Source organism: Manduca sexta, chromosome 14 (genome assembly GCF_014839805.1).
Source record: "Manduca sexta isolate Smith_Timp_Sample1 chromosome 14, JHU_Msex_v1.0, whole genome shotgun sequence".
NCBI lineage: Eukaryota > Metazoa > Arthropoda > Insecta > Lepidoptera > Sphingidae > Manduca > Manduca sexta.
The window spans coordinates 9,173,993-9,246,081 of NC_051128.1; the positions used below are offsets into that span (position 1 = coordinate 9,173,993).

The 72,089-nt window shown below is 32.6% G+C and overlaps 4 protein-coding genes and 2 non-coding genes across 6 annotated transcripts in view; 4 read left to right on the plus strand and 2 right to left on the minus strand.

Annotated features, from left to right (window-relative positions):
- Positions 1 to 4,420: 4,420 nt before the first annotated feature.
- Positions 4,421 to 4,493, plus strand: Trnak-cuu. The gene has a single exon. It is a non-coding gene; the product is annotated as a tRNA-Lys (tRNA).
- A 4,301-nt stretch (positions 4,494 to 8,794) lies between these two features.
- On the minus strand, positions 8,795 to 8,865 carry Trnag-gcc. The gene has a single exon. It is a non-coding gene; the product is annotated as a tRNA-Gly (tRNA).
- A 6,476-nt stretch (positions 8,866 to 15,341) lies between these two features.
- LOC115445203 (beta-glucuronidase) lies at positions 15,342 to 59,171 on the plus strand. Its single transcript, XM_030171398.2, has 13 exons — positions 15,342 to 15,645; positions 37,562 to 37,831; positions 40,080 to 40,262; positions 49,009 to 49,178; positions 50,128 to 50,270; positions 51,619 to 51,806; positions 52,117 to 52,263; positions 53,015 to 53,187; positions 53,528 to 53,671; positions 53,951 to 54,035; positions 55,205 to 55,381; positions 55,768 to 55,906; positions 56,327 to 59,171. Exons 2-13 carry the CDS (start codon positions 37,562 to 37,564, stop codon positions 56,506 to 56,508), a joined length of 2,001 nt encoding a protein of 666 aa, XP_030027258.1. The 5' UTR covers positions 15,342 to 15,645; the 3' UTR covers positions 56,509 to 59,171.
- A 1,457-nt stretch (positions 59,172 to 60,628) lies between these two features.
- Positions 60,629 to 69,683, plus strand: LOC115445182 (beta-glucuronidase). The gene is made up of 15 exons (XM_037438391.1): positions 60,629 to 60,889; positions 61,844 to 62,143; positions 62,335 to 62,517; positions 63,016 to 63,185; positions 63,334 to 63,476; positions 64,420 to 64,610; positions 64,721 to 64,867; positions 65,349 to 65,521; positions 66,159 to 66,266; positions 66,834 to 66,977; positions 67,141 to 67,225; positions 67,845 to 68,021; positions 68,352 to 68,490; positions 68,980 to 69,167; positions 69,274 to 69,683. Exons 2-14 carry the CDS (start codon positions 61,910 to 61,912, stop codon positions 69,162 to 69,164), a joined length of 2,079 nt encoding a protein of 692 aa, XP_037294288.1. The 5' UTR covers positions 60,629 to 60,889; positions 61,844 to 61,909; the 3' UTR covers positions 69,165 to 69,167; positions 69,274 to 69,683.
- Positions 69,595 to 71,587, plus strand: LOC119189252 (zinc finger HIT domain-containing protein 3). The gene is made up of 3 exons (XM_037438392.1): positions 69,595 to 69,878; positions 70,162 to 70,310; positions 71,384 to 71,587. The coding sequence occupies exons 1-3, from the start codon at positions 69,817 to 69,819 to the stop codon at positions 71,563 to 71,565; spliced, it is 393 nt and encodes a 130-aa protein (XP_037294289.1). The 5' UTR covers positions 69,595 to 69,816; the 3' UTR covers positions 71,566 to 71,587.
- Positions 71,588 to 71,817: 230 nt separating this feature from the next.
- The window catches only part of LOC115445181 (protein xmas-2), an 8,505-nt gene continuing 8,233 nt past the window's right edge, over positions 71,818 to 72,089 (minus strand). The window contains exon 10 of the mRNA XM_030171360.2: positions 71,818 to 72,089. This exon is cut by the window's right edge and continues 3,655 nt beyond it. Within this exon, the coding sequence (XP_030027220.1) occupies positions 71,866 to 72,089 (224 nt within the window). The 3' untranslated portion in view covers positions 71,818 to 71,865.

A 72,089-nucleotide genomic window follows, 5' to 3' on the forward strand; every position in this document is an offset into this window, starting at 1 on the left:
ATCAAGATTATACTTGCTATTAAGTATCATCATATTACATGAGACACGCTATGTTTTATTTTAAATTAAATTATTTTATTTTAAGACCGTATATATACGAGTAGAACTGCAAAAAATGTTAGTTAATAATAAATTCATATTATGAACACAAATTATATAGGTCGAACAGTTTTAGAAAATAACAAAATAATATAACCTACGAAAGAAGCTGAAATTGTACATAATATATTCTGACATGTGAAGTCAACTGCTGAACATAGGATCCCTTAAAGATCCTAAAGTGGGTAATAGACGAATTTTTAAACTCGCGGATTTAAAGATATTGTACTTTCTCTTTGCGATGTCGGCGACACACGACTTGTTCGAACTGTTGATCATATTATATTATGAAAAATAAGAATGAAGATATAATTGCAGTCTAGGTAAAGGAATTAGTAACCAAATAGAGCGTTAATCACTTATTTAATATCTAAATCAGTTGGATTGTCGGCGAACTTGCTCGGTTGTAAAGGTGAAACAAAGGCGAAAACGGTCCTAAGTCATAAGTACGCGTACTTACTTGAATGTTTATCACAGGAAATCTATTATTCACACATCAGAATTCAAACACAATTGAACCTTATGTCGTAGTATTACTGAATGAGTCCTCTACCGGATCTAACTCGTTGTCAGTATTTAAAATCAATAACTTAACTGTTACTGCGTTACGGAGAAAGTTATGACTCCTTTTCCTTTCATATCATTTTTATAGGTATCGAATAATACCCGGATGTGGATGTGTATGATGTAAGGTCTTCTAGCCTTTATTTCTATGTATTATTTTTTATAAAATGCGAAGCTTTTAATTTTATACACATCATATTTTTTATGAAGTTAGGACAATTATTTCCTATTTCGTTGGTTTTGTAAACCTTCTGCAACACCTAGTTTTTCTTTATATTGACAAGGCAAAATGAGCCCACTGTACCTGATAGTAAATAGAGTGAGGTCTGGAACCTGCGAACTCTTTGAAATAGTGTTGATTGACGAGAAATGATTATCCATCGCCGATTATGATGGCCTGTTTGGTATGTACCACATATACATGTTGTATAATATATAATACATATTCAATGTACCTTTTACTTATACATTATGAAAAAATAGGAAACTAAGTATACAACATACAGGGAAACTGTTTAAGATACCAATTATTTCCATTTAAATACCCTATGTATACGAAATTACTAAATACACCAAGTAATTAAAAGTATATCAACTAAATCTTATAAGGTAGTTTTTACAACAAACTTGTAATATCAGTCGTTAGTTCGCAATCAGGTATATAAGCTATCTTGCTAAATGCAAGTGCCTTATTGGTACAATATTACAAGAATAAACCATAATCTTGACACACACAATTTCCCAGCCTTACCATTTAGTGCTCGTTCCTTTTTGGCAGTTTACACAAACCTAATAGCGTTAAAATTTCTAATTTTTGACGTCCATTGCATACTGAGTCATCGGGAATACCGCCCAGAAGGTAACCTACATGGCGATTAACCACAATATTAATTGGTAACACCTTCCAACTACTAGCAGTAGGTCAAATGAAGTGATGTGACTCAATGCGGAAATCCGTGAAAACAAATAGGCAAAGATTTACGTCAAATGATTTACACTAACTTATTTACTTTTGAATAACCGTGAATAATGTCACAAATTGATTGGTAGGAAAAGTGTAAAAAATATTGTCTACTGGAATTAAATGAGTGTTGCGTTTACTTTCGTGTATTAGAAAAAATGAGTTTTAAAACAACAACAAAAAATTATCTTGGTTACGTGATAGTAAAATTTTATTTTATTCCAAATTAAGTATATCATTTGTTTGAGTCGAAATCTCTCCGTTTATAATAAAGAATATATCAAATTTAAAAATAAGTCTTCATGTTCTTCTACCTTCATGTTATAGCCTATTCAAATATAAAGTTGGGGAAAAATAGGTTCTATTTCAAGTATGTTTCACATATGAATTGGTTTATGTTTTGTAATCAGCCACTTGCTTGACTTCACCTTCCTCTGCGAAAAATATGTTAAGGTACAACAAAAAATCGATGACGATTCCCACGTCTACAGTCATAAAGTCTAGACGCACTAATACGACAAATTGTTAAAGAAAACAAATGTCTTATCAGAATAGAATAGAATAGAATATCAGAAACAGAAAAAATTAACAAGAATTTTAGTGATGTAAATTCTCTTATCATTCAATTTATATGACTACAAAACATAAACCAATACCTACAATCCAATACTAAATTCATAATTCAGAATATTCAGACTGATAGAAATACCACGCTGATATATATATTTCTAATAATTGATATTTTCTGCTCACCCATATTATCGATACATAACTGTCATAATCTATTACGAAAAAAAAATAAAGAACTCATTTTATTGGCTGTCTTATTTCAATTACCAATTAAAACGTCCATCGACAAAGCATAAACAAACATTTCAATACAGATCCCGAGTTGATTTACAACATAAATAAATCAGAAATGTACAATCAGGCATCTCAGTACCAATTAAAACCGGCTTCTTGCAATATCATTGGGAAAAAAACTTGTGCATTGGACCGTGGTTCACAAAAAATTGTTATGTCTGACTCATTGCAACACAGCTAGGACAAGATTAATTAATTACTACTTTAGAAACGCTATTATATACGGAATTGCTATGGGAACGAAATGGGATGGGATAAATATAACTTTTTTTTTTAATAATTTTCTCGTTTCTTTTAATAATTTTGCAGTAGTTTCAAATTATTTGAAGACAAACATATCATTATAAAAAAAAATATGCAATATAACGTCCCTTTCGTCATTACTTAGAAGAGTTAAAAAAATACATTATGAATCATTATTATGACTAGAGTAAAAAGTAAAAATATTAAGTATTCATACAGTTATACCAAAAAATATAAAAAGTAATTTGGTTTTGGCGACGCATATTTAATGTATTACGCAGAAAAATGTATCATAAAATCTATAATGTGTTGATGAGACTCTTATATCAAAGATGTAAGACTCTAAATATAATAGGCAAAAATAATAACGTGAGTAATATGGAAGTAGTAAACAGGACTGAAACAATTGAATATTAATGGTAGCCACTAGCAAATCAAAAAACCAAATACTATTATTTTTTCCGCCATATTCAGGCATGGGAAGTAAGCTTAATCTGCCCTTGCACGGGCGGATGATAAACATGTCACAATAACCTAAATTAATTTGTCGCAGATTACGCGATGTATGTGTGGCCTCAGGCTTAGGTCACCGTCGCTAAGTAAAAGCTAACTGTCATTGCGTGCCACTTCCTCGACAGTGACCAGCTGGAATATTGATGATGGACGTACCGTCGTGTGCGCAAGTTTATTGACTTTGGTGTTAATGCACCTTTAGTTTTTATGCATTTGTAATTTTCATATTATTTTCATCGACGAAATCTGTGTTTTAAATTAAGTATTATCTTAGTAAGAAACTTTTGGTTAACTCGATTATTAGCAATTAAGCAATATATGAGCTAATTACTATTTTTTACTTTCTAAAACATATATTTTTTTGTAAGTTTAAGTTTAAGGAAAAAGTACTTTAGGTTTAATTTATTATTTACCATGGCACGTTGTGTATATCCAGGAAGCTAGGCTAGCATAATATTACTAGCTAACGGATTGCCTTGATTGATTGGTCATTTTCATTCATAATACTTTAATATGGATATTAACTGCATTTTAGTACATTAAATACATACAGTCAAGCGCAGTTCAGTGACCACAGAACAGTTTAATATGGGCAGTGACGTCTTTGTTTATTGATAAAGAAAAAACAAAACCAGGAAAAAACATGCACAATATCTATATTGTGTATTGGTATCTCTACGTATCTATCTATTGGTATCTATACCATTAACGTAATTTTCTTATAGGCAAACAACTTTGTTGTATGCTAAAGTTACTAAAATACCTATTTTTGCGGCAAACCAAGCGCAAAGTTATAGGTGGGTAAGTACTTTTGCGTTCATCTGTACAATCTAATAATACATGGCGCCGACGGCGCCAATGATTCCTCTGCTCCTTAGCTGAAGGAATTTAACGAACATGTTAATATTAATATGTTATATCGCCAGATTAATATTAGTTTCAAAAAAAGCTGTGAAGATTGTTTAATATCCACTGATATGTTATAGGTTGTTTGGGATTATCAAGGAATCGCACGAGTTCAATTATTAGTTAGAACTCATAGAGCGAGATTTTAAATCTTACTAATTATATACATATATTGTTATATATTGTTGTGATAATATTTTTTATAACTTTTAAAATAATTATTTTTATATAATAAACCGTATAACACACAATTTCAACCACTGACATATAGCCCGGCTAGCTCAGTCGGTAGAGCATGAGACTCTTAATCTCAGGGTCGTGGGTTCGAGCCCCACGTTGGGCGTAATGCTTTTTTTATTTTATTTTACTGTATTATATTAAATTATGTCATTAATCATATTATTATTCAATTACTTCAAAAACTTTATAACAATAGGTTTTTCAAACAATCTTTTATTTAAGAATACGCGCGTAGCTATTATACTACTACTATCCACCATAAAGTAAAGAACAAAAATAATTGTGTCTGTTAGATGCATCGTCATCCATTCCTTGAGCGGATGTAGGGCGTCGCCTCTACAGAAAACAATCAACAAATCTAGCTTGTACGTAATATTTTTTTATTATCACAGTAAATATTATAACGTATAAGTAACAATTGTTTCGCGTAATTAGTCACAAATTAGTCTTTTAGCTCTATAACGGAACAGAGACTAAGTAAAAAAAAATCCACCAAATTTTCTAATTAAGGTTGTTTTAAAAACAATCCTTGACGTTTATCATTTATATCCTACTTAAACTTTACCCAACTATTTCAAATTATGTGGGTTATGCGTCTGCGGCCATAAACTAAGTTCCATCTGCGATTGACTCCAAGGGGACTACCATTGTTAAATTTTCAGTTTTTTTTCTGTATGCCATTGCGTCATTGAACATGTCATTATTTCAGTGAAAAAATCTTTTAAAAAGTATCTGCAATAAGTATATTGTTTTTACTAATGCAACAATGTATCTAAACTCTTCGACATTGAATTATATGTAAGTTTTGTGATTCTTTGTCTATTGTTATATTTATGCAAGGTTTTACTAAACTCAGAACATGTGTTTCAGTCATAGTCCAACATCAATTTCTTATACAAACAAAAAATCAGTGACGGAATATTTGTCCGATATATTTTTATATTGGTATAAGACAAAATTGTATAAGAAGTAAACAATACTTAAATGTCGATGGCATATCGTTACGTAAATATAATATTGCGGACCATGCTAAGCACCCAGGTGCCCCACATGGCCCACCAGCATGTTTTCAAAAATTTGTGTAGTTTCGATGTTATCATATAAAACACATGACGATTTTTTTTTCTTTTAATATTGAACATGTTTTGAATCATAAAACTATAAGTTATAACTAAAAATAATATTATTTTTAGTTGAATATTATCCACACAAGTAAAATACACCGTTTTACATGTGTCAAAACTGTCTATTTAATATTTAGCAACCGTCTGTGTTACTTATAGGATACGTGCATTAGAACCTCTTCTGAATAATAGATTGCGACTTCAAACTGGGGCCAAAACCAGCTTGGCTGCAAAATCACGTCCAAGAATCATGCGGTTTGAGATGAAATTCAACCAATAAAAGCTCCCAAATTTTACTTAAATTTTTATTCAAAACTGGAATTTGATTTTGCATTCTTCATCTTCATCTTCTATAAACTTCTGTTTAAAAATGTTATAGATGAAATAGCATAGTCGCTTTGAATTGCTTTTCAAAAGGGGTTTGCCCTTGAATTGTGGGTCGAAATAAAAAAATATGTTTAGGTAAACCTAAGATTTTAAATTGTTCGAAATAAACGTAAAATAAAATTTAAAAAAAATGACATTATTTGTGAGTATATTTTTTTTCTATATGAACCCTAAATTATCTGTTCGTGTTCTATAGATGTTTTTATATTGAAAACAATCAATAACATAACTGCAATATGTGTCACATTCACTGACTCACCACCGACAATATAGTCTGCATTTTTGTACATATCGCATATCAATGATAATTGACATTACTCATTTTATATTACGTGAAATAAACATGTACAACCTATTGAATTACACCTCGTAACATAGTCCTATGATAAACTGAAATCAATTTTCTAGAAAACACAAATGTCCATTGTTGTAATAGATGGATAGTAATTTCCAGCTAATCTTATAGTAAACAAAGCCGGAATTGTTAGTGTAATCGAGAAAGCGGCAAACAGAAGCTTATTCCACGTTTTGCAAGTCATTAAAAAGAGAGAATGTACCGTCCCCGCGTGATTGCTGTTCCCGATTAGCGCTAAGTCCCGAGAGGCAGCATTCCCAAACGAGCACCCTTGTTTAAAATCTTTTTCCTTGCTTTTTATTTAGATGTGAATACCTGAAATCCCCTTCGTTAAGCGTACCTCTGTCCAATTATCCCGTAATCCACACCCACAATAGCTTTGCACTGTAATTTTAAATTTGGGAAATCGGATTTGATAGCTTGGAGCTTACGTGGAGTCGAACAACAGAAACTAACAATGGCGCGCGGATTATTTTTGAAATATTCTCCAATTAATTTTACATAAACGTTTAATTTTTTTCCAGAAAAAATGAGCAAAATATGATAGTTTCCATTTTGCATAACGCAAAATATAAAATTATCAATTAACAATAAAAAACAGAATGTTAAATATCAGAAAACAAAAATATTATTTGAATATAGGCGCTAGTAGCGGGAAATACACATACCTACTTTCGTGCTATTTTCTGCATTATTTACATTCAAAAACATGAAATTAAAAGAATTGATATTATACATATATAAGCAGCGAAAAAATATTGAAATTTTTGTTTAGGTTTATCATTTAGGCATAATCATCGTTTTCGGTCGTCCGTTAGTTTGTTAACCACAAAGAGGAAAACTTCTGTCTGGGGCGCGTGCGGCTCGCTCCCCCCATTGGTTACTGCAATGCATACAAATGAGAAGGAAAATGGGACTTAATAGGTATAGTCAGTACAGAGTTACCGTTATCGCAATATATTGCTTAAATATAAACTTAAAAAAAGATTTACTGGGTTCATAATTGTTTACCTACTCAATACTCGTTGCGAATTTTATTCAAGTCTGGTTCGCACTAAAGTTTTCGAATTTTTCCTGCGTTTCTCGATTGACATATTATCTAAAGGCAATGTCTGCTTTACTCATATTACTACGTAACTACATAATAGCACACTCCTCATGTAGTAGCGCACTAGTCACAGTATATGGTAAATTGCAACAAAACTTGGTTAGATTGTAACAATTTATCTAAAGAAAAAATAATTACTTTTTTACTTATCTAGTCTAAAATCATTAAAAGAAGCAAGCTGTTTATACCACGGAGCCACTGTTTGAACTGTAACATGGACAGAAAATATGATCCGTCTATATTTGTCCACCAAAGGGCAAGCTTACGTCGTCGAATTTCAGCCAAAATATACTTACTTAAATAATAAAAATAGCATGTCCAATAATAATCTGGTTGACAATTTAACCTACATTAATCAGTGAACCATTGATACGATGCCCAATCAGTCGCAGGATTACCTAACTCTTTGCCAACTCTGTTCCTAAAGCTAACACAAATGCTGACTGTGTAGAGTTTCCGTCGGAAACGATCGATTACACGGGTCTTCGGTAGCAAATTTATACCGTGAATTAATTAAATAATATAATTAACATGTCAACTGCATTGACACAATATTTATATTATTGTGATTATATCGTAGAGCAACTTATACTAGACCGGAAAGATAAATCTTTGTATTTCTATAAATACCTACCGACGGGTGTAACTAAGTTTTAGTATTTGGGGGGAATAAAACAATAAAAAAATAACGGGAAGTTAAGTCTTAAAAACGCTAAAACCAATCTATTGCTGGTTACATTATATGTCGAGGGGGGAGCTCGTATTGTAATCAAAATACTTACTTTTTACACATTTGGTAAGTATTATACTTCCGAAATGTGTGAAAAGTAAGTATTTTGATTTACTGCCATCTATCGGTATGTTAGTTAATTAAAAAAATTGTAAAAGGTATATACTTAGTTCACATAGGGTTTTGACACACAATTACAAAATATAATAATTAATATGAAATTAACATAATGATAAATTATAAAAAAAAATATGCTGTACATGTTATCGATGACATTTAAGTATACGATACTACTGCCATCTATCGACAATATGAAAATTTTATTAAAATTCATATACCATATGCGACATCTAGTTTTTTTGTTCAACACCGTATCAAGAACAGTGAAACCATTTAGTGTCATAATTTTTCGCTTTTTTAATAAAGAAAAATAAATACAATTCCTACAGCCCTCATAATTATATTATTAATTATGTACTGATCATACCTTACAGTTTCTTTAACAACCTATCCTGTACCCACGAACTCTATATTATGATTATAATTTACTACCAATGGATTATAGCCATCAACAATCATCGTCATTTCTGAGTCAGTCGCGACAAGCAACAAACGCATACTGCACATAAATTAATAAATAATACCGTCTTTACAAAAATATTGGGTTTTTTAGCATTAAAAAGTAAATAAAAAAGGACCCTGCATCGGCCGGGAATCGAACCCGGGCCGCCCGCGTGGCAGGCGAGCATTCTACCACTGAACCACCGATGCTTATACCTTTTTAAACGAAATATACCATATTAAATTTAATTCTAGTATACATTTAATAAAACAAGAAAATTGCATGCCACCTTTGACCTATTTGGAAATCTTTAGGGGAAGAGTATATTCAACAGTAGACTCCATGTACCTAAAAGTTATACCGCCTTCAAAAACATTAAAAACTTTGTAATAGCCTTTGTACCTACATACTTGTCTAGAACAAAAGTTAGTCTTTTTAATAATCCGGGACATCATTTTGTCAACCTATGTGTCAAATTTCCATCCCAGTCGGCGGTTTCAACATTTATTTCTAACTAGTTGACCCGACAGACGTTGTCCCGTCTTAACTATGAATTTGCAGCGTGCATTTTGTTAATCACGGAAATTAACTTTTTTTAAATTTTGTACACATACAGCGAAAAGTGGTTGCTCCGGTAGCACCTTTGCCTACTCCTTTGGCAATTACGACGGTATGTGTAGGTAGGTATGTTTTTGTTTCAGTTTTCCATTGTCATTGCTATCCCTCTAAATAATTTAGATTTAATGTACACTTGAATGAATTTAACTCGTTTTTAATAAACCATATTGAAAACAATATAGGTAATAATTATTATTTTCGTGTTCCAACATAGTTCCATGATGAATTGTCATGAATTCCACTGTCTATCGACTATCACATAGCACAGGTAGTCAGTTCGTTTGTGATCTATTATAATTATACCGAATATTACCTCCCTAATGTAATGGTTATTGCGGGAATCTTTATTCCACTATTTTGGCCCTAAGTAACGTGACAAACTTGGACTTTCCAAACAAAGCTTTAACATATATATATATATATATATATATATATATATATATATACTACGAACGTTGTTAAAAAAATGTTCTCGATTATTATATTTAATCATCCGTTAAGATATTGAAAGAATCGCTTGTTAGGTTATTTTTTGCCGTGAATATAATTCGACATCTCTATAGGTTATCCGAACGTTGACCTCACCTTGTCTGCACGAAATTCATTAATATAATGTATAGGTTTCTTGTTCTATTTTAGAGTAACATCGCTTTATAGTACACTAGATGTTGCTCGCGACTTCGTTTATGAGAGAAGCCTTAACCTCTACAGAAGTCCCTATAACACTGTAGGGATTTTTTTATCGTAGCGGACCCCGTAGTCAACACCGGGAGAAACCCGCGAATGGGATTCTGGAATCCTGGGAAGTGTGTGTGAAGGAAAAGGAACGCTTTAAGGATGGGCAGTGGGGAAATGTCCACGAGCCCTCATGAGTTCAATGTGTAATTACACTCATGAGGTATATACAGTATACACTGAACTATGTGCCTACGGCCGCGCCAAATGTCCCCCTGTGCATGGGCATGCATTTGGTGTGAAGACCGAGCGCACAAGAACTGCTTTGGGGAAGACTGTAGGGATTTATAGTATCAACTGTACGACGCGACATCAGGGCCATCCGTTTGGTAAATCAGATTTACATATTGAATTATTTTCCACGGAAACATTCACCGGGATAACAAGTAACTTACGTTTTATCCAGGGTATAATCTATCAGGGTGCAAAATTCCATCCAAATGCGTTGAGCTGTTTTTGTGTTCACTTTTAAGAAACATACAAACATCTAATCTTTTGTACTTATATACAATATTAATAAGATAATAAGTAAAAAGTACGGGATTCGGTAGAGATTATCTTCATTATCATTTTAGATTTTATGTTAGGGCTTTAAAACAATAAAAAACAACCTTTGCACTGATTAAACTTTTTTATAATTCCTAACTCCGTAAATAATAAAACACACACACAAAAAATATTGAATTTTATTATTAAGTAGAACAATATAAAATTATACTAACATAGTCTTGTCGAAGCCTGATAAGATCTGCATTTTACGACAATACAGAACGTAATAGCAATGTTGTTGATAACAGCTTTCTGTCAAATATTATATATAAGAAAAAATGCGTATAAAATCTCGTAGACATAAGACAGGTACTTTAAGCATATTTTTCCCTGTTTCGTTTAATGAAACAATGATTTATTAAAAAGTATTAGACTGGAAAATAGGGAATAGGTTAGGTCTTCGTAAACACAGTTGGCAATTAAATGTGTAAGAGCATACAATGTTAATCTCAAACGCATGCTCCGTAGAGCGCGATAAGCGCCGGTCCCGATATACAACAATTGTGTATTTACTCTACAACTCTTATTAAAGTAGGTAACATTTTTGTTTGTCCTGATGTGAAATGACCCCAATGTTCATAAATAAATACAATTCTAGAAATGTGATGTACTAGCAGACTTGAAGGCAAGATATCGGTTGTAGGATTTAAAAATGGAAAGTAGTCGTTTAGATAAGTGGAAAACTCATTCACTATGAAACTTAGAAGATCTGTATGTTTAGATGTCTTTTTGTTAAACTGTGGTGCTTTAGCGGTCGTGTCGACTTATTCATGCTATAGACCAAAAATAGCTCTACACAACGTGGCTATCTTGTATATATTGTATAGGAGTAAAATTAATTATTTCTTAGTATGCAACGGTTTAGCTGTACGCCCAACATTACAAAGTCCTTTTGCTCGTTTTGCTTTTACATTTTTTCACTTTATCATATCCTTGATGTCGCCTTCGGAACTACCAGCATTTGAAATGAAAAAAAAATACATATAATAGCAGAAAATGATTCCTCAATAATCGTCTCAATGACTTTATATGTAATTTCTACAGATGCAATTGGCATCGATTGAGTTCATAAGAGCGTAATGGCAAGTGCGAGCTGTCATGTCGGGCGATGGCAAGGTCAGCGGGCCGAGGCCGACCCAGCCCAATTCCTTATTGTATACACCAAAACTACTACTGGGTTAGGCAGCTGAATAATACTTCTTATATAGTAAATGGATTGAGTATGAACTAAATGAACAAATGTTGTTTTTAATATACGCTTGTTTTTTAGCATTCTTATTGGTTAAGGATTTGAGTTAGAATCACATGGATTTCAAGAGTCTATCACCAATAGTTCTAATGGTATAATACACGTAATATGATCAAACTTTCTTTGAAAAATTTACACGTTTTTAAAAAATTATGGCGCCCAGTCGATTAATTTATACCTATAGCCGAAGCCGTACTGAAGAAAACCTAAGTGAGGACAAATTTATTCTTAAACTTAACACAATAACAACTGAAATAGGTATAACAAATATCTAGGTAGGTACTGTCTCAGGTCAGACCATAGTTTCATTAAAGCGATAAGGCATCTAAAGAACGTTTTTCGAGAAAGATATGCAAATTTTCTAAAGTTGCTAATTCCTAATTGTTAATTCAAAGAAGCTACGCTTAATATTGAGTGCTGAACTGTTTTATCTATAGAGATATCTTATCTTTCACTACTACATACATTTCGGTCCGTTTGAAATATTATATTTTCATTGAAATTCTTTAAATATCGTCGTAATTAAGGCTTTGTATCCTTTATTCTACATGATTCATCAAGATGAACAAAAATATCAAGTATCTCATGTGTGTAAAACCACCATTTAAGAAACGCTCAAGCGATTTGTTTTTTTTTTTGTTGCTTTCGTAATTGCCAACACGAAGTCTCTACGAAAAAAATATTTAGGAAAGTTTACTAGAGAAGTTGGAATTTTGGATATTTTTTTTGTATAATAATTTTTTTTCGTACTAACCTCTGAAACCACTAACCGATTTTATGATTTTTTGTGAGTATATTTGATTGGTTCCAATTTGAAATATAGGATCATTTTGGACCCACTTTTATCAAATATCGAAAAATAAGAAAGGTAGTTTACACATAATGCTGTCTACGTAGAAAGCGGTCTGTGGTTGCACGGCGTCTACCGATCCCACTAGTTAAATATATTTGTTTGTATTGTTTTACTAAGGCTTCGTCCATATCCTCCTGCTTTATGATGTTGCCAAGTATCTTCGCATCGTTGACTTGCCAAAAGAACAGATAATTAGTAAATAAATTCCAACATATCCTATGTCATACAGGCGCGATAAAAGATTTTTCTACTGTTAGGTACTACACAACTTAAAACCGTGAACAATATATTTCTTATCAAAAATAATTAATCCCAAAATAAACTATTTGGCAAGTGTTAATCGATTATTTTATTTGTATAGGGACGCAAATAATTTAAAAAAATAAGCTGTTTATCATAAAAGTACCAATGTACCTAAAACGATTTAATATCATATACATTTAGTTTTCGACGCAGCTAATAGCTTTAGAGTACAAAATTAATTCATTCAAAAATAAAGGCGATTAATTCAAAAATTATATCTAATAAATAATAGCGTCAATAATTAGACATTTTGCATAATTAAATTATAGTGTGTAATTACGAATTTCTAATATGAAATATGATTAGTAAATAATTAGGGTATAATTAACACTATGTCTACTTGTAAGTCGAAAGGTCCTAAATAATAATTTGTGTGGGTGGGGTTTTACCAATACTCTTCGCCCTATACTCAATAAATTCCTCCTAGACGAATTTTTGCCACGGCAGCCAATCTTAACAGAGATCAGGCCAGGTACGTAGGAGATATTATAGTGCATAAGTGAGTGCGCAATACACAGGTGCACTCTGTTCCTTCACTGTCATAGTTCGGCGAAACAGTAATCCGACAGACATCAGACGCACGGACGCACTATGCGGCCTCATAGTATTGTTTATGAATACAGCTGTTACTATTATTCGTTAAAAGTTTCGCATCAAACTTAAGTAAACATTCACATTAATTTTTCTTTATCATATTCAACATCACTGAAGGTCAAGTAGGTCTTGAGACGTCTTGACGGAGTCGAGACGGGCTTTTTCCAAGCCCTCCCATCTTTCCTCAAGGCAGTGGTAATAGGAAGTCCTGACTTTTAATTTTATAAAATTAGTGGGTAGGTGATCGCCCACGTGGTCTATTACCGTCTACTTTCCCTACAACCAGCAGTTTGTCGAAGTTATCTGGCTGTCTTTGGGCGTTGTGACTAAAATAACTTAGGACTCGTTGGTAGAATATTGTGTTCACATTGATATATACACCAAATCATATTTGGCAGACCGTTACAAAAAGTATTAAGTAGTACCTACATAATATTAAATTGCACTGAAGCAACAGACACCTGACAATTTTAAAGTGACTCAATATGAGCAATTTATATTACATTTGTTAGATAAGGTTTGTCTACCAGATTTCAAATTTGATTTTACATAATATTTTTACCTGAAATTCAACTAAAGAACAAGTAGATTGGGATCATCAGAAGAAATACTGTTCCGATAACTTACTACTTACGTAAAATTAACATATGTAGATTAATTTATCATCTTTAGGCTTGCCTTCAAAAGATGTTTTATGCGATACTTATCTGTAATTCTGCAGCAAAGGATGCTAAAGCATATTCGCTCGCTGTACAACACACTACTCGTGATAACTATAAACTAAATATTATTACATATTGAAACATCTGTCCCCACGAGCGAATCAACCTCTTATCAAGCAACTGTGACATTAAAAGTAAAAAATTTGCCTTGATTTCAAAATATTATAACTACTACATTTGTAAGAAAATCCTTACGCTGTGTGAGATTATCCAATAATCTCTATAAAAGATTAAGATAGGGTCAATAACCCATTCACAAAAGCTGCAACGCCTAATATGTCATTCAGATAGAGTTGTTATATCATAATATCATAATAACATACAAATTCTCAACATAAGATATCTATCAACAGAATTAACCTAACAGCTCAAATACTTACGGTGCTGGTTCTGTGCAAAATATAATTCTTGCTTAAAGATTCTGAGACTTTCCTCTCTGAATATGATGATAATGAGTGTAAAGATTGACAATGGCTATCGTTATATTAAGTATCATATAGTTCGAAAATGATATGGTCAGTCGCTTTAAAGAACCCGATACTAATGATAGAAGACCGCAGGTGCTCTTCTCTATACAACAGACAGCTGCCTGGTTTATGTAATATGCAGGTATTTATTTCAAAAGCCTATGATTTATTACAAACAAACATTATACTTGTAAAAATGTTTAAAACACGCAATGTGAAAGCCTTTTTGCGCAATTAACCCGCCTAACGACAAATACGAACAAGCAATTGCTAACTTCATCCCTTATCTATGTAAAAATGTCGCACGTTAACATTTTTCAAATGTTTCTTTATTCGGTAGGTATAATAAAAGCGCAGGGAAATTTATTGCACCAGTCTTCAGCGAACAACATTCAAAACAGCCGCTGACAACACCGAATTTGTAAGTAATCAATTTTTGTAACTATTGTTTCTGACATAATCACCAAGCATTGTTTTTATCGGCCGGCTTGGAGCAATGCAGCTGTTTTGCTAGAAAGTGAAATACTAAATCACAACCGACCAAAATAAAAAGTTCCGTTATATTGACGGGAGTTACAATTAATCATGTTTATTCCGATTGGGTTGGTTTATGCCGGTGCGTTCCGATCTGTGACAACGGATTTTTAACTCAGCCATTCAGCCAGTCCGCCGACACGCGTCGTGCGGAGAACGCGTTCACAATCTTTAAATTTCGAATAACTCAAGCAAACGTCGCGACGCGAAAAACGCGCCAATGTTTTGAATGAGAATAGACATTTTTTTTATTGCATGAGTCTGCATGACTATAAAAAAGCGACATCACATAATTTACACGGGTGATTAAACGCGTACAGCGATTTCTGTTTTTTACGCCCTGAAGAAAGTTTGGTGAACAAATTGTAAGTAAACAATTGTTTTCTTAAGAAGTGATTAAGAAAAAAACCTTTCCGTTTATTTTGAATTGTTTGTTACTAAAACTATATAAACTTAGATAACCCAGACTTGCTCATCATTTCAATGATAGGTAAACATTATACGTGGTAAACATTAATCATCCATACTATCAACAGTTTTGGATTTTTATTAGTTAACGACAAAATTTACGGTTGAAATAAATTACAAAATATTTTTTTACTGATAAGTATTACCTATTAGACTGCACATAATAATACTTTAAAGTTAAAGGCTTAAGTTACGCAAAACTCAATTTTATGCTCACTTTGAACGTCAAGAATAAAATAACTGATGAATTCTTCGGAAATATTTCGCAGGATAAAAGTAGTTTGACCTATGATCTTGCGCACAGTAGCGTCATTTTTGTATTAAACACGCTACCGTGTATAAAATCATAATTCATATTATCCAAAAAAAAATCAAAACCAAGTATTTTATATCGATAACATTACGATCTCTGTGTTATTATTAATGTTGTTTCTGTTTGATTTTACTATACTGTGAGTTAATAAATACTCTATTTTAAATATATTATGTTGGTTCTATTTTATTAATATCGTTATACATAACAAAATATTTAATTATTTCTTAGAACACCTACTCGAACAACGGCTTATCAGGAATATGTTTTCACCTACTGATGTCGACGACATATTATTTAGGATGCTTTTATGTACTATGTAACATGAAATATTCCAAAATATGATGCACATTAATTTATTATAAATTGAAAAAAATATCCGGCACAAATTCGCAACTCCGGGCTGATACTGAACTATTCTTGCCAGCGAGGAAAGTCAGCATCACTTTGCTCGATCACAAATTCGAACTTGAGACCGCAGAGGTTATCACGTACCTACCGCGCCGTACAACAACAGCATTAAACACTCGACTGCCTCAATGGCGTAGTTGTATGGCGTGCTCGGTTTGGTGCTCTATATGGCAATATGTTCGCCCCCTAGCACATCATGGGATGGAACATACAAGCGAAAAGTGGATGCCTTGGTTGTACTTCTGCCTACCCTGTAATAAAGGCGTGATTAGAATATTTTACCTAAACAATATCTTAGACAAATTATTATATTTAATGTAATCTTTGTACTCTGATTATGGTGTGACATGAGTTGAATTCTAAATCCGTAATTTTCATGCATTTAAAAAATTAACACTTTTTTTTTCTTTTATATATGATGTCAATATTATTATCAATTTTAAAGCAATGGAAAAGTTAAACTATTATCATTTTGACCGATATGATAATAGAACAAACATATACATGCAATGACCTCTAAATATATTATGTACACAACTAACAAGATTTATTAACGCCTAAAAGTGAGAATTATGACTATACAACAACCTAGGTTTTTTATTTAATTTAATTGTAATTTCCTTAAATGTTTAAATGCCAAATGTATTTCACAGCTTTTACGAAGTTTATAGCTAAGAAAAGATCTTGATTCCTTAAACAGGAATAACTTAATAATTTTAATTAAAGCAATAATACTATATTAAAGATAAAGCCAGATTAAAATTACTTAACAAAAGTGAACCGACTATTTCCGAAAGCAAATCTGAGCAGTAACAACAAAATATTGAATGAGAAAAGAGATAATGAAATAACGTCATTTTTTGTTTAAATATACCAAGCTTATCCCTACCTATAGATAATATATTTACGACAGTATACATTTCATTTATAAATTATTAATGTGCATTATAATAATTATTACATACACTACCTCAGTATCCTTTGGCATGAGTTGAAAGATGATTGTAAAACAAAAGTATATCAATACATTTTATTCTTTGAGTAACAATTGCCGCTCAAAATGTTGCTCAGCTTTGAGCTCTGAATATGTTTAGCAACAAATTAGTAAGTTAACACAGCAATGACATTGTCACCAATAAATATTGATGTTTCACGTACGATGTCATGTCCAAATCATATCTTTACAAACGTCTTTCGTACTCTCAGAGTGCATGTGACAAATGACAATGCTTGTGTATGACGGAACTAGACAGAGGCGGTTAGTTACTCTTATTTGTTACGAGTGGATAAATTATAATTAGCACTGGCGAAGGGTCCATATAACTAGATTCCCGCCGGCTTTCCTTTATGTAGAATCTAATTATCACTAGAACGATTTATAGACCGCATTTTTTTATTTATTTATTTATACATATATTATAACACCATAACAGTTGATACTAATGCGATGTTATACAGATTTAATCTTAACAATTGATTTCAATACATCTATGAGCCATTTCTGTGAATTCTAACAGGTTACATATAAATATATCCAAGTTCTGGGATATAGTATTAAGCAATCGTATGGCCTGTGACAAGTTATTGTGCATATTAGTATCTGTATGCTGTGTCGGGTTTCCTTTTGGAAAATATAACCCTTTGCCACTGATAATTAAAACATTATTTTTCCAACAAAACATAAATCTCGCAGATGCTATTTTAGCATAAGATACATAATCGAAACAAGCTTAATAGATTAAATGTAGGTACACGGAAAGATTCTGAATATGATAAACATTCAATGTTTATTTAACTATTGAATCCATGAACTCTCGACTAGTATCACGGAACTGATCAATATTGATAATAAAATATACCTACAGCGTACCAGATGAATGGATAGAGCACCTACAAACTTGTATTAGTTGTATACATAATAAATAATTATGAACAATCGATTATGGACAGTTATTCTACACACACACACACACTCACAATATCACGCCTTTATCCCCGAAGGGCTATGCATAGACGCAAGCAGGGTAACCACGTTTCGCCAAATATGTTCTGCTGCATCAGGTAATAAGCGTGAGCCTATCGCCATAACGGGCACAAATTTCTGACTCCGGGCAGATACTGAGCAGGAAAATCCTTTTTTTTGTTCTACAATGATTATAAAAACTTTTTTACTATTGAATGAATGACAAGACGAGCAGTTCAGTGAGCTGATTCTAAGTGTAATAAGTGTACATAGATAGCAACTTTATCCAGAATTACCTCAAAACAGTAACAAAAGTTATTATTGTTCTTAGAGAATTATGAAGTTCTACATGACCTTAAACTGCGCCCTTTAACCTTACTCGTTAGATGTTTGGTCTATGTCCATTTATTATATTTGCTACAATGTCCTTCAAACTGGAACACTACAGGCTTTGCACTCTATTATTTGTTGGCTGCTAAACAATGCAGTTTAGCTTTTATACTTATCATTCGATTTGGTGATATTTAAAATATCAGCTGTCAAAGATAGAGAATTTTCCTGGAAAGTAATTCATTGATTTAGTACCACTCGTATTAGAATATTTTTTTATTATAAATAGCTAATATCCTTTTTATCACATATTTTTTAACAAATTACATGAGCTATAAAGCCGTTCTGACCAGCTGTCTCTATAGAGTCCTACAACATAATTCAACAAGTATTAAAAAAAACCGAACTCCCCCGTAGGTTAAAAAACAATTTAAATGACAAACAAGTTTTTGTTTACTTGAAATGTATTTATGCGATAAAGTTAATATAAATTCGATATAATCGAAATATAATTCAAATTGTAAATGAGAAGAGGAAATATCTGCAAGCCGAATCAATATTATGCATTGGAATCATATTCGAGTGTAGCGTATCCAAGAGCATTGGTAGATGGGAGCCAGGAAGGCGTAACACGTACATACAAAAGCATGTATTTATTGTCTTCCAAGGACCTTATTCTCTATCCCGCACGTTATTTTGACAGTGCGTAACAAACACGTAACACAACGCATCATGTTTAGGACTATAGACATTTGGCTTACAGAATACCATTCCACGCACATTTCTCGAAGATAACATGACACGGCCGCGTTACGCGTTTACTCTATCATACAGAATAAGGGCCCTGTCTTGTCATGTCTCGTAGTATGTGTGTTAAATTATTGAGATTACATGAAATTTTCACTTTGCTCTCCGCCCGTCCCTTGATTGAAAGCTGGGTACGCCCTTGTTCCTAGTCTGTGATTCAAACGGTCTACATAGATCTGTAGAAATCAGTGGCGAAAGGTGAAATTTTCTGAAAGGGAACGCGCCGTAACGTTTGGGTACTAATATGAATAAATGAGGTCTGCAAATCGTTCTAAATTCTAATGATAGTTGATTTAAAATAAAGGCTGAACAAGAAGAAACAAGAAGCCAGCAAGAATCGGCATATATGGATCCTTCGCCACTGTTAGAAATAACCATCAACTGCCGATGAGACTAAACTATTTCAGTCCCTAACTTACTACTTACTAACTACTTCAAACTATCTTCTGATTGATACATTTCCGCTATCGATTACAATCGTAGCGATTGAGATCTTTTATTGAAATCAGCCATAAAAAATGTTTTCTAAATTGAATACTTTCCAAATATAAGTATAAAATATGTATAAGCATCGGGGTAACGATAATAGTATTTGATAATTTAAGTATACATTAAATTAATGTTCGTAAGTAACATTAAAGAACATTAGACTTTTGGGAGAATACATCTAAATCAGTATTACGCATCGATACATTTGCGAATATCAAATCGCGTATGGACACTTACACATTCCTGATAGGTACTGCTCTAATAAAACCCTTGAATACAACAATAAATCACGATTCAACGCGGATTGTGTCGTAACAGTTGATAAATTAGATGTATCTGCAACAAGTACTGAACGGACCATATAATTTTATAACCACGCAGACGGTACACTCACGAAATACCTTCGAGAAACCAATTGTTAGATAAATTGCTTGTAGGTACGTTTTACGTGTTATACATGCCTTTGTTGACCATGGTTATATAATATTTAGCACCTCATCTATACACAAAAAGAATACGTAAAAATTCACGTAGCAATGAAATCCGGGTCAGTTAGGTGGAATAAATCACATTAGGGATGGTGGTTTCGCTTACAGCTAATGTTCTATGGAATTTTATAAGTACGAAGTAATCAATGTGTTTCAAGGAGTGTACTACATGAAACCCAAACTAGGTCAGTAGGTGCAATAGTGGACATTTGATAAAATATTTAAAGCTATCAGGCAGTTAACCCCACGCACGTTTCCTGTCGGCAGGTACTGTTTTACGTCTGTTGATTTAGGCAACAAACTGACCCAATTTCCATGCAGAGTAATTGAATGCACGGACTGAAATTAGTTCCCCATATCGACCAGTTTACGACTTTATTAACTGATTGTTTATTGCAATTGAAAATAGCACAGTATTGTAGTTCTATTTGGTTTTTAAACAAAACTTGCTAAGGTCCATGGATAATGATTGTCGAATTATTATAAGTAGTGAAGCGTAAAAAAATGTTAAATATTATACGATCATTAAACTTAATTTTACTTTTTCAAAGGGCTTTCAAAGATCAATGCTATCAAAACCTTTAAAATGCATTACTATCAATAATACTATAGTTTTAAAAACCATCGCAACAGCAAATGCGAATCAAAACACATTGCTTACAAATAGAACAGCGAAATGCGTTATTATGTTTCATAACAAAACTTAGTATTCGCGGGCGAGTGTGGTTGTTATCACATAAAGTACAGTGTCATTCATGCTTGTTTCCAAAGGGTTGGCGTCGGGCATACTGATGCACAGTTACGTCTGCATCAAACTATATTCTATTCAGCTAGTTGGTAACAATATAAACATCTTGGCTGGCTTCGACTACAAATTCAGTACGAAATGTGTGTGAAGTGCCGCCGCTTAGTTTCTCGCCAGAATATGGAAATTTATCGGTTTTCTATCAAATGTTTATTGAATAGCGTGAGATTTGTTGAATTATACTCTATAGTTTCACCACAGCACAGAGGATGTTACCTAAAGGTGATTATAAAAGGAAATCTAATTGTCCAGCTAAATTTACATTATCTATAAGACACAGAATCAACACCAACAACAAAGCTCGAAAATGAATGTGGAAATTAGTTTTTCCCTACGTCGTTTGTGTCCCTAATTGCATTTATGAATACGGTGACAAAACAGCCAGTAACCAAATAATATAATGGTAAAAAATCTCCATTGTGAGTCGTGTATTGCAAAATGTTATGATCGCAAGAGATGTGATTACGAGAAAATTGCAAGTGGAGCGTGGGTAAACCGATGTGACACGTTGTGCATGGATCTTTAAGATTCATTAATTTGTTTTAAATTTTTTGAATTCCAGTATGTCTACCGTTTTATGAAACTCAACAAGTATGCCCTCAAACATTAATTTTGATCACAGTATTCAACAAAATTACTGGAAACATTGCATCTCATACTTATACCAGAGACGATGTATCGGTAGACGATATTATGATCATACCACATTTTCGCGGTAAGAGGTAGATTTCAGGAACTAGTCTTCTCAGGTTTGAGGAACATTGAAGTTAGTTCAATTTCAGGGCATTTTGGTACTAAATCTCTAACGCCTTAATTTGAAATGTGCAGCATAAATGCTAAATTACTAAAGTAACTCAAAGTTATAGATGGTCCTTCTACTGCTTTTAGGCAAGTATTTAAAAAACGTATTTTTTGATTGACCGAGATTTATTTAAGGTTATAAGTAACTAAATTCAAAGATTTTTCAACATATATTACATTACTATATTGAGATAGTAATGCACTAAATAATTTCGATTACGTGATAATCTCCTTTTGTGGAAAAACTGCCCATCTATGATTCTTTTGAACGGAATAATTTTAACCATACTTTGAATAAAACAGTATAAACCATATATCTATAATATATATTTATAAAACTCTAATAATATATAAAATATGGAAACCATTGCGTACAGCACAAAAAAAAAATCTAATAATTTATCCGTGAAAACATAATATATATCCGTATTTCACTATTTTAATCAGAGACTATGAGATTTGCTAGAGACACCCCAACAGACGAGGACGTAATTCAAAAGAAAATTAAAAATAATATAAGATTTTTAAAAGCTTTTGTAAAATTACCAGTCCTTAAAAAAAAAATAAATATAGTTTTCGTATTCTAATATTTTAACTATAACGAACGCAATGGAGATATGGCAAAAAAAATATTTAACAAGACATCGAGACCAACCTAGCTTAAATGGAAGCAAACAAAAAAAAAAATCTTTTTTTCGATAGTAGCTACAATGATAATTAGGTCACCCTAAATTAAACATCTTTTTGCTGCTTCTTTATCTTTACTAGACATGCGCTTCAAAAATCAATCACATGTCTTAATCTATTGCAATAAATGTAATATCATAAACACGAGCGATAAAATCTAATGCAGAAAATTGATTTTAAAAGCAATATGACAAATTGCCTATTACACTTACATCATTATGAATTATGTAGGTGTAATTGGCGATGCCCAAGCCGGATTCAACAAGTGATGACTTAGTGTTTTGTGTTTGCATATTAAATATCACCACGCCAAATATATAATTTTTTCCTTAATATTGATTAATGCAGATTCAAGATTTTTTTTCATTTAGAAGTAACTAAAAAATGTCTCAAAGTAAATCATTGTGACACCTTTATTCGGACGTAATGCAAATGTCCTGTTCCAAGACACCATTCGCAAGGACATAAGTTTGTTTTTTAATGCTTCCAAGTGTTGGTATATTTATAAATTTAAGACCATCGTGACCTAACGGGTTGTGAGATTTATAAGAAAAGTTTTTGTGAGTTATCACGATTATATTTTGTCAACGACCACATTCATAACTTTCGATGTATATGGAATGCACTTTACGTACTTTGTAATCTTTATTATTAGCCACATGAAGTCCACCGCTGAATATAGGCTGAACGTTTGGTGGTGGTAGGATATATTTTATATCCGCCCGGATAGCGACCACTGTATACAAGGAGTTAAAACCAGCCATAGTAACCCACGCAAGAGTGTCGCGTTCCAGGCTTAGCTTGTGTATATCCGGTCCGAACAAGCCGGCATAATTGTGTCGACTGCCGAGTGGTAATCATTTCTCCTCAGTCGACATTCTATTGGACCCCACTTCACTTACCATCAGGTGCATGTACATGTATAGGTACAAAAAAATAGACCCTTTTTTTCACACTTTGAATATTTCACAAAATATTTTTATTTTTGCAACATCATCAATTTTGCGGAACAATGAGTCACGATATTAATTCCTTTCAAACTTCTCTATAACAATCAAAGCCAGGCTACATCAAATGTTAAATACATATAGAAATTATAAAGTCAGTGATGCGCCTTTTAGGACAATTGCACATCAGTTTTAGTGCAATTAAGGTTGATTACTCGGAGTAGCATCTCGAAGTTAGCCACTATCCGACGGAAGCATTAGGCCTAAGCAATTAAGCCCATTGCTTTAATGAGACGTTAACAGGTCAATAGCGACACGCATAGCACGTGCTTAGAACGTAAAACATTTAGAATAATTGTTATTTTATCGTTAAAGAAACTATTACGAGATTACCTAATTAATGTACGTAATTTGAACATGTATTGAACTCAGAGTTCTTGAACTTGTGATTATAGCAAAGCAGTTCAATTTCGTAGTCGTTGGCTTTGTTTTTGAACATAATTATTTTTTTTGCAAATGAAGTAGAATCTCCATTTTGGTCTTCATATATCAGATTATTTAACGGCCTCAATACTAGTTTTACTTCTTTAAATATCTAACGATCTGATTTAAACTTTAAAGAAAGTTGAAAGTGCATGTTTAGGAGAACTGCGGATGATTGTCATAGTAGAGTTCTGCCTGGAAAAGCATGTTGTTTAAATTCCTATGAATAAAATACTACTTACTTATGTCTTTAACAAAATCTGTTTTTCAATATTGTATTAAGAGGTTACATCACTTTCAAATGTATGTAAAACCATAGGATATAAAGGTATTTTGTTCGATCGCCACAAACACATACATCGTCCAATATTCTTGGAATCCTCATTTCCATAATAGTTGTGTTGAATTTTGCAACTGTTAAGTATTTCCCAAAAGGACACACATAACTAATTCCGCAAACAAGGCACAGGTTACTTTTGCACCGAAATGTTTAAAAACATATACATATGTACTATATCCATACTAATTAAAATGCAAAATTTTATTTTAATATAAATGGTATTGATTTTAATTGAAATAATTTGATAACATAATTTATTATATTCGAATTATATGGTGATTATATATGGTGATTCAAATATCTATTTGGAATTTTGTGCCGTTTGGTAGAATTGTTTTGAATTTGGCAACTCAAAATACATTTTTCTTGACCATGCTCGTCTTACTTGTAGATTGAATCAGTCATGACTTCTTTTTATTAGCTGAACTTTTAAAAAGATGTTACAATAATCAGTAACTTGTCTGTCTATACCATCACTTATGCGTTTAACTAAACGCTAAAAATCCATAACATCCGTAACTTCGGCATGTACGATACTTAATATTCAAATATGCAAATATGTACAATTCTAATGTCACCATTGTACAATACTGGGCATATTTTCAACATTCTTATAAGAATTCAAATAGCTTTATTTTTAGAACACCTTGTAGTGTTTGATAAAACCAGTTACAAATATGCAAATCCTATACAAAGATCAATGTTAGTAAATTATGTGGTATACAAGGCTATATTTCCCAATATTATCTTGGGTTGTGGTTATTTTACAATACCGCAATCGTATTTGAACCTCAAACATGTTATAGACTGCGATCTAGGGTACGGACATATTCCAATATTGTTCCATAGGTTAATAAAATTGAATACTACTTACAGTAAACTTTAATATTGCAAGTTATTGATATTAGACGCTAGAGAAAATGTGTTCTACATAAGGTATATTTATAAATATAATAAATATGAGTATAGGTATGGGCTAGAGGCATTTACATTTTATGAACGCTAGTTCTATCTCATGATGAGATGATTAGGATAATTTTATAGCAAAAAATCAATCCGAATGGTTTTATTTATCGGAGCTAGAATTCTAATAGGAATACTAATACATAACAAGCAATGATATAAATATAAAGAAAATAAAATACAAAAACAATAGTTGACGGAAATTCCTCGACATGTAATAAACAGGCATTGTGTTTTCATATAAAGCTGTGCATCACAAAGCGAGGAGAACTGGATAAAGATCCTCATCATGCATTTGAATAAAATACGCATACAAATTATACAGTAGTAAACATAATTATAAAACACACTCACGCCTTTTGAAAGGGTAGGCAGAGGCGGAACCGGTGCACCCAAACTTCGTCATGCATATTCCGTCCCATGATGTGATAGGGAGCGAGCCTATCGCCATATCGGGCACAAATTCCAGCCTCCAAGCTGATAGTGAAGACGGAACATAATATAAATGATTAGTAGTATTGTAGTAAATATTTTAACAAATATAATATACCTATATAACAAAGTAAACTCCTAGTAAATTAAACTTAATCGCAAACACAGTCGTGTTCACGTTCGAAGGACATTAAAGCCACTGTAATTAGGTAGTGATCATTATGAAAGTTATCACTTCATGTCTTAGGGTGACGAGTGCATTACAATGCCGTTTAATATTTTTTCAGCAGTTATTGGTAGTGTTGTTACTGATGTTCTATTTCTTCACGTTAAGCAAAATATTTTTGTATTAGGTTAGTGAGGTTATGGCTTTAATTTCTACCCGAAGCGCAAGAAGAGTTTACTTTTATTATGAAATTTACGATCACATCGAGTTGTTAATATTAATAGCATCGTTTGGAGTTAGAACACAAAAATTGCTCAAACGAAGCAATAATAGCAATAATGCGGATTACCAATTATTTAGCAACTAATGTTGAAGATATTGTAATCTCACAACAATGTGTTTTATTTAGTTTATTAACTGTTTCATACTATCGATTACATAAACGGCTTTCGTTATATTAGGTTCATTAGATTCGTGACCTATCTTATCTATTAAACTGTTTTTATTGATGTCTTGCATGAATGATTTCTATTAAACAACGGATTTAGTTACCCACTGGCCAGTTGATAGTATACAATACCAAATCTATTATCTTCGATTAATATGGTTGTTTTAAAATCATTTATTTTATTTTAAAATGAAGCACTGCAGTTGTACTCCGATACAACTGCAGTGCTAAGGCCTCGGGTTCGATCCTTGGGAAGGGCAAAGTGATTATTATTTTTCTACTCACTATCAGCGTCTAGAATTTGTGTCCAATATGGCGATAGGTTCGACTCTCAAATTATATGACGGAATACACATGGGGGAAAGTGGGTGCATCAAAGTATAAATGTAATATTAATTAAGTAAAGATGTCGCATCCTTTAATAACTTTTTATCGACTAGTTATTTTTTCACAACTGGTTGTAGGCTTTCTTCACATCACTAACAAATAAAACAAGTTTCAAAACAATTCACTATAATCGCATAAACTTTAGTCATTCCCGTGACTTAGCACAGTTCTAAATAGCAATCACTAATAATAATTTGTATGATCTTTTGTATCAGCTTTACCACGACTACTACTTCATTATGAATACTTTAATATGATAATATATAACTAATTTATTAAATCACACTAAGCCAATTAACTATAACATACCAAATTATAAGTATAATGAAGTTTGAATACATTTCCATTAGAATATTGACCTTCATAATTGTCTTGCATCTATTTCTGCATCACATCAGTTTGAATGTTAGCGAATGCATGTCATTTGTCCGCTTAAACGTTGTATAAAAAGTATTTTATACTAAGTAAACAATAATAATAATAGAACTGTTCATTGCACAACCAATAAAACATACAGAAAATCATAGAAGAAAACAGTTAATACCAGACATGGTTACATAATGGGCAGTGTTATCTATAAAAGCTATTTCTTCCAGACAACCTTGGCAAATATATGAATAAATTAAATATATTAATTATAGTTCAGGCCACAGCCCCGCAAGATCAGTACGAATTATTCCTACCCAAATACCACTGTTACCGGTAATGTACTTACTAACTTAAAAAAATCTATTATTTCACAAATTCGCGCATTTTTTACATAGTTTTTGTTCGCATCGCTCTAATTCTTCTATTACCTAATAGGGAAACGATACCACTCTTTTAATACAAATTATATTTTTTACAAACAATTTATTTGAAAGCAATCTAATCGTAGAGCACAAACTATACATAAAATGTTTTTATAGTTCCTAATATTAAGTAGAAACTAAAAAACGAATTTATCAATTAAGAAAAACAAAAAACGTTTATACTTAAAAAAATAATATTTAATATGTATTATGTAGTATGTAATTAATCATAATTAATTCCGAGAGCCTAACAAGGCATTATAATGTAACGCCTTGTCATTGGGCTTTAATAAATGAAGTAAAATGTAATACAGTTATCTCCAATCAGATATTTACATTTTGAAATAACAATATCAATGTTCAATGCGAGATATCTGTAAGATCTGTTTACTCGCTGGAGTAAATGCGAGCCGCGGTCACGGCCGGCACAATGTCTTGTATTTACTCTTCCTTATGGCTGATTACGTTCACCATCGGAAACTATTCAATTGGCACATTAGATAAGATAAACTTCATTAACAAGACATTGACATCTATGCAAACTACATTTTTCTCCTTGGTTTCTTACATACAATTGACTCATCTCTGCATCCGAAGGCAGGCTGGTAGTGCATCAGGCATTTAGTCCGTAACGTTTACATAAATTATTTAAAATTATTATAATATATCTCTGTTTTAGACGTGTCCCGTTTCCAGATGCGGAAAAGTATATAACACAAGGCTGATATTAAAATTATTATAACGGATAAACATTTATGAAAGTATTTTTATACAATTGAACATTGAAGCGAAAATCGCATCCTATGCCTGCCCAAACGGAAACAGTAAAAATACGACTTAGTTACTAAAATCTTAATACTGTTATCATAAAACTCTACAACTGCATAGAATATTACCGCACAGGTTTTAACATGCCTTCAGTTTTTATTATTACAATAATAAATAATTTATCATTATTACAATAGGTTACATTACAAACAACATGTTATGATGTATAGAGATGAGTGCAGGCGGTCGCGCCACGCCGCTGTGATCTCGTGATAAGTTTGCTAAATAATGCCGCGTATAACGGAACCGTACTGTCGCAGACATAATAATAAAATTTTATTATTTTTGTCGGTATTTTTAAAATATACTTATAAAGCAAAGTTTATTTTTTTTTGCTAAATAATATCCTCTATAAAAGCCAAAAAATATTCCTTTTGAATTTTAGTGAAATTTTGTGTAATGGTGTGTTTTTCAAGTGAGTATTAGGTATAACACTTGATATATTACTCCAGAAGTTAATCCTAAATGCATCCCTAACACATAAATAAGGAATATAAATTTGACGAGAAGTTATTTATGCCCCTGGCAAATTTATAGACTGCAAATTACATAGAAACTATTAACCACCTTTAAACAAAACTGGCGTCAGATATATTCAGTAAGACATTTCTTTGCATTCGATTGAACAACTGTAAAATAGTATTTATCAAGTATTGGGAAAGAAGCAGGCGGCCTTACTTCTGACCTTCCATTTTGCTGAGGGCATTATTAAGATTTCCAAATTCATTTAAAATTGATTAGATTTCATCTCTAGAATATCACACATATGAAATAATCGATGCTGTTAAATATTTATTATTTAAAGTGTATATGATTAAAACGTAAGCATTACTAAATTACAAGAGGTCATTTAAATATTATTTTCATGACATAATCTTAATAATTCGTATTATACAACTATTTCCTTACTTTGCTTGTTTATTTGAAGGATGCGGAGATATGGGTGACAGCTGTATCACGTCTCTTTGCACTAATTAACCTATAAATTATTTAATCGATCAAACAAATATGACAGGAATTGTTTTTGCTTCTTGACAAATACAATTTATGGTTAGGGTACAGGTGGATTCAAACGGCGGAAAAAAACTTTCAGACAAAACAGAGCCAAAACTAGTTCCAGATATGGCCAAATAGATTAATAATTAATTTGCAGTACAACAAAAAAAAATACACAAAAACTCAAGACAGACACACACTTATTCAAGTCTTTTATCTCCGAAGGTGTAAGCAGAAGTGCAACCAGCCATCTAATTTTTGCCAGTGTATTCCGTCCCATGATGTGATCGTTGACGACGCTATCGCCCTAACGGGCACAAGTTTTTGATTCCGGACTGATATTGAGTAACAAAATCCAATGTCACTTCGCCCGATCTGGGACTCGGTCCCAAGACCTCAGGGCGGGGTTGTACTGCACACGCTGTACAACTACGTCACCAAGGCAGTCAACGTAATATACTCATATAACATTCAACATTTTATAAATATCTAGAGAGTTAGAGTCACAAATAATTTGCGTGAGTAAAACTATTAAAAACATAGCAATAATTAAAATTTGTCCCGACCTTTATTTGGCTCATAAACTGAGATTTATATTTTGATATTTTAAATGTACAATTACTTTTTACTTGGATACTACGTGGTTTTAAATTATATAAGAAAACCGCGATAACGTCCGTACCATAGTTTTATTTTAATGTCTAACATTCGCGTAAACCTAAATCATTATACTACATGGTTAATATTTAATGGAAATTACTTGGTAACTGCTTACAATTTGTGAATAACACTTTTGCAGTCTAATACACAGCATAGATTGTCGATAGCATTCCAGAGGGCACAATGCGTCCATTCAACTGATACACTATGTAGGGGTGGAGAATTTTAATAGCCACATTGTAACATAGATAAAATAATTTCGTTCCTGGAACTATGTTAAATAGGTATAGCTCGCACTATGTTTTTAATTCTCCTTCAGAGCAGTCGAGGAAATCGCCAAATGGTAATTTATGTATTTTTAAGATAAATTAAGTTTACTGTTTGACTGTAATATAATATGTATAAATTTAATGGTTTTGCCAAATCTCTTCATTTATTAATTTATCTTTCTATAGTTATTAAAGGTGTAGCTAAAATGACAGAAAAATATGAAATATTTATTCTTATACAACAATAGAAGCAAGCAGTTACTAATTATTATAAAACGAGATTTCTTATAACGTTCTATTTAAGAAATATTTTGAGAAATTCTTATATTTCTGAATATGCTTTTATAATTTTGGGTCTGCATATTTTCATGTCTTGATTGACCTTCAAGTTTAAAGTGCAATTACGGTTATAACTTTGACAAAAGCGGACATGACTAAAAATCATGCAAAACAACATAGTTTATTTAATTTTTGTCCTAAAACCTGAAACATACATTAGGCTATCGTAATGTATGTATTTGCATAGCTGTTCCATTAATATTATAATACGATTTTTTAAAGAAGTTATTCTGTTTTACGCTAAAAGAGGCTGATATTGTTTTACGCCTCGTCAATAAATTCATTCTGCAGAATTTTGCCGCCTAAAAAAACGTGTCGCAACTTATATTTTTAAAAATTATATATAGCCGAATAGGAGTAACAAAGACTCTTAAGAAGACAGATATAAGATTTATTATAACGCAATAATTTTTTAAATCATTCCTAAACTACAAACCATTAGTGTGAACATTTCGCAAACCCATCAGAATGTGCGCATGTGAAATGCTTTTTCCCAGGTGTGCGCATACTTGAATGTTTACGCATGTAAGTGGGATCGTTATACGCAAGTTAAACAGGCGTTAAATGTAATCTACAAGTCCCTACGTCCACTGAACACTGGTTCCGTCTCCGGGATTTACATGTAATTTAATCAGTGTTTGTGGGGCGATTTAACAACCGATAAGGAAAATTAGGATGGTGAGATGATAACTCTTGTATTATATACTATCCCACTGCTGCATACGGGCCTCCTCTATTACTGAGAAGGATGGTGCGATGATGATATTTTCAATTATGTTTTTATAAAAAAAAAACTTAAATTGAACCTTAATGATGTGCAAAAAAGTAGTAACTTAGGTGGTAGTCATTTTTGGAAGAAAAACCAAGGGACGTAGCACGGACAGGCGTTAAAGCCTACAGTCTGAGTTCCAAGTATTTATAGAATTTAAACGTTTTAAACCACGTATATATAAAATATTAAAGTCTTATCCTGCTAAACCAGAGTAGCTTTTTCCTTATAATCTATCACACTTTTTCGAGGAAAGAAAGCACTACAACTATGCGTTTGAAATAAGAATATAAACAAAGTCTAAGTAGGCTGCTTTCGATTTTAAACGCTTAAACTTGAAGAGTAAAACTAATATCAAATGTATCTAGGCTTTTTCCTTTAATATGGTTAAACTGGTTTATCAACATTTTAAAAAAATAATGTAAATTATGTAAAAACATAACATAATAGTGGATAACGACTAACCATAAAAAGTTCGATAAACTTGAATCTCTAATAAATTATGTGGTCAAAGCAGACGGGCGACTTATTTTGGTAAATGAACTATGTAATAAACAGACAATATTTCTAATAATGATTTCATCACAAAGTCGGTGACCTTATAGTTCAAGAGGATTTGTTTAGTTTTCTCATGTTAATTAAATTTCTACGTCTAAAAAGTTGACTTAGCAAGTTTTTACAATCAATGAGGTAAATGACCTTCATGAAATTTTACCGACTGCCAAAACATTCATAAATAAAAGCGACTTTTGAATTATTAAATAACAACCAGTAAAAGTTTCGCCAATATTGTTTTTTTTATTATACATAAAGTTTATTGAACTTATTTTAATGCCAATACCTCTTCTTCGATCTGCCAAAATCGGCACAAATATAAATTTAAAGCATGTCTCATAAAAAAATTGGCTTATAAGAATAATCCAAATATTACCCGACCTGGAAATTCAATCCAGTACTTCTTCATCACCAAGCCATATTATAATTATGATGTAATAAAACCAAGGGAGCGACGGAAGCAGATTGTAATTCTGCCACCGCACCATTATAAGTTAAATAAATCCTTCTACGTTCAAAAGGACTTGGTTAATTTTATACTTATCACTCCTATTACGTATGTATGTATTTTCTTAAAATTCTCTATCGATTTTATCCTTAAAAACCTTGCGAACTTATCTGGATTCTAAGAATCATGTTATACACGTCTTAACTGTTGTATCTTACAAAAAAAGTAAACATTTTAGAGAGGTCAGTCAAGTTTTAATTTACCTTAAGGGGAAATACCTTACGAAACAAAAATTACTAACGCATTTTGTGACCTTTATCTCAAATTATAATTTATATTCAAATACATAATTTTAAAAAACTGTTAACTAAGTAAACTATTTATCTTTGTACAGCTAAAAGAAAACAATATATGCCTGGCCAGGGAATTGAATCAGTCTAAAGATTTTCCAGCCATTGACCAAGGCGATGAACACTAACACAATTTTATATTTTTTTTTATTTTAAATGATTACAAATAATAAAACTGACCTTAGTAGCACATTAACGCATTATACAAAAGCCTTGCTCGATAAATTAGCAAAGCGCACTCTGCGATACTGTCATGACATTGACCCAAAGTCATTGGAATCTGCTTTAATGATTAGTGGCGCATCTGCTCTAATGCATTTTTCAAGCTACATATTGAAAAAGATAAAACGAGATTTGATGCACAAGATTAATTTATCTAAAACTAGCTATCCATCCAAGCTTCATAGATAATTTACAAAGTTATCCTTAAGACTACATAAAAGGAAAATAAAGACCGCAGCTAGATTAGCAAGCATATATAGCATTATTAGCAAGAGAGACGTGGAAAAAAATATATACAAAATATGTAATGAACAATTGGTTACAAAAAAGTAAGCCTGGAATTTCTTTCTGACTTTCATCTTCAGGTAGTCATCACTTAGGTAGCTAGTGAAAGACTGGTAGATTAGCTACGCTAGGGCTCATGTCCTCACCGGTGAGGATCAAGACGGGTTAGCTTTATATTTCCCCCTACCTGCTTACCCGAGCTGGCTACTTTGTTTTACCTTATGCCTTGTATTCCTTAAGAATTTTATCCCTAATTTAAAATGTCCGTAGTTATATAAGTAATCTTAAGTTTCTTATAAATTGTTTTGACGTATCATAAGTGCAACTATGTTCGCCTACGTGATAAATAAAGTATTTTTTTTTTATTTATTAAGAGATAAGCTTTTAGCGAATACATCTTCAAAATAAATAGCGATTTTAACTGTAATTATTTATGTGTTATTTATTTTTGAACGCCTTATGTGCTTTATAGTTGTATAATACAATAACGCAACAAAATTGATTTAATATAAAAACAAAGAATAATTATGTAGTTAATCTATTCGCGAGAAAAAAAACGAGAAAATATTTTCTCGTTTAGAGCAAATATTTGCTCCCACGCTAAAACGTATCAATATATCATAAAGATAATCGCAAAAAATTCGTCCCTTATTACAATTGCTTGTCAGGTATATTTATGTCCGTGTACAAAACGATAAGTCCACTGTGATTTTTTCCTCGTTTTTAAACCGGCTTTAAATTATGTAACTCAAGTCGTAGGCACCTCGACAACCATTTGTTATTAACCAAATAATAATAATTGTATTGTTAGAAACAGCTGACTTTTAGCTCGTTATGATAATAGTATGTTGATCATATTTGTTTTGTTCCTCTTAATATTTAATTTTATAAATATATCAAAATTGCTTGATATTTCAATTTTAAAATATACACGTTTGGAAATTAATAAGTATTGTGAGATAATAAAAAATAAGGAAATTTATTGATTCATAATTTTTATTTTAACTATAACCATTGTGCAACGTTAACAAACAAATCTTGCTAAATGGTCCGTAGACGAAAACACAAGCATGCCAAGGACTTTCAAAATGGATATAGTTAAAATCATTATAATCACATATCCAATGCATCCACCGCTGATCTTCACAATATTTCCTTTATTAACGATCATAAAGATCATAACGTAGGTACCTTAACATACTTTTTCACACTCAGTCCGTATTAGGTAACTCAAGGTAGTCTAGTCTCAGAAATTATTAATTACGTGTTACATCACACAAAAACTTTACATGAGAAACTAGGAAATATGTAACGCAACAATTGGTGTTTGAATTCTGTTTTATATGCGTGTGTGACACGTTTAACATATTTTCACTAGGTTTATCTCCCATCATATGTACTGCATTGCATAGTTCGCTACACATCGCATGAATCCTACGCAGAATTCTGATGAGCGATCCAATGTATTGTTTAAACTCGTGCACTAGAAAGCCACTGGTTTTGTAACACGCGTCAATGCATATAATATACGGCATAATGTATGCAGGCGTTTATTTGTGTTTAAATAACTTGTTTGTTGTTGATTGTCAACGTACTTCGCGCGTACCAAATGACCCTTTTTAAAACGTTTTGTATACTGCCTAGGTAATTATGTGATCTCGCATTTATATTTCTGCGTGTTCAAACCGTTTCACGTCGGTATTCAGAGAAATGAATATTCATTTCGTAAACTACAAACTGATGGAAGTTTCTAGATTATTTTATCTTATTGCATTTATCGTACAATATCATTAATAATACCGCGCCGACAGAACCGTGCACCTTGGAACATTAACATCATCATTAATATTCTCATTCATCAGTGTCCTTATTTTACTCTTAGCTTCCTCAATCACAAATTTACAATACCGCCGACTTAAAAATAAAATATACCTCAATATCCTTTGAATAGGAACCCGTATCAATCCTAAAGAAATATTTACGTTGTCGAACGTATTTCTCGAGAATCCAAACCAGTTTATCCAACCCACTTCGCACATGGCTCGATTTATCTGCGGTCCGATATGGTACAGCGGTCAAGGCATCGATGTACGATACCACTTTCGATGAACCGCCAGACAGAAGAGGATAGAAATGAGATTGAACATCTCACGTGTCTATGTGGCTCACGTTTCATTGTTCTTGATTAACTTAGTGTCTGAACTGACTCTTGCCTTTATGAACGCTAGATAAGTGATCTGTTTCTATTATTATTAGATTAGTATCAAATTTTTTAGATAAAAGAGACTTCCTATAAAGGATTTTTCGCTCTTCAGGCGAATGTATATCCATTGTTGAACATCCATTTGAATTCATCCTTCCACCGTCACGAAAACATAGTCAATGTAACTATGAGCGTTTATAGAGTGGGACATCATGATCTACTCTCCCTAAATCTACCATACTAAAGAAATAAACATTAGCAGCCAAAGTTTTTAAATTTAAATATTTAACAATGCTAATCTATATTCGCCAGTTGCAAATTTGTAGAATAAAATTCCAATAAATAGTGAAAAAAGCGCTTTCAATGTCTGCGAATGACTAGACTAGATAATCAGCCTGCATGCGATAATAGAATCTGGTGCAGTCTCGGTTTTACATCTACAACGAAGTATTTCACTTTTAGAGTGAATATTTCTATGCTCACTGAATATAAATAAGAATAAATCGATAGACTAGATTAAATCAGTGGAGGTCGTGTAAAACGATGTGATAATTGAAATCGTTATAAGTTTATTTTTAGTAAATTACTTATAATACGAAGTTAAGGAGCATATGTGATGACCACTCAAATTACCAAAGTCCATAGACACAAGGGGTGAGTAGGCACACACAGTTAGGCAACTGGTATGGAAATTTGTGGAGGGAGCGATTTGGTAGATCGAGAGCAAACTGGTTAACCATGTAAATCAGAACAACTAATAATGGTTTTCTAAGGTTTTCTGTTTGCTACCAGCCCATTTTGACACAAACATTTAACTTATTCAAATCATAAATCATGAGACAACCTACTCTAAGATCTCTACAAAAACTGTATTCACTTTTGTGAACCTATTTTCTACGCAACACATTCATAAAACAATAAAATGAAAATGAAATCATAGCTTGGGAAATATAACTGAATACAATAAACTACATTGCGGCATCGGCAAAAAATCATCGTGACGATTGTCATGGCATCTCCACGCAAGAACATCTCATGTTATAACCGTGAGCTTACAAAGACCATTACTAATCGATACACAAACCATTAGTACTACTATAACTATAGCTTAGGAATCCAAACTGATTTTCAAATTCGTGTCTTTAGCGAAACTGGCGAAATTTTACGATTCGGTAACGTAATGTTATATATAATATTGTGTATCTTAAATATTCTTGTGCCAACGAAGAAACTTTGATTCAGGTAGATTTACTACTACCTATCCGGGTTTTTACACAGTCAACGTACGTCGGTAAACTTAATGTTACCTACTGAAACTTCCTCATACTACCAACTTGTGAGCGTTTGACTGTTCAAGGCACAAATAATAAAAATATTGTAATCCAAAGGTTATGTATAAATAACCTAAATTGTTTAACGAATCTGATGCATTTAACGTCATTACAAAAAAATATTCTTATTAATAAAATAAATACACATCACGCACTTTTTACCGAAAGTGTAAGCAGAGGTGAAAACAGGGTACTCACTTTTCGCCATGTATGTTCCATCCCTTGATGTGATAGAGGCCTAGTATATCGCCATATCGTATACAAATTCCAGACTTGATACTGAACAAATAACGCAATATAATGATAGTAATAACAAATAATAGCGAATCAGGCAATGGTCTGACTCGCTATTCGAATCCAAGATCTCAGAGCGATGTCATATCGCACGCGGAATAAAACGTTGCCTTTGACGCAGTCTTATCAATAGAATTCCAAAATTAACCCTCGAATATCAATAAACATAACTTTAGTGTATTTAACAATATTCGTTAAAACATATACTTTCAGATGATGCCTTTAAGAAAGTCGAAGATGCTGGTCGTCCTTACGACACTATACATATCAATAACAAACGCTGTGGTGCCTCTCCGGGCGAGTGCCAACGAAATCAAACCCTTAACCAAGAAAGCAATAGAAAGCACAGGCGGTACATTATATCCAAGGGCCACAGAAACCAGAGACCTCAGGACCCTTGATGGAATATGGAACTTCAGAATGTCACCACTGAACCCCGAATATGGCTACAGAAATGGGTGGTACGAACAAGATCTTGAAAAGGTATGTATCTAAAGATAAATTTGTATTTCCAATTTACTGGAAATACCCTTAAACAATATTTTAATAAATAATTAACACTACATAAAACTAAAATAAATATCCGTTAGCCACTCAAGAAAATTAAACACAAAGTTATTGACTTAACCTTGCAAAAGTTTCTATTAACGAAGTCATCCGCTGTTTAAAGACATTAAACGATTAGTACTGAAACAAAACATATTTTCTATTTGAATGAAAACCTGCAAATATTTGAACACATCGCTAAACAACATTAAAAATTGTTTTATAATCAAAAAATTGTCACGTTCAAAATATCTAATTAGTTTTTATTCAATTATCATTATCATAAAATCTATTAGTATTATCAATATAATAGCCATTGCATTTGAGATTGCAATAAAGATACAGTAAACCTATCTACAATAATCTACACTTTCCAATATACATGTTTATGGCATTGGAAAGCATTGTAAAAAAAGCAAAACTGCTTTTGCAAGTATTTAAATAAAGTAATTCAGTTAAATAATTTTTAAGATTAGGTAAATCCGAAAAATAGTGTGAATTTTTCTTTATCATGACTGGGAAAATTATTTTAACAAAATGGTATAACTTGAAGTGTGCAAAAGCACTTTTTTATACAAAATCTCTAAAAAAATTAACTTAAGACTGGCCCATTTCAAAATAAACCAGGGTATGCAAACATCACGTGGTTCGACGATCCAATTTCTAAGATTAGAATGGTAAATTTACTACCAACAATATGTTGCACATATTTCCTGCTGCTAAAGTAATTGTTTACCGCTTTTCCATCATTTGTATTATTAAATCCGTTTGGTATATTTGCCAATACGTGAAATATTCATATAGTAGTATGTATATACTTACGTATACCAGTATAATTTAAGGTCGAAATACACTTATTACTTACTTAACATTCAACTTAAATACTACAGTTTCTATCAATATAATAAAACATTAAATGCAATCTTTATTAAATTTTAAATTGTAAAGCACACGCAGCTCATAAAATATAATATGTTTAATTTCCTATGTTAAAACTTTCTAAAAATATATTATTGGACGCAAAAATTGGGCTTGTTGCAACCCTATGTTTGAATTTGTTCAAATCTCAAACATTAACATCATTGTCCAAATTCGGACAGGAAGTTGAGGACCTCCTAATTGCGCGAAGTGACAGATTATTTCTCTGGATATATTGCAGTATAATAACTAATACATTTAACCTTGCAATGTTTACGTGTCCTTTTAGCAAGTTCCAATAGATATGTCCTTACGTTCCTGCCTGACAACATAAGGACCTGCCACTGACCGCTTTAGAGTCACTTATCTGAGAACAAACTATCATCAAAGAGCTCTGTTGTCAAGCTATTTTACCTAAATGTATCATCGGGTATTTCTCCCCGTGCCTCTTTTTCTCGTTATTTAAATTATCTACCTACATTAAAAAGATATTATGAGATACTATTATTTAATCTTTTGCCATAAACAGACTGTTTTGCTGTTAAACCAGTTTAATTTAGGCATATGTTATAACTTCGTTAATACCGTCTTGGCTTACACTACATGCTCGTTATGTAACTATAAATATGTTGTGAAAAAATATTGAACTATTTAAATTGATTTATTATACACAAGTATTAATATTACGTCAGAACGTGGGAACGTAAGCTAATATCCGATAGGAAAACATATTATTATATAAAAAGCTTTAATAATAACATTTTTTTATGTATATAATATATACAATTTAAAGCAAAATTTGTTTATGTCGCTAAATTTAATATATATTTGAATATTAAATCACCAATGACTCCCTCGGTGGGTTGTATTGCGTGCGCGGTAGGTCCACCGCTCTGAGATTCTGGGTTCGAATCCCGTATTGAGCAGTGATAATGCATTGTACGCAGTAGTGTAGTGCGTGTGTGCATTAAGTCAGCACTTAGCTCCTATTCACCGTAGTCTTCATGATAACTTGTAATATTGTTTCGATAATTATTCCCCACAAGCTTCTGCTCGTAGTGCTGCCTCCAAAACCCTGCTCGAGACAATGAGTAGAGGAACTACAGCATTCAGGGATTATAATAAAATCCTGTTATTATAACTATGCCTGTTTAAAATTAAAAGATCAATAAACACCTTTAGAATTAAGTCCCTCTAGAATGTAAAATAAATTTACGGGAAATAATTCTATAATTCATAATTTAGAGATATAATTATGTTGTTACAGATGGGCCCGATTATTCCAATGCCGGTGCCAGCGTCATACAACGACATAGGAGAAGACGCGACGCTGCGAGACCACGTGGGACTGGTGTGGTACGACAGGAGGTTCCACGTGCCGCCGTGGTGGGGCAGTGCCAACCAACGCGTCTGGTTGAGGTTCAGCAGCGTGCACTATGCCGCTGAAGTGGTAAGTTAATGCCGTCATAAACAAGCGTCTATCTAGCTGTCATGAATTGAAAAAAAATATATACTCTTGACTAGTCAGTAGATTTACTCCATTTCTTTATGTGTCCACTTTATATGGAGCATATTTTTTATGATGAGATAAAATATTATGTTATTCGGTGTCATATCGAGAGTACGTAACGTATCGACTCAATCAACATCACCGTTTAGGAAAATGTTACTACGGTCAGTAAGCTAATTTCGAACCATTCATAAAACACCAAACCAACCATGATTAACGATTATAATTACTTCACCATACAATTGCCAAACAAAAAAACTTGATAACACACGCGTGCAATGCGTAACACTTGAGGATACAATAAAAACTAGTCACAGTAACTGGTCTCGTGCGAAGTGCCGCCGCGAGATCGCAACTCAATTACCGCGGTGTGCCCGGCACGCTTCTTCAGACATTATAGGAAAAAGCTTCATTAGTCGTGGCATTATGTAAGGTTTTATTGGTTGCTCGGGCATTTGTGCGTAGGATTCTTCTTTAAGCTAAGTTTAAAATACTGTTCTGGGAATTCGGACATTCTGTGGTATAGGCCCAATAGAAATATTATGGTGATACAAAATTGGGCTAAAATGTACTTTATGTGTATCACATTACAATCCACGAGACAGAAATTAGTTTAACCATCAAAAGTTGCTCAAATGCCGTTATTAATGTTGTATAATTATAGAATTATTTTAAAAGTGGATATGAATCAAAACATACATAATCAATACGATTTGCAGACGACTGAGTCGTTTAGCTATACCAACTATAAACTTTATCGAAGCTTGTATGCATAATTTATTCCAACTTTATATTATTTAATTATATCTTTCCAAGATATCCTTTTGGTTTCTCATACAGCATTTAGCTAACGGCAAGAAATACGAATAAGCATTTTAATTAATCAACTGTTGAACGATTAAAAATTCCTGCAATAAAAATTATATGCGCAATACATGTTCAAAGAAGGCGAAAGCGCAAATACCAGTAGATTGGTATTTCATTAATAAATGTCAAAATACTTGTTTTTGTTGTGTAAAATGACAGTGACCGCTGGTAAGTTGAATAAGCACATAAAAATGTAAAGCACCCCGTTCCCATAACACAATAATGTACTGAGAACGAGAGCCTAACAAAACTACATTCACACAATTAACATACAAACGTCTCTCGTTACATCATCTTTAGATCCTACAGAACTTCGGAGATGTGAAGAATTTTAAACAGCCAGCTAACGCTCATTTATAGAGTACGTGTTACGTATCTAGCCATTCCTGTCACAGCCTTACACAGTAATATATGACAGGCAAAAAACACATGTTATGTGTGTCAACATAATAAAAATACACGTGGCTTCTTTGGTCTTAAGTGTTTGCTTGCCTAACTTCGCAAGTTGTTTCTATATTGACAGTTTAACTTTCCTACACTACAATTTATTTATTTAGTGGTAACGATCCCATACATTTCATAAGATTTAAATCTGAAATGTATCTACACTTTAATATAATTAAACCGAATTATCTCACGGGGATCATGTGAAACAATTAATTTACTAACATCATTTGAATAGAGGTTAATTATAGGGGTACTTTAATTTCAAAAGTAGAGAGAATGATTACTTCACTTACCAAAATGACGTTATGTTTTTACTATACATTCATTCATTAAATCTGTTGCGTTTATATAAGCAGTAAAGGGTGTGGTTGGAGATACGCTTAAGGTGTCTGTCGCTAGGCGATTTGCTCGAGGGTAATTGAGCAATTTGTCGAATAAGTCAGGTCTAGCGGCCACTCATGCGCTCACTGTTATCAGTGAAATGAGAGAATGAATCGGAAAATACGTCTTGATATTTTGAACATAAACATTGTCTAGAAATAAATATGAGTTAATAAGCGGCAATAGCCTAGTTGGTTTTGGAACGGACTGTCGAGACGAATGTCTGCAGGTTCTAATCCCCAGGGCACACACCTCTGACTTTTCTAAAAAATTATGTGTGTATTCTTTGTGAATTATCGCTTGCTTTAACGGTGAAGGAAAACATCGTGAGGAAACCTGCATACCTGAGAAATTCTCTATAGGAATTTTCAAGGGTGTGTGTAGTCTACCAATTGGCACTAGGCCAGCGTGGTGGACTAAGGCCTAATCAGTAGTAGAGGAGGCCCGTGCTCAGCAGTGGGTAAGTATATAATACAGGGCTGATATTATTATTATTATAATACGCTGCCTATTATCCTACTTATATTATAAACGTTAAAACTAATAATGATGATGACGATATGAAGAACTATATATAGTAAAACTACTTCAGAAATAGGTACAACTCGTAAAAAATAAATTCCAAATCAATTGACCCTATGAAAGTAGAAAATGAGATGATAATCTTCAAACGCCTGAACAGAACTTCCATCGCGATCACAACAGCCTACAAACAAAAAAACGCATCAACTTCGGTCCATCAGTCATTTGGGAGCTACGAGGCCGCAAACTGGCATATAGATACACAGATATTCACTTTACACCTATAAAATACCTCTTTTTGCGTCAGAGATTAAAGAAATAGCAAAACTATTTATTTATAATCAAAGATTAATTCTTCTTTGTTATTTAATATTATAACAGCAACTATGATAACTACCGCAATAATCATAAATAATGACGCGGGCCTTGACATATAAATTAAAACCTAAATAATCACTTCTAGGAAACGACGTATAAATGTTACACTAAAAATAATGTAGACAAGAACAATACCTCATGTAGTACAAAGGAATAAAATCAATAGGCGTGGTCAGTCACGTTGAAAATTTTATAAACAGGGCACACTTAAGATACTTTTTGTATGCAGACACTTTGCAATCACGTATGATAGAAACAATCGTGAGGTTAACACCGCCATTGACTCGATCCGTCAAATAGATTTTTAGGTCGGCATAAGTCCACCCGGATAACAAAAATATGAAATCTGTGAAATATATAGTCGGCTGTCAGCTTTCTTATAGACATAAGTAAACTCTCGCGAGACGTGCTGGTGGGACATAGGAGATGCGACAAACAATGATTACACTTACTGTTGAATAAACTTATGTCCTTCTCGATACGAGGAGGGCCTCTAGACGTCTTAATGAAGGAACGATAAAAATTACCTAGGATTGGTATGCTTTATACGAATGACCTTATAGTTTACAAGCGACTGCTGTCACGACAAATATATCACCTAGGCTCACTACCTGATCACATCCATGACCTCATCGTTCACAATCGACTGCTACGAACAATGAAACGCTTCTTAGAATCCATAGTCGATAGTGGCACATAGACTCCATGTTTTTAAAACCTATAATGTCGCCAATATGCATTGAAATTATTGGGCTATAACATTTTACATCTGTCTCAGGATGACGAGTGCTGAGCTGTACATAACGCTTCGATATTTAAAACTTGCTTGATGTTAATTGTCAGTGGTAACTTTTAACATTAGGATAGCATTTTAATTTAATTTAAAGCTCTTTATTGAACATCTTATCATCTTAGGCAAAGAGGAAAAATGAGTATACAATAGAGACTTGGTTAAACAAGAAGTACAAACGGCGGCATTGTCGCAATTGACGATTTGTCCCAGACAACCTTTGGACTTAAACAGATTGGAAAAAAGATGCACGTATATATTAAATAATATAAACGACATATTATATACCTAATATAAAAGTACCTACATATTATAATAATAAACAGAAAAAAGAAGAAATAAAATATCACAATGATAAGTAGTGTTGCTTAACAAGCCTTTTAGAAATGGGAAGAGATTTAGCCCTTCTTAGCGACACAGGTAACTCGTACAAGCGTGCTGCCTTACACTGTAAATGATTTATCAAAGACATGAGTGGCATGTTCGGGAATTTCATCATTGTGCGTCTCATCATCCAGTTTTATAATAAAATCAGATTTAGGACTGCCTCAGTGGCGTAGTTGTACTGCGTGGGCGATATGGCTACCGCTCTGAAGTCCCGAGTTCGAATATTGAGTTGGACATAGTCATACTGGATTTTACTGCTCAGTATCAGCCCGGAGTCTGGAATTTGTGCCCGATATGACGCTATTACATCATGCACATTATAGGATGGACACATGGCGAAAAGTATGTGCCCTTGTTGCACCTTTGCCTACCCTTCGAGGATAAAGGCGTTATGTATGTTTCTTTGTTGAGACTTAGATGAATTCTCGCACCTTTGAATTTCAATCTGCAAGATGAACACCTAATGTAAGAATCTGTGGCGAACCTTAGTTGTAGATCGCTTGTAATACATCAATTGCAGTCGACTGGAGGGCAGGAATCACTGACCTCGCTCAACAGACATTACTCAATCAGCTTCCTATTCAATTATGTGTGTGTCGCGTCTGCACGTGCTTCTTACTCGTGGCGTCTTTAGCTTTCACTATTTCGACAATATTTCTACAAAATTATACGAAAATTTTGAAATAATATCTAAAAATTTTACTGAAATATATTTTACCTGCATCTCACACGCCTGATAGATTTTTCCGAGTATAAAAGTCTCACTGTGCAATTTTTAAACACAATATCAGATGCAGTGAGACTATTTTAATGTTCCTGAATATAAACTTTATATGTTACTCTAGGAATATCTACAAAAACGCATCGGATTAGACTGAAATGTCATGGATTAAACATCGCTCTATATTGCGATTTAAAAGATTTTGTCCTAAATTGGATCAGAACAAAAAATCAATTACCAAAACTTAATCAATCAAAGATCCTTTGAGTTAACGTCCTTGGTCGACATTGTGTCTACATTGAATATTGGCAACTAAAGGCATATATTAAAGGTTCATATAGACCTACGTACTATAGGTACAATATAATACTTGTATGAGTCTAATGTCGAGCAAATCCAAGTCAATCACGATTCAGTCACAAAGACTAATCAGTCGTATTTAAATAAACCTGTCAATCGCCGGGCTTTACACGGTTTGATAAAATGTTTATTATAATTTACAATTATTAACTAGCTATTTCTGTGGGTTTAGCTTACATGATTTATGCGGAGGTAAAGTTTCATGTTTTCGAAAAATCGAATAAAGCACGAACATACACGCGGAACAGTTCTTTCAATGATTATATTTTTGAAAAAAAACCAACACGTATTCTAGGTTTTTAACGCATAGGTGCGGTCAACACTAAATATGCCTATACTTTGACAAGATGACATTCCTGACTTTCTATTTCATACATGTTGTCTTTTTGTACACATTTATTTAATGCTGACTGAACCTGCAATCGAGATGTGACGCACAATCACGGTTAGTAACTTGATGTTTGACTGATCGTAAAGTCGACTGATCTTAGAAAAAACTACCGGAATACTAATTTCTACTTTAATGTTTAGCTTCTTTCGAGTCACTGAACTTAATCGACTTATTTGTTGGGTGTATATGTTTGTGTAGAGCACGCGATAAATATAAAATAATACGAAATATGTAACAAGTAACATTTTATTTTTAAATTATTACGGATAGATATAATTTCCGAACTTTAAACACATTTCATCACAAATCATAATATCTTTTTTGTATAAAAATGATCTATCTAATCTAAGCTGTCTGAAATTTACAAATCAATCATATAAAGCTTTCATAAAGTCCATAATTCAGAATATATTGACGGCACAAAATCGATTTGTGACATAAGAACATGGTTGAACAATAAGACATAAATCATTCCACAGCAACACGGCGCGTCGCCAACATTATTTCAAGTAAATAGACAAACAAAAGATTTAGGTATAATAGTATAATGAATAACCACATTGTTTTTATGAATGAAGGTTTAAAATCTTGAAAAAAAATTTTTTTTTAATAAATATTTAAGCGGCGATAGCCTAGTTGGGTGTGGAACGGTCTGCCAAGACGAATGTCCGCAGGTTCAAATCCCAAGGGCACACACCTCTGACTTTTCTAAAAAATCATGTGTGTATTCTTTGTGAATTTATCGTTCGCTTTAACGGTGAAGGAAAACATCGTGAGGAAACCTGCACATCCGAGAAGTTCTCTATAGAAATTTCGAAGGTGTGTGAAGTCTACCAACCCGCTCTAGGCCAGCGTGGTGGACTAAGGCCTAATCCCTCTCAGTAGTAGAGGAGGCCCGTGCTCAGCAGTGGGCAAGTATATAATACAGGGCTGATATTATATTATATTATATAATAAATATTTAAGTAATGAGGAAAAAAAGTTGATTATATTACGAATGACTTTTAAAAAAAAATTATCTTTAGAAAATTTCACGTAAATTCTAAAATAGAACGGTTAAAAATAATTAGAACTATGGAATGTTGCAAGGTATTTTATTCCTTCTGCAATAGTGCTAAAATATATTCAAGAATAATTTAAAGTTAGATTCATTTGTTTTAAGAATTTATAGTTGCGGGATTAGAAATGCTTTCGGTCCATAAAAAATATACGTAAAAAGTAAACAAACAAAGTATTATTAAAACATATTGTTGTTTTGATGTTTAATTTATTTTTCCGTTTGTAATATAATATTTTGTTATAATTATTTTTTATTTTTAGAAGTTCTTTATATATAATATAAAGACCTTATAAAAATACAGTTGGCACGGCACCAACTTAAGGTTTTGAGAGATATAGATTATTCTTAACTTGTAGCCGCAAAAATTAACAAAATACAATTTATCACAATCAACCCACGCTGTTATCTTAATATCTATAATACAGCTAGATACATGCATCAGCCACATGACTGCACGCGATATGCCTGTAGGCTGACAAAAACAACATATCACATGCATCTATCACTTTTCACACATTCATAGTTTTCATTAACGAACGCATTGTTCTGTGATTAATACTTACGCTTTTGCAAGTTGTAATTGATTTATGTTTAAAAGGGGTGAAAATTTGTTAAAAAAACTAACATTACCAGGTATTATAATGTCCCTACGAACAAGTTTCAAATTACGCCATTCCTTGTAGCAATCACTGTTTATAACATGGATCAAGGCTTTGAACCTGTAAAGGTCTGCAATCTCTTCCTGAACACTCACATTTAACATAACATTATTTATTTTTATTTTTACTGAATACGATGCCATTTAACGAACATGGTCCAAGATAATACGTTTACATTTATTCACATTAACAAAGTAACTATAAAACTACCTGATCACAAAATCAACATTTACTTACGAATGTATATTTGGACTCTCTTCTTCAGATAGATTCATACAGGTGACCTAAAAATCTATGCAATAAAATGCCGGAACATAACACAATATAAAGTAATTCACTGTATATTTTTGTAAGTCACTAACTAGTCTTACAAAAACATTCCAAAAAAGTTATCAGAAAAAATATAATTCATTGTTGTTAAAATAATTAAAAACAAGCAACGGAATCGGTTTTTGTTGTTCTAGGAAGTTTGCTATTAGATAATTACACTTATTTGTACATACATGTAGATACTTATCGGTTTTAAAAATATAAGGTACCGTCTAATTATGAAATGTAACACAATATCGAACCGAACAACTTTAATATACATACTCACATATAAATTAATTTCACACCTCTATGTTACTTTTGAACATTGCATACCACGCCTTATAGTTATGTATATACAGAAAATAATTTGATTTTTATCCTAACGTAATTCATAAACGTTTCGTGTACCGCACCTTAAACAATTTACTCAAGCCCACGCAAGGTTAACGCACCTTACGTTAAAATTAACCTGTGCTCAAATACTTTGATCGTCATTTTTCGCAAATTACCATTTTGCACGTTGCTGCTATAAAGATTTAGTTGTTTGTTTATAATTGTGTATATACCGTCAGATTGACGCATCTATCTTATCTTATTTTGTGTAAAATACATACATTTTAGAAGTTTTTTGTTGCACTAGCTTTTTTTAAGTATGAATAGTTCCTCACATTCTGAAATAAAATATCCGCAATATACTTCTTTACTTCGAAGATCACATTCCAATGATCCTGTTAGTAATTTATTATGCTTTCCGACATATGCATTTAGAAATTATTCATAAAATTTCTAACAACTAGCATATTTTTAACGATTAACTTGAATTACTTCGCTTGTCGCTTATCTATTTAGTTTAGCTAATTGAAATCCTTAGTAAGCGTTACAAATACACTAATCGCACGAAACTCCAAAACATTATCAGTGTAAATGCATTTACTTGCAAACAAGTCCATTACTTCACAGCTGGACTCTTCACCAGATAACGTTGTTAGGCAATATTTGTAAACGGAATAGGAATAGCAAATGGTTTCGTCATTACCTTTTATCGTTCACTTCCATATCAGCAAATACGCCACGCTGAGTCGCGGTGTGAGCGAAACCGATAATGAACTTACAAATATCAACACTATTATTATAGAAATTTACAAAGCTATGGCTAGAGATGGTCTTGGCAACTAATTGATGTATGACTATAGTTTCAACTGGCACCGTTTTTATATTTTTCAAGTTCAACATATAAGTTAAACAAGAAAATGAATTACGTTTAAACATTCATTCTATAAAAAAAAAATTACATCTAGATAACATTATACCTATATTTTCCATTAAATGGTGATGGTATCTGATGGTAAAATACAATTTAATCTATCCACTGTACAAGTAATGCTTAAATGAAGACCACGTTTTTTTTCAGTGGATAAACGGAAAATCGGTGACGTACCACGAAATCGGTCACCTGCCATTCGAGGTGGACATTACTGAGTATGTGAGCTACAACACGAGTAACCTGCTGACAGTCGCCGTGGACAACACTCTGCTCGGAGACACCGTGCCTCAAGGCACTATCAGAGACATTGCTATTGGGTAAGTATATAAAGTGCCGCGCAGACACCGTTAAATTGTTTGCGAAATATGGCAGTATAATAACTATCAGTTTCATTCATTCTTGGCAACAAATTGAAAGCGTCTGTGAGATGCCTAAAGAAATTACTCAATTAGCTTTAAAATTCCAGTAAAAGTTAGAATATAAATTGTAGAAACCCAAACACTTGTATACTCTTAAAATGCACAATAAGGTGAAAACAGACAAACCAATAGAAAACAAAATCTTAAATACATTAAACATTACACATCTCAAGGTGCATACTATTAACTGGAAATAAAAAGCAACATGTAAATTAAACTCAGGTTAATTCAAATCATGTGTTTTCGGTTATAAATATCGTTTGGGTGAGATTTACACGAAACTGGCGCCTCGTCTGAATGAAAAATAAACTTTGGGGAAAACGCATTCACACTTTATGAGGTAACTGGATAAATAAATAAAACATAAACTCGGAATATATGAGAGGCTATTGAACCTTGTGCAATATATCTTAAGTGCGCACATATGGTACAGTACACGTTCCGGATTTAAGAGCTTACCGAGAAATTACGAAGAATAGTGCAACGCTTGTTTTATTGTTATTGTAAATGAATTAAAATTCGATTAAAAAAAATAAGATATAGATGCCATATATTTCATTCATATCCATTATTTTTCTCATACGGGCGCGACATAGTGACTTTTTTACACATGATGGTACATGGAAATGCGTTCAGACAGAATATCTATTAACGAGAGATTATCACTCGCCAGTCAACACAATTATGCCGACCTATTCGAAGCCGCATATATTATTAAACTGCACATATTATACACACTAATCCCGGGTCCACACCTATTGTCAGCTTTACTTTCAAGTGCTAGATCGAATACTATCCTAATCAGTACCAAAAAAAGGTCTATGTTTGATCGTCATAAATTTTCCAGATACAACAAAGTTCGCCTCGAACAAAGCTACACATTTGACTTCTTCAACTACGCTGGCATACATCGGACAGTGTTCCTGTATTCGACGCCACAAACGTATATTGATGACGTCATCGTTAACACAGACATACAAGGACTAACTGGTATGTTAATCATTATAAAAAAATAACTGTCATATACAGTTTTAAAGACTTAAGCTAGAATAAGTAGTCTATGAAAGTTTCCGAGGATCACCGTAAAGTCATAAGTTCTTGCTGACGTGTTCAAAATAGTTAGTTCGGGTGAAAACTTAGACAGCTGTCTGTAAATTACCGCACATCTAATTATTTTTAACTGACTTTAAAAAATGAAGTTACTTAATTCGCCGTATTATGTTATAGTAAAATCCAAGCGTACTACAGCGCTTTGCTACATTTCGAATTTCACAAGGACATGATTTGATTTATTTGAAAGATAATATTGATACCATCAAATTGATATAGATGAAAGGCATGATTTTTATCACTATAACCGTGACATATGAAAATTTTCTTTATAATATGGTGCGGCAGTACAATATCAATTAAATAAATTATGTCATTAATGAATCATTCACTAATAAATAACTGGCGCCTTCTGAGCATAAAATGTTCTACAAATACAAATCTACATTTAATATCATCAAGGGATTATTTCCCAAAAATAAATATTGGATAAATTATAAATTGCTGTCAAACTAATTGCATCGATACAGGATGTGGGCTCAAATTTCTCTCTGTTATCAGGTTATAATTTATGTTACATATAACTTTCCTGGAGTCTAAACAATTACCCTTTATTTTTTGTTTAGTTTACCTACATACTATATGTATGTAGAGCGTAGTAACAGATTATACTTGCCTCTGTAAATATGCCAAGATAAATCATAGTAGATCCATAGGAATCATCGTCCAACCATATGGAAATGATATTAGTAATAGACTAGGAATTGAAGTCATGACCCCGGACATATGTGGCAATGATTTGTCCTCTAGCTTACATCAAGCCTATAAATGTGAATTCATCACTTTACGATTGTATCAATAAATTATGTATGGATTACAACAAGCCATTACAAAATCACTGTAATCAATGAAGAATGCAATAAATGATCCATTAATATTTATATAACTATGAATCTTTTTTTACTAGGAAATGAATTATAATTATTAATGGGTTTAATTGTAAAAATAAAGAAAGACAATTTACAAAACATTGAATTCCAATACTAAAAAAAATTATTACCAAATAATAATAAGCCTAAATTGTCTTTTAGTAGTGTCAATGTATTCTGGTTAAATTTGTTTAATGCTTGATTATTCTGATAACTATCCTATGCTATCTGCAAATTAAATTGTATGCTTTAAAATACATATTACACCCACTACTTTTTTATTCTGAAAGTACATTATAAATAAACGAGATTTTAACCTCGTACAAGACCAGAGTTCAATATTTTTATTTTATTCCCAGGTTTCGTAGTATACAATGTAACGTTCAAAGGTCCGGCAGATACTCTTTGTTTGGTTCAAATGTTTGACAAATCGGATGCGCAAGTCGCCGCGTCCAGCGACTGCGCAGGATTGCTTGAAGTGGGAAATGCGAATTTCTGGTGGCCTTACCTCATGCATCCGAATCCTGGATATCTGTACACCTTTAAAGTAAGTTTACAAGGAACATATTATTACTGCGTAATATATGTTATAGTAATATTATGGCACCTAAATAATTGTGATAGTAATCAGTTATAACCTAATACAATTTCCTTGTAACCGACTTCATCGTCATCATATTTCTATATTTGTCTTCCTAGAATGTACTAATTTAATTATTTACTTCACTTTTAGTATATCGAATTTACAGTTTATTTTTTATGTATCTGTTCCTACAATTCACGCCGTATAATATTTCTCCTTCCTCAATAAAATTACACATTCATTACTTATTTAATCCATGCGCAATTTTTTTCAGGCGACGCTGATTGGTTCACTTGGAGAAATAATCGACACGTACAGCCAAAAAATTGGTATCAGAACCGTGACTTGGACCAACACATCGGTTTACATAAACGAGAAACCAATGTACATGAGAGGATTCGGAATGCACGAAGACTCTGATGTAAGTAAAACAACTAAACGAAATGTAATATTTCATAATAATTCCACATATTTTTATTTATTACCTAGTCAAACTTTTATTCCGGTGAATTAAAATAAAAGAACGTGTTGCCGATGAAAAGCCTATATTTTAATTAAAATTGTTACACATTACAAAGGTGCAAGTAAGTACAAGACAATGTGTGGGCTTATTCTATAAATTGAGACCGACAATACAGAGACAGCGTCTCAGTCTAGAACGGACGCTTCGAGACGTTGCATAACTTATGTAATTTTTTAATTTATTCTGGGATTGACAATATAAAATGTATATAAATTTCTATCCATTTTATAATATATTCAGTAAAATGGTGAGATTTTAACATTCACCTTTTAAAAATATCGTTTCATATTATTTCTGCAATAAATACAATTATACCCATTGTGCCAACATTGCTTCTTGCCGCAGTACCAGCATGACTGATACTGCAGCGCTTATTTACAATGAGAGACCCAAGAATATAATAATAATAATGAAATCGGTATTTGATTAAGTATTACCAAATCAGCAAACCCTTAAGATGGTCATAGAAATCGACACTGGGTCTTAAGTTTACTTACTGCATTTATATATGAGGTTGAAAAGCTATAAAATTTAAAGTGGTTAGTCATAAAATTACATAAATATTTTTATATCAAATGTATGCACTTATGCTTAATTTATAAGCCAACATGTGGTTTTCTCAGTTCTCTGAATTTATAAATATTTACAGTTGAGAGGTAAAGGTTGGGATCCAGTATTATGGGTGAAGAACATTAACTTATTAAAATGGACGGGCGCCAACGCGTTCCGAACCTCACACTACCCTTACGCGGAGGAAATATACCAACTAGCTGATGAACATGGAATTATGATCATCGACGAATGTCCTAGCGTTGACACTGAGTGAGTTTCAAAATATTGTGTTAATTCTATTTATTATTAATTATTAGAGTTTAATAAAATTATTTACATTAATTGATATCAAAGGCGCATAGAGCCAACAGCAATTTCTAATAATATCATAACATTACCAGCAATTTTTAACTTATACATACACTCATGCGTTTTATCGTTTTTAGCGGCGTAAGCTACATTAGATTTTGTAAAATTTTACTAAACTATTTCATATTTTTGTAATTTACAAGGCATTCTGAAGGACACATTCCGATTTCTAACACTTCAAAGTACAACTAAAAAAACAGAATTTTGGCATTTTTAGACATAATCCCCTTTTGCTCCGCAGTATATTCTCCGCGGCGCTCCTGGCGAAGCACAAGCAGTCTCTCACGGAGCTGATCCGACGCGACAAGAACCACCCAAGCGTCGTGATGTGGTCCATCTCCAACGAGCCTAGGTCTGCCAACAAATTGGCTGACGCTTACTTCGGGTATGATACTGATTTTCCATAATTTGCTGATTCTCATAAAATGACGTTTAGATACATTCTGGATCGAAGGACCAAAATAACTTTATTAAATTTCGTTTGTATCATTATACGACCAATATTTATACAATATGTAGGTACTAAATACATTATAATCAAACTAAAATATTATAGATTTATATCGGCATTGCAGCGCTCATCAGGCGTCTTGCTTGTCGGTCCATTTACTAAAGAACCATATAGAGATTATACCGTCTGGCTATAATAATGATTTTGTTTCAGCGAGGTGGTGAGGCATGTCAAGTCGATGGATCTTTCTAGACCCGTCACTATCGCAATATCGCAGCATTACAATACCGACCGATCCGTGAGTACCCATATATAAATTTTTGGGTAAATTACTTAGTTGTTTTTAAATATGACATATTTGTTTAAGAAAATTATACATATTTTGGAGTACAATCCTAATATTTTGTCTCATTTATTCGTACCTGACACACGTTATTTACTGTGTCAACAATTTTTACTGCCTTAGTCCGACGACACGGCACAAACATATGCTATCTCAAACATAATTTGTTAGCAATTTGTTAATCGCTGTAATATAATTACATTATCTCTTAATAACTACATATCTTGCACGACTTTTTCAAGGTCTTTTTAATAGTATTATCTACTTTTTTTATGGATTTGCAAATAACTCAACGACGTTACTATTGTCATACATTATTTCAATAGTCATACAAATATTTCAATAAGTACTTACTTCATTTCAGTTGTATACTTTGTATAGGTTTCGATATTTTCTTGCACTTCCACAAAATTTTAATGTTTAAATATACATTAAAAAGTATGCTCAATCGCTAGCATACGAGTATTATTTACGACAAATTATAGGGAACAAACATACCGCCATTTAATGAATGCAGCTAAATATATAAAATTGAGTATAGTTTTGTTAGTCACTTCTAAGGCGATACAAAATTATAACGATTATATTGTAAATAAAATGTAAAGAATGTTATCGCAGAATAAATGTGGCACGCCTTGATGGACGCGAGTCGATCACATCGGTCTAGTGTGATGAATGGAAATTATTTACTTATTTATACTTTACAGGAAGAATATTATAAATCTTATAGAACCTAGGCCATTTATTTATTTAAAAGGTACACCAACAGCATACATATCCTTAAATCTAAAAAAGAAATATTGCGTGTTAACAATTGGCTGATAACAAAGTAAATATAATGTAACTAATAAACAGCAATATTTAGATGAAAAATTAAATTTTTATAAAAACTTAAACAGAATAAGAACTGATAAATAATAATAAACATTAAACAAAGGTACCTATTAACAATATAAATATTTGCAGGTACTACCGCTTAGTGCTATAGACTACTTTTACCCCAGAAATGGGCTTTAAATAACATATAATAATATACAAGCGATAAAATTGCACATTATATTATGTTTACTAAATATACTAATATAAGTTCTATACTAAGTTAACGTAATAATGTTTGGTTCTAGGGCCAACATTTGGACGTGATCTGCTTCAACCGATACAACGGTTGGTACCACAACACAGGCAACTTGCTAAACATCGCCAACAACGTGGTGGAGGAAGCCACCGCCTTCCACCGCAAGCACAACAAGCCGGTCATCATGACGGAATACGGAGCCGACACTGTATCCGGCCTGCATTTAGTGAGTATTTCATAAAAATGAATAACGAAACAGCCGTTGATTGTACGCGACTCGAGTTACAACACCTAAACTTTGAATTACAAATAACTAAATCCTAATTCGTCTATACTAACTAGTATTAAATAGAATGATAGTTTTTTGCTGTGTACGAATAGGTCTCATTGCTGTGTACGAATAAAAAAAAAGAAAAGATTTTTCATCATGGCGACTGATGCATGTTCATCAAGAGAAACTACAAAGGCGCCGTCTGTGAATTTGTTGTACGTAACAGCTTTCAGTGATCGACCTATAGTACGAACTAGGCCTTAGTAACATTGTAGTGTATTTGACTCCCAAGAGTATTAGGTAAATGTTATTTACATTATGCATGACCTGTTTGTTTCCAGTACCCTGAATACGTTTGGTCTGAGGAGTACCAGGTGGCCCTTCTATCTGAACATTTCAAGGCGTTCGATCGGTTGCGGCAAGCTGGCTTCTTCGTCGGAGAATTTATTTGGAACTTCGCCGATTTCAAGACTGCACAAAGTTAGTATAAACATAATATTACGTAGGTACCATCTAATGCCAAACTGATCTGTACATAAGAGTTAAGTACATACTTATTTTTTTGTCACGATCACCCTCATCGTGTGGATTTTTTAAAATTAAACTTATTCTGATTTTTAGTTATTCAGATGTGAAAAACTTCTAAATATACTTACATTTACCTAATTAATTAGAGCACAGTATTTAAGAAATGTACTGTATCTTTGATTTCTGCTAATTCATATGCGTAGGCGACTACTAGTGGGCTCAGCATGACACACTGCATTGATTCTAAACAGCGACATGTGTATTTCATGACCAATTATTAAATTTCCACCTTCTCTCTAAGCTAATTAATGTACCATAGTCTGTCGCTGCACTAGAATAGAGTAAATAGAAACAAAACATTAAATCCATCAGCAATAACCCGCGTGGGCGGCAACAAGAAGGGCGTGTTCACGCGCGCGCGCCAGCCGAAGACCGCGGCGCACCACCTCCGCGCGCGCTACAGCGCGCTCGCCGCCGCCGACGCGGGCGCGCCGCCGCCGCCGCTCATGTACTACGTCAGCGACAACAAGCCCGCGCACCACGACGAGCTCTAACCACCGCGCTACCATTGTGAACCATCCGACGCCTTGGACGGTAAACCGCCACTAACCGCCATTTCCAATAAACGATCGCAATCGCTTTTTTCGAACAAAAATGGACCAATCAGAACAAAGTATTTTTGACATACTTACAAATGAGTTATTTTGATTGGTTAATTTTCGGAATCGGATTGAAGATTGAGATTGGGATCGTTTATTGAAAACGACTGTCAATAAGTCATGCTGTACGATGAACTATCGACCAATTAGATTTTACATCTGACGCCTTAAGGATACAGTTAGCACGACTCCTCTGGCTCATTAATGTGAAAAAATCTTTGATAACATAAGTGACGAGTGCAGTGAACTGCATACAGTAACTTCGCAGTTCAAATTTTAAAGTCTCGGGCAACACTAGTGTGTTCTCTTACCAACCAAGAAATTCATCAATCTATTCCTCATTATTGTAATAGACTAGGGCGTTAAGTTGAGCGTATGCTGCAAGCTGAACATGACCTTCATGTTATCCATAACAAGCAAAGCTATAAGAACATTATGAGTGCATTCTTTTAAATAAACTTGCAATGAACGCGTCACCCGACGCGCGAGTCATGCGCCCTGAGTATGCGCTTTGTCCTAATTGACAAGTCGTTGGACAAGATCGCCCGCTTTGCCATGAACGATCGCGAACTTATGAGACGTCACACAACCGCATTTGGTATGAATGCACTATTCAATGTGTAACATCTTTATATATTGTATAATCTATCAGGCTTATCTGAAAAATCGAAATTAGCATCTTTTAAGAACGTTAAGTTGGATTAATTCTCGAAGACGTTAAGTATCTACGTATAATGAGTTAGTGGCTCGTATACCACAGAAAAAGTGTCCCAGAATAGTATTTTAACAACAAATGGCATTGCAGCCAACTTTGACGCTGCGTGAGTCGTGACGCTTCACGTGGTGGTCAGTCAATAGCGTTCTTTACTCTGATAATTTGATGACAGGACTTAGAACAAATGCCAACAGCAGCCGGTGAATAAGGTTATCGTAGACTAACAGAATCATCCAACTATTATTTTATAGTCTCCATTGCAGAAGACGTAATGGGATTCTCTCTTGCGCATACCTACTTGTAAAGCTGTTACATAATACAGAAAGCAATCCATTTATATTTGCGTCGTCAGTAGAAGCGTTGGCATGCCCACTGCCTGTATTTACCACCAAATAATATCCCATACACATTTTATTTGTATAATTATTGCCTTTTATACATTATTAAGTGATACCTCGTTAAGACAAATTAAAATATTGTTTATGATTTGTCTACTATCGTACGTATCTTAGTTGATTTAAAAGGCACTCTATTTAAACATATTACTTAAAGTTAAAATATGTACTGATATATAATATTATTATATAAAATGTGTTGTTACTCCGTCTTAATCTTTTTTTATCACAAAATTGCATTAATCAATTGGTATTTATTATAGGTATTTTTCACATCTTGCCTTTATATCGCAAATGTAAAATTCAAGGAAATACTTTACATTAGATTAGAAGGAACTAAATTATGCCTATACAATGCATAATATTAATATCAGAATACCCACAAAGCTGCAACACCTGAACTCGTTTGAGCTCTATGCGAAGTAATGGCGTTACGTCATAATATACAAATGTACGTAAATATTTCAGTACATAGGTATGATAAGTCGAAGTGGCCTCTTACATTGCGTTTATATAAATACTAATCCAAAAACTAATTTGCAGTTTTTCCATAAATTATTTTTGGTACGTATCGTGCCATTAAAATAATATAATATCGCTGCTTTTAAAAATAGTGACACAATAAAAAATATAAGTATTTTAAAACAAATGTTATCTTTTTAAATATTGGAAATGGGCTGATATTTGAATCGCCAGACATTTCTACAATGAATTTATTTGTTACTTTGGAATATTTTTAAAAAGAAACTTCGAAAATGACTTTTTACAGCCGTTTTCAATAAACGATCCCAATCTCAATCTTCAATGCATCTCCGAGAATGAACCAATCAAAACGAGTTATTTATAAGCATGTCAAAAAAAACTTTGTTCTGATTGGTCCATATTTGAGATAGTTCGAAAAAAGCGACTGGGATTAATTATAATTAAAAATAGCAGTTTTTCGGATTTTATCTCGGTTTTTATATTTTATTTTTTCTCGACATTTCGAAGACTGCATCCTTGGTGGTCACAGAGGGAAAACCGCGATAAAATCCGAAAAATAGTTTAATTTTAACGTCTAACATTCGCGTAAACATTTGAAAACTTATTCCATTATCAAAATTAAAGTACTATTTGCATTGAGTCACTATTCTTATGCAGCTGTGATATTCGTGTACCTCAAAATAACTTGCAAAGTGAAAACGCGTATTAGTTTTTTATAAAATAAAGTATTTTATCATACTAAGATGTAGATATATGATTTTAACAAATAGTGTTGAATAACCACCCAAAAATTTAATTGTACTTTAAGCCTGTACAAGGAACTGTTGTATTTTTATATAAAAATATATGTAGTTTAAGAACAAATACTAAGTTATTTTATCATCACAAAGTAATTATTTTTAGGACAACGATATGTGAAGTATGTACATATTTATTCTAGTGTGAATAAAGTACAAAATTATCAATCGTTTTTTTTATTGTCCTTAATATATTTTTCCATATATTATAATATACAATTAGGAGACAATGTACAAGCCTGGAAAGTCTACAATGGTGTTATTCAACGCCTGAAGGCAAGCCCCGGAGAACTGTAAGAAGTTTCGTATTCTCGTAAGTATCCCTGCGTAGTACCGCTATATGACTCTCAAGTCACCATTTTTAGAGCTCCAACAATATCGTGGTTCATTAATTTCGGGTTGCTACGCAAAAGTGCCAGACAGACACCTTATTTGCTTTTAAAGCCTTCTATAATTTCTAGCACATTAAGTACTTCATGTTTGTTTATACATGCATGCAATTAATATAGGTATTGGAAAAAAGTATTTATACCTCAAATCAGGGATGTTATGGAGCTCCGTAACCGTAACCGAAACTATCGGATATCCGAAATAAAAATATATCCGGAACCGTATCCATTACAAAAGTTTCGGATAAGTTACGAATAATATGTTCCGACAGGTTTTTATTTTACCGCTCATGCACTACGTGAATCTTGTATAGTTTGTTATTTTTAGTAATAACATAACCTCATTCATAAATAGTATTGTTTTTTATTTAGGAGTAGGTAGATACTTAATTTAATAAAGTGAAGGAAAAGTGTTGTCTTATGTACTAAATTTATTTTTAAGGACAAAATGTGTCCAAAGTAGTTAAATTTGGACATTTTTTGATCAAGTTAAAGGTAATTTTGCATAATATAAACAGTGTCATAAAAACTTTTCTTAGAGAGGATGTGGCACTATTTCACTGAAACTTCATCTCAAATCAAAACAGTGGTTTTCCGAACACCCATGTCCCCCAATTAGTTCATCGATAATTGGTAATCGACGATGACGACGAACGATAGTTAGTAATCGTCGCTCTACTGTATTATACTTAATACATATTTTTTATTTTAGTTTAATCTAATATCCGTAACAGAAACTAACGGATAATCCGAAATAATTACATATCCGTAACCGTATCCGAAACCGATATACTTTTATTCCTACATCCATATCCGAAATTTCATATCCATAACATCCCTGCCTCAAATGCCCTATACAAACGTAGGCTCATTTTATAACTTCTTCTGTATTTTCATGGAAAACTAAGTCTACAGACATAATATAATAATCGTGTGCATTGTATTGTAATACGATTTTCCTTCAGATACGTACGGATGATTGTATAATTGAAGTTGAGGAAATAACATAATACATGCGTACATTAATAGGTAATACGCTAAATGTCATCGGTACCCGGCTTGTTGCCAATGCGCAGTGCATGTTATTGTGTTCGAACAACTGGACCGGTCAGTCCTGTGGCATTTACCGTGCTTTTTTTTAAATGCTCGATTTAGTATAGTAGTGTTCCTAATTTAAACATAAAATTGAGCGTTAAGATGTATTTACTTAATATTAATTTTAGTAGATCTATAATAGCTTATCAAAACAAGTCAACATAATTAATTCCTTATTGAATAAAAATATTTAATTGGCTTCAAAATTATATAAAAAATATATGTGTTTAGTTATCTTACGATATATAAGGATAAGTAACGCATAATCCAATTTTTTAATCTTTTAGTTAGTGAATAAAAAATTGTTTTAAATGGTACCCACTTAATTATTAACAATTCTATCTGTATTAACTAAAGAGCGTTAATGTGTGTTCCTATTTATTATTGTAGGTTTTTGTTTGCGTAAGTACCTAATTATAGCAATACATAATATGTTCTTTAGTTTTAAAAAAATAAGAAATATTGTCGTTATACAAGACATATTTATGCATCTGTGTGTACAAAATAACATACCAAATTCCTCGAAATACTTTGTTAATCTTATTTTAACGCCCTTTTTAGTACATTATAAGAATATTTTACAAAAAAAAGTACTTACGATCACAGATGAAACAGCACTTCCGTTGACAGGACGCGTCAAATAATAAAATGATAAATGATAATACACCGGGGGCAAAGTGCAATGCAGAATTCTTATAAAACGATACGTCCAATTGGAATAAATTGGAATTGGACAAAGTGCATTACTTTAATTTATATGAAGGCGATTTAGATAAATGGAAGTAAGATCACTGCAACATACTGCAGTACACTATACTGCAGTCTGCAACCCATGCAATAATGGCACGTTTTAAAAATACATTTTACGCGACCTATTGAAGGTCCCTTCAGGGACTAAAAGTCGCACTGTGCGATTTTCCGAGATAAAAATTTGCCTTTGTGTTAATTCAGAATTAATTTACTTATGTATGCGAAAAACTGTATCAAAATAAACTTAACAGTTCAACCGTTAAATTTCAATAAAAGTGTGATAGAAACATACATGAATTAACACATTAATCCTATAAGAATAATATACCACAAGATATATCTTAATTTTTTTTTAAATAAGAATTACAATAATAATTTTTATTACGCTTTCTTAACTCACCAATCTTTTATTTAGATTTTATGTGTTTTTATTATACTTTTTAATATTATCTACATTAGGTACGACGTTATCATTTATTCTCTTCAAACATTCCAAGTTATTAAAAGTGAAGAACACAGTACAATAAACATAGCAATAGAATTAACATAGGAATTTACTCCGTTATTAGATACATACCAATGTATAAAATTGTTAAATATCTTCAGTTTCAGAAAATCACCTAGATAAAACGAATTCGTCACTCAAATGTAAAGTCAAAAAACTTGACAAAAATGCATTTAGTAAACGTAAAAGTATTATTTATTATTATGTGCATAAACAACTGCCACGCTGACGCTAAAATATTGAAAAGCGAAGCAGATAAACCTAGTAAACCGATCGAATTAAATGTCAATGCTGAGGGTTCTTTGTACCCTCGTGAAACAGAAACCAGAGAGGTGAAAACATTGGATGGAATTTGGAAGTTTAGAGTATTACCACCAGTTAATACCGGATGTCTTGGTGCAGTAAGTTTGCATTTTTTACCACTAGCCAGTTGGATCTGAAAATATTATTAAATTCAATTAGAATGACGTCATCCTACCTTAATTTAATATTAGATGAAATCATCTCATGTCAATCATTTACAAATCATAAATTTAAGCGTAGCGTATCGTACATTTAAAATATATCTTCAAATTAGTTTGTATGTCCATAGGAAGGACCTACTATTTTGATGCCAGTGCCCTCGTCATATAACGATGTGACCCAAAACGTTCTTATCCGTGATCACGTTGGCCTGGTTTGCTATGAGCGTCAGTTCCGGGTCCCGTCGTCGTGGTCATTATCGGATCGAAGAGTTTGGTTGAGGTTTAGCAGTGTTTCCTATGCCGCTAACGTTGTAAGTATCTGGTCTATATATAATTATGTACCCATGTATCTCAGAACAGAAGTGTATTTTAGAAAAAAGATATCGAATCATTTATCAAATTAGCAATGTAACAGTGGCGTGAAAATTTCCGAAAGGGAATCCGACACTACTATATAAGTACTAATAATATGCATAAATGCGATCTGCAGATCGTTCTATTGATAATTATATTTTACATAACGTACAAAAGGGAAATCGGCAGGAATCGGGTTATATAGACTCTTCACTGCTATGTAATTACCTTCATTTTTATTGGTTGATATAAAAATTATATTAAGTGGAAGTGAATAGGTCGGTATCAACCGTCGCAGAATACAATCTTTTAACTCTGTAGTATATTATCAGCAACAAAAATAAAAATAAATATAGCAAAACCCGCTAGCACGAAAGACATTTTCAACGAAATAAATACAATGTCACGTATGTTTATTTTGTGTACCAATTAATATCTTATGAACTTTGTTCTAGTCGTTAAACGGTTATCAAGTCGGGAGTCATAAAATTGGTCACTTGCCTTTTGACATAGATATCACTGGTGTCTTCAGACACAATGCGAACAATTTTCTGACTGTTGCAGTTGATAACACATTAGGCAACAACACTATCCCTCAGGGCATTGTAGAATACATCAGGAATGCGTAAGTCTCCGAATTATAGTTTACAATAAGCCATAAAATGATAAAATCAATCGTCTTATTAATCTCAGTAATGTAACTTAGTAGAAATGTGACTTATATTTAGATTAGGTACAATAAACGAATGTATTATAACTGTTGTGATTTTCAGTAATAGTCAAGTTCATGTTAAACAAAGCTACACTTTTGACTTCTTCAATTATGCCGGCATACACAGATCAGTATTTCTTCATTCTACTCCGAAGATTTATGTTGATGACATAAAAATCACAACAAATATACAAGGAGATTATGGTAATATTTTCTTTTTATTTATTTCATTACAATAAGCAAATAACTAATTATATTTTAAAATGTTAAACACATAAGTCATAAGAAATCCGAATTATGTATAACCCGGTGCGAAGCAGTGGTTCGTATACAAACAATTTGATAATGCGATGCAGATAGCAAAGTATAATTTGTATACCGCCAAGTCATTGTATGTAATATAATGTTATTGCCCGTGGATGTCTATTAACAAACAATTTGATTTGATAATTAATTTCAATCTTACATTTATTTAAACAATAAGACGCCACATATTAACTAAGGGTCATCGACTTACTTCGTATACATTAATATACAAAACGGCTAAAAATAAAAACGTTACTTAATATACTTAATTACAGCAATCAATTCTGGTGTAATGTTATAGGAATGAACCGTTTGTTTACCAAACAACAATTACCGACACATCATGCCTTTTATCCCTGAAGAGGTAGGCACAGGTTCAACCAGAACATCCACTATTCGCCATGTGTGTTGAAATTCCAAACCCTAATTCGATAATGAGCGTAAAAACTCAATTCGTTTATGTTCCTTTACCACATGGCAATGCTTGAGAAACCAATTTTATGAAATACTAATGGTGAAAACAACTATATTATTTCTGACTACTATTATAAATTCAAAAGATTGTGATTTTTTTATGTTTGTTAGTAACGGCAAAAACAACTGAACGGATTTGGATGCAATTAGGCACTTGAGTAGACTAAGACCGCGATTAACAACATAGGCTACCTTTTTATCCCGGAAATAATAGAATTTTTAATCTGATTTTTCAAATTATTTCTGCTGGCGTTGTACAGCGTTTGAGGGGCTTTAGTAGTGGAATAAACAATATAAATCATTTAGTATTTTATGATGCAGTTTAAAAAAAATTACTCTTGAATACCTATCTATCAAATGATTGCAGGTTTTGTATCATACGAAACAACTTACAAAGGAACTACTAACAATGTGCAATGTTTGGTTCAAATTTATGACAAAAACAATGACCAAGTAGCCCACAGTAAAGAATGTTCGGGATCCTTGCTAATCCCTAAAGCGAATTTCTGGTGGCCTTATTTAATGGATTCAAATCCTGGATATTTATATACGTTTAAGGTAACCTTAAATAAATGGCAATTATAGAAAACAATATTTTATGTGAAATATACGAGTAAGTACCTAAATATAGAATTATAATTTTTGGTTTATTTCGAATTTTATTTCAGATTTCCTTGATTAATAGTAGAAAGGAACTCATTGATACTTATTACGAAAAAATCGGTATTAGAACAATAGAATGGACAAACACATCAATTTTCATCAATGAAAAACCATTGTATCTGAGAGGGTTTGGTATGCATGAAGATTCTGATGTTAGTACCTATATTTGACTTAGCTATTCAGAAATATAAGTACTTCTAGGTCTACATCTTCCAGACCTATTTTCAGCAGTGAACTTCCTGTGGGCTATGTCTGATGATGATAATGGTTCAATAATAGCCAGCAGTCGAGCCAATGGTTTACCTAGTGTTAACTGATCTCGACTAAATGAATGACTAATGAATCGAATCAGGGATACACTGCCAACCTTAAATGACAAGCAATAATAAGGAGAATGCGGTGGCTTAGGCTTCCAGTTTATTTGCAATAATATGATATGCAACAGCAAGTAATCATTCCATTTCGGTATGAGGCAGTGGTACTACGTCAGTAGACCTGGTTCACTCATACGTCACAAACACGTAACAGCTTGGTTTTATTAAATGATTTTTATTTTAAAAGGACTCAATCCACTAATGCCTATTCATTTAGTTCTTCGTACGTAAGAACAAAATCTTGCATCTTATCTTTCAGCTCAGAGGGAAAGGTTGGGATCCAGTATTATGGGTAAAAAACTTCAATCTACTACAATGGGTAGGAGCGAATGCATTTCGCACTTCTCATTATCCTTACGCCGAGGAAATATATCAACTAGCTGACGAACTGGGTATAATGATCATAGGAGAATGTCCCAGTGTTGATACTGAGTAAGTCTGGCTTTCTAATTATACGCGTCAATTGAATATATGTATATATATGTCATAGGTTATCAAAAGAAACGATTCATACTTACTGAATCTAAAATAATACAACCATGGACTGTAGTTAACCTTTGCGTCGTTCTGTTTAATCAGAATGAAGTAAATAAGAGTAGGCAGATATTATTCCATAAGTAGGAGGAAAAAATACGGCAGTCAATGTTATTATTATACGTAGGCGAATTTCGCAGTCGTTATGTCTTCGACTTACGGTTTTATTGATAGACCATTTCACGGGGAATCAAATCATGCCAGAATTCACTGAATATTCCATTCCGAAACTTGTGCACTTAATTCCTTAAATTCAACCGAAGCTTTTCTTGTAAATTAACTAACCCAGGACCATAATAGTAACTGCCTTACAATCAAATGATGAATTTTTACATAAATGACTGAATGAATAAAGTAGTTATATCTGTTAGGTGCGTAACGGTTTATCAATTTTCTTGCTTAAAGAACGCCGTATTTTCACAATAAAATAATAGACATCGATTATATCTGAAAAAGTTGCCAGAAAGACTTAGTTAAGCAATAAAATAAGCTTGATAAAGTAATTTGAACAAAAGAGTAAAATTTGTCTTCCTAGAATAGACCGGATTAGTTATTGGAACGAAAAACTCTTCGCACAGAGATTTCGCGTTCCCTTGAATCTAGCACATACGTTGGAACCTATACTAAAGCCGAAAACGATGAAGTAAGTTCGCCTGCTCATAGTTAATTATTTATCTATTTTTCTATATACCTACCTCTATAATTTTAATTTTAGTTGTTGTTGAATTAGTCTTGCTAAAAATAAAAAATGGCGGGACTGATTTTAATATTTTTTGTTTTATTTTCTTCGCTCTAAAACCGGGGTGGTTGAAAACAAAAAAGAAAAGGAAATTTAATATTAAAAAAAAAGCAAAATCATTCGAATAATTCAGAATTGGTCATTTTATGTGGAAATTGCCACTTTTCATTCCTTTCTAAACGTCTTTAACCGAATGATTTAAATCATTATTTTTGTATTGGATTTCGTATAACCGAAATGGTCCCATTTCAATTACGTTAGATCTTGGACTTCGAAGATGCCATGTGCATCTTTGTTAGAACCAAATTAGATTGTGTATAAATATTCCGGTTCACAAAGATGTATAGTCGAATGAATCCTGCTTTTATGAGAACTTATGAATTTATATGAATTTCTAATTAGTAAGATATAAAAATACATTTTATGTAATACTGTATTGTACCTATGTATTAATTATTATACACTTTTCAGTATATTTGGACCTGAACTATTAACAAATCATAAACTCGCTCTAACGAAAATGATCAATCGTGATAAGAACCATCCCAGTGTGATAATCTGGTCTATCGCAAACGAACCCAGGACCCAAAAAGACCCAGCAGATGCTTATTTCAAGTAAGCAAATTAGACTACTTAACATATTGCAGTCATTTGAAAATAAACACAATTAGCACTTCGTAAAATTAAAATAATTAAGTATAGAAATACGTAATGTGTAGGTACATTTTATTTAGGATAATAATCAAAAATTTGTGTAGAACAATATGGATTGTTGCAGGCAAATCGCAGACCACGTTAAATCGTTAGATACTTCCAGGCCAATAACTTTTTCGACCAATCAACAATACTATAGTGACAAAGCAGTAAGTACTGATGTAATATTACTATTATGACAACCTCGGTGGCGTAGTTGTAACACATTCCTACATATGGTACAACTACGACTACCGCGCTGAGGTCCTGGGTTGAATCAAACAAAAATTTTAGTTTTTCCATCTTAAAAAATTACTCAGGCGTAACTCGGTGTAAGGACGTTGACGATGTGATATCCCTCGAAAACCACGTTAAGCTCTCGGTCCTGCGCCTGATCTCTCCCCAGTCATGTCGGATTGCCCTATCACCATACTATGAGAGTGACGGATCTAAAGAGTGCACCTGCGTATTGCGCACACACTTGTGCACTATAAAACATCTCGCATACCTACCTTTTGATCCCGTTGAGATTGGCCGCCGTGGCCGAAATTCGGCTAGAAGGGATTCATTCATTATTATTATATAATATTATTAATAAATAATACCTACAGTTTTGTATGATTCTTTCTTAGCTTTTATCCTTACTATCAAGAAAAATCTTAACGACAAAGGCCGGGTTAATAATTATTTTAATATTAACATTTACGACATAGCAGGGTAGTAAGGTTTGTGTATAAAGATATAAGTCTATTTTAAGATTTTGTAACTGTCCATCTTACCTACCTGCAGGTAAAACACGTTGACGTAATCAGCGTGAACCGCTACTTGGCCTGGTATGAAGAGCCTGGACAATTGATGGACGTAGTGGCTAATCTCACCCACGACATAGCTAAGTGGCACAAAAAGTTTAACAAACCAGTTTTAATATCTGAATATGGGAGTGATGCTATTACTGGTTTTCATGCGGTAAGAAACTATGTTAAATGAAATACTTACATAATAAATTATGTGAAATTCTTAAGATGATTTTTAAGTACCTACTTGATATACGGCCAAATTTGGTGTAAAATTTCTAAATACAGGTGACCAGACAGAATCAACTATAGGTATTTGTATCAGTTCCATATTAAATTGAATCGACCCGTAGATATCGCGACGAACTCCAGACCGAAGAAACGCACATTAAAACATGTTACAATATATGATTTGTTTTACCAGTTCGTAAACATAAAATGCTACGTAGCTAAATCGATTCTTAATTAAAATGATTAATTGATACGTGAATCTTTGTTCCAGTACCCAGAATATGTATGGTCTGAAGATTATCAACTCGCTCTACTGTCCGAACATTTCAAAGCATTTGATCAACTTCGGCCTGAAGGATTCTTTGTAGGAGAGTTTATATGGAATTTCGCAGACTTCAATACACCCCAATGTTAGTAACTGTTTGTAAAGATTTTAAATAAAATAGGTACCTATCACTACAATAATGCCTAATCGTGAAAATATCCAATAGGCAACATGTATCTAACAAAAACCTTGTTAGTTACATGAAGACAGGTACTTATATTTTGTAAAGCTATGCTGTAAAATGCTCTAACAAAAATACGCCAATGAAGAAATTATTAAAAGTACCATAATAAATATAATATTAAGACCCCATTTAAAATCTTTGTTAACTAACTTTGCCAGAATTTTATTATCTACTAGTTGTCTCCCACTCGTCGAAATTCGACCCGAATTATTTAATTTTTTTGCACTTTTTTACATGGTCTTTAATATCTATGTCAAATCTTACACTTCAAAGGGGCAAATAGCTTTTTCTTCACGTATTAATACGTAGCTTGTTTATTCGAATTTATCCTACACACATTTTGTAATAACTGATAATATGGGTCCTTATGTTCATGTATTCATATTCTAGCGTTTACAAGAGCAGGTGGTAATAAGAAGGGTATATTCACACGGAGTCGGCAACCAAAATCCGCCGCGCACCTTGTGCGTGCGCGCTACAACTCTATCGCAAAATCAGAAGGCTACGTAACGCAGCGTGAGAGCGGCTACTACATATTCAAAGATGAGCCAATCAAACGAGTTGATCTATATTAACATGTAAATATATTATTTGTAATAAATAAATCAAATTAAAGCCCACAATTTTCTACCTAGATCCAGTATGATATCTCTAGACTATATAAAATGCTAACCTTGTTTTTAGGTGCTATTACAATATAAAAGAGTCAATGCTAATAACACTAACAACCAGCGCAATAACAAACTTTGGTGAATAAAAGTTTGAAGACCTTCGTAAAGTGACAACCGTCAGCTAGCTGTTGCATTTTGTATGGTAAATGAAATTTCCGTGGGACCCAAATGCCCCCGTTATTCCCTATTCCTTCCTTTTAGGCAATTCTGGAATCTCGAATTCCTTTTTCGAATAAAAAATTGGTTAACAACTATTTATAAACCATTTGGCTACAAGGTACAAAATACTAGATGGCAACACTACACAGTTGACGGTTACCTTTCAGACTTAACAGTTGACATAAGTTTTCATTTTTTTAAGGTTATCTTTAATAAAAACAAAAAAGTTAAGCATAATATTAGCCTTAGCGATTAAAACTAAAATGAAATAAATTAATAAACCTTATCTATAGGGTTTAAACAAGTTCTCGATTAGGAAAATATAGATGTGTTCCAGTGAAATTTTAATTTGAAAGTAGTGTTGTTGTTCCTAATTAAAAGTAATAGAATATAGAAAATGACTTGTACACATTGTTGTAATGAATCAAAATATAAGTGTCCTGTGTGTCGAGCGCCTTAGTAAGTAACAAAAATTATTTTAAATATTATCTTAATATTGCAATTCCCTCTACAAAAAAGCACATTATGGTATGTTTTCTACATCCTAACCGACCATAGCCGATTTGCAAGTGTTATAGATTGTGGACACATGGACCCTCAGTTGAAAATTCCAGAGCACTCCGTGACTTTTCTAGTTCTTTGTATTTTTTTGGCAATTATTGCTGAAGGAAAACATTGTGAGAAATCCAGCATATCTAAAAAGTTAGCTGAAATATATAATTAAGTTGTATTTTGTTTTCAGCTGTTCAGTAAATTGTTACAAAACACACAAACAGAATCCATGTTCACCCCCTCCAGAACCACCAGAAGAAAAAAGCGATAACTATCAAAGCAGACTCTATGACTATCCTACCGATGATACTGTGCCACAGGAAAAATTAAAGTTATTAGGTAAATTATCATTCCTTCTTAGAAATTGCCATCAGATTGATTTACTAAACCTGGCACATTAACAATACTTACACCTATATAATACTACATGCTATAAGTTTTTTTTTTATAATAATTAAAGGAATGGGATACACAGATCATGCAATATTTTTTTACTTTGTTCATGTGGAAGTAATATGCATTATTATGACAATGCTCTTTTTGAGATTTTTGTAATTTTATTTCACTTAAATATTACACCTGAAACTGAACACTTTTTGAAATATAAATGTTGCTGCTTTGGAACCCACCCCCAAAAAGTTTTAGTTGAAAATTCAACAAGATGAGTCAAATATAGAAGTAGAATAGCTGCATGATAATTCTTCTAATTCTCTTCATATCTGCGAATGAGAAGAATCAACAGCTAGTTAACAAAAAAAACTAGGTAGTTACCTATTTCATTCCTAATAGAATCAATGAAGTTATTTTTATGGGTTACTCTGCCATATTTCATTCTTATTTTTCTTATAAATATTAAATTATTCTTTCAATAATTCCAAACTCTACATTTTTACAAGTTTATTATCCAATTAGTTCCAAGGTTAGTTGAAATATGTTTGAAATAAAGAACCAGCCCATACCAAAAGTGGACATGTCCTTTATAAACACATGCTTCAGTTCATAGAGAAACCTCCAGAGTAGTTATACGAGACCAATATTATTTATTAAATAATATACAGTAATTTTGGATCAAAAGTGGCTATTGTATATTGCTCCAAAGATAGGCATAATCAGCATTCAATTCAGTAGGGGTAGAGACAAAATCTCAAATGATCCAAGTAAAAATTTTATATGGGTAATCCCAATGATTCAACACGAGAATCCTATATTATAATATTGCCAATTATTGTTGACACTATCACAGGCATTGAGACTATTACTAAAACAAGCAAAGGGTCTGTCTTAAATCAGACATCTAAATAGTTCATTAATATATTATTAGTAGCATGTACTTAATTATTCATTAATTATATTCAACAGATTACTGATGTTTGTTAAAACATATTCTATAAATTATATTTATGTTTTTACAGAACAATCAACAGAAGTAAAGAAATGTTTAGCTAATCCTCATGTAAGGAAAATATTGGTATTATTGGACCAGTCTACACACCCAGATGAAATGATTCAAGAGTATATGCAAGAACCAATATTCACAGAATTTGTTGATGCTTGTTTAAAAGTTGTGCAGCCTCAAAATGACAATAATACATAATAAAATATTTCTATAAATTTAATTACATTTTATTTGATGTAGCATATCTAGCCTCACTGTTCCTTTCATAACACAGGCATGCATACTGGCAAGTAGATTTTCTGACGGACTACTTAGAAGAACTTATGTGGCTTTGACTCTTTATCTTCAATTGCCATAATCATAATTAATACTATTTTAAATCAAATAAAATGTATTCACTCTCAGTGGAAAATTAATGGGTGTAAAAATAGACAATATAAAAGCAAATAATCTCTTTTACTACACGCAATTGTATTTCATTTCTTAATTCATGCAAAATTAGAAATTAGAAAGAGCCGCTTTCAAGAAGTTTTCAAACTCTATAGATTTCTTTTTTCCTTCCTCAAGTTGCATCTCGAGCTGTCTCACAGCTTCTGTGCAATCATTATATTGACATATACTTTCGTCCGTCGACTTTATTTTTTCTTCTGCTAAAGTTCTATCCTTATCTTCAAGCATGAGGTATTCTAAAGAATCCATTGCGATTTTACGACGTTTTGCTT

What these genes read in the sequence shown, in the direction of transcription:
- LOC115445203 (XM_030171398.2), top strand. Translation starts at nt 37,562, where the DNA reads ATGATGCCTTTAAGAAAGTCGAAGATGCTGGTCGTCCTTACGACACTA. An exon ending in CTGTATCCGGCCTGCATTTA is followed by an intron (nt 55,382 to 55,767) that starts GTGAGTATTTCA and finishes GTTTGTTTCCAG; the next exon opens with TACCCTGAATACGTTTGGTC. An exon ending in CGATTTCAAGACTGCACAAA is followed by an intron (nt 55,907 to 56,326) that starts GTTAGTATAAAC and finishes TAAATCCATCAG; the next exon opens with CAATAACCCGCGTGGGCGGC.
- LOC115445182 (XM_037438391.1), top strand. Translation starts at nt 61,910, where the DNA reads ATGCATTTAGTAAACGTAAAAGTATTATTTATTATTATGTGCATAAAC. An exon ending in TTTCCTATGCCGCTAACGTT is followed by an intron (nt 62,518 to 63,015) that starts GTAAGTATCTGG and finishes ACTTTGTTCTAG; the next exon opens with TCGTTAAACGGTTATCAAGT. An exon ending in AATACTATAGTGACAAAGCA is followed by an intron (nt 67,226 to 67,844) that starts GTAAGTACTGAT and finishes ACCTACCTGCAG; the next exon opens with GTAAAACACGTTGACGTAAT.
- LOC119189252 (XM_037438392.1), top strand. Translation starts at nt 69,817, where the DNA reads ATGACTTGTACACATTGTTGTAATGAATCAAAATATAAGTGTCCTGTG. An exon ending in CCTGTGTGTCGAGCGCCTTA is followed by an intron (nt 69,879 to 70,161) that starts GTAAGTAACAAA and finishes TTTTGTTTTCAG; the next exon opens with CTGTTCAGTAAATTGTTACA. An exon ending in GGAAAAATTAAAGTTATTAG is followed by an intron (nt 70,311 to 71,383) that starts GTAAATTATCAT and finishes ATGTTTTTACAG; the next exon opens with AACAATCAACAGAAGTAAAG.